A 72,089-nucleotide genomic window follows, 5' to 3' on the forward strand; every position below is an offset into this window, starting at 1 on the left:
CCTCAGATGTTATGCCCCATAGTACTTAGAGCGGTTTGAACCATTTTTTTTTTTAAATGGCGGGAGCCGATGCATTGCGGGATTGTATGCGCTAAAACTGGAATACTTCTATGGGCGTATTGATGATATGAAAACAACAGCTGCAAATATGCTTCTTGAAAGACTATTTTTGAAAAGAAGTGGCCCGGTCCCAATTTGTCCCTAACTTCGTCGAGCCGAGGCAGGGGAAGTAGTCCACCACTATCTGAGGATTAACTGTAGATTTCGTATCTGCCCAGAGCTCTAATCCACCTGACAGGTTCTTTAGAAAAGCCAGGAAGGATGCCTACGGACACTGGGAAACAGGTTGAATTACCCCAGTGTCTTTCCACCTTTGTAGTTCCTGTGTGACGTGATCGCTGATGTCATGAGGGACAGGGCAAGCACGATAAAATCTTGGTTGCGCATTATCCTGGATGTCCAGACATTCCCCAATTCCTTCTCGAAATAAATGACTGTACTACACAATTGGTTGACACTTTCTTAAGGCACTGCAGCATTCACTTGCAAGACGTTGTCTTCAATAGCAAGATCAAAAAATTTACAAAAATTACTACCAACAATGGTTGTCCTAGAAACACAGTACATGAAACAATAGAGTTTTAGTTACATTGCAGGACGTTGTCGGCAGGCTGCAAACACCTAATACTGAAATATTATGTCAATTATACGCCGACATTATGGCATGAGGCTGCTGCAGCCGTGGGCTCCCTAACAACTCGTAAGTATTCTTTTCAATGATGTGACGGAAGATCCTGTATCTAACTGCATGTGCAGTCTATACTGGGCCAGTCGTAATTGCACATATTGTTTGTTCGGCTGGTAACAGGTAACTACGACATCCACCAAAGTTTTAAAGTGTGCTTGTAATCGCTTAATTAATGACTCATTGTCTGTGTCCTCCGCTTGAGAGACCAGGAATATTTTAAGACGCAATCGGAATACTTCGGCACCCATATTAGCAATAAAATATATCTACGCTGCGTACCTTATATGTATAAGCAGAGAAGTGCACCTCGTGTTGCACCCGATATTCGGCCTAGTCCTTTGGCTGGCCGACAAATGCTCGAAACTTCAGTGCAGAAGTAGCTTGTTGTGGTGCAGTTACCGTAGTTATTTCCTGCGTACCTGTGCCTTAGTACCTGCGTCAGTTGAGCGACGCTCTACAGCAATAGTTGAATCTGCTGCATCTGTAAATGAACAGCTTGTGATAGAGAAAGTTTTTTAGATGGAAGAGACATGATTATCCAAAAAGGGCACAAGAAACGGTGACAGTTCTATAAAATCTATTTATTAATGAAGACAAAGACTTAGCTTGTATAGGAGAGGCAGACTGCATGTCAGACGGAAGAGCAATGATAGTAAACCCACTATTAACACAGACTCAGTGCCCAGTTCACTGGCGGTACAGTACAGTAATTATGCAGAGACACTCTACGTGGACTGCACAGACAGTACTTTGTCCACTGACCCCTGTTGACACACTCGAGTGGCTTCGTGGTTCAACTCGCGGCTGAATGCAGACTGAGCATCGAGCTCTGAGGCCCGGAGTTGACATTGGCCGGCTGTAGCGCCGCTGCAAAGCTTTCTCGTACGCGCCGGCTGGCTGCTACGCTTCTAGTAGTGCTGTTGTGGTAATAACCTTGAGCCTCACTACGAGACACTTGACACCACATTGTTTTCCACTTTGTATGAGAACTGAATAAGAACGAATAACACAGGTACAAGGTTTCCTCTGCCATTTTATGCTTATCTTACGTGTTTCATGAAGACTATAGTATACATGAAATCTTCAGCGCTTAGTTCCAAAAACATCTTATACTTCCTGAGAGATAATTTTGCAAATGCTTTACCTACATTATCACTGCGACACGAGTACAATTACTATCTCTGTTGATGTATTTCAAAGATGAAACCCTTGTATTACGTAAAAACAAAACATAAAATATCTGGCGAAAATTATATCAGTAATACTAAGTGCTACTCATATTTTTCCAAGACGCATAAATTGGTAAAAAATTTAGTTTCCACTCTACACATTCACTTGGTTTCCATCCAACTGGTTATAGATTTGAATCCTGGCAACATCATTATTTGTAATTTCCGCTAACTTACCAATTCTTCGCAATTTTCGTGGCGGTTGGTGGTGATTGGGAGGAGATGGAAGTGAGTGAAATACGTGGCGACAAGGAAGATGGAGAGTGATTGTAACGGGAAGAGCTCATTATAGCAACAACTTGTGTCACACACACACACACACACACACACACACACACACACTCAGTGTTTGTGTTACAGTACGTGAACTACTTACAAGAGACATGGTGCAGTGGTAAGGTACTGGTACCGTATTTGGAAGGGTTTTGGTTGACTCCCCACCAAGCAGTACAAATTTATATTTTCCGTGATTTCCCTATCTGACGGGTCGCTGAAGCTTATTTATTATACCAATCTTCCGTCCTCCTGCTCTGCCTTAATCACTGTGGACGATGCACACTTTGCGTTGATACAATAACATATAGCTTCAAACACATAACCAAAAGCGAAATACTTATTGCTATTTGGGATTTAGTTTAATGATCTTATTTCCTTACACAGACAATTTCACTTAATAGTACATTTATGCTAAAAGTATAAGATGGCGAGAGAAACATTTTCAAACTCTGTTATGATAAAATAACAGAAAAGAAAGGAAAATTTACAGGTAATAAGGTAACTAAATGAAGTTTGCGGACGTAGTGAATTTGTCTTTCACATAGATTTTTTCTTCTACGTACTGTAGCGGTTTACTTCTGTATACCCCACACTAGGCTAATAACTACCTGGTCCTACCAGGCTTTTCAGTGATTACAGAGTGCCAGATCACAGAAGATGTAAAAGCAACCATCAGATCTATGCAGTTGACAAAAGGTTACATTAAGAAAAGTAGCTCATGTATGGTAGCAAAACAAAAGTGCATTACTTTTTTATTCAGAGTAAAACAAGAAAATGAAACTATTGGCTGATAAATCTCAGAGTAGCTTCCGTGGATGGGAAATTTAGTAAACATTTATTATTAATAAGGGTTATTCAATGCAACAGCATTAACGCATTACATATGTCTTGTAAGCATCTGACCTAAGAGTAGCTACCATTGTCCATATGATGGGGTCAGTCATCATAAAACTGGGAAACAGTTCACTACCACCATCTCGGTGTCTTGGCGAATTGCATGCCTGTGGAGCATGGCAGCTTTTCAGCCTTTCTTCTGTCCCTCATGGAACACCAGTTCTCGACTGTTTTGTGTCATTCATCATAACTGAAGGATTATTCCCCCTGTGATGAAGGCCGTTACTACTTGTTCAAGCTTCTCACTTTACCCTAATTTATGAGGATTCTCTTCTGATTCCATGGTTAGTTCGATATCTCCCGCCATCTAAAAACCACACTAGGAAGTTCCCATCGCTGTACAGGCGTCATATAATTACAAAGAACATGTACTGTGGCTAGCGGATACCGCTAGACTTAAACAGCAGCTCAGAGTATCTGATAGCCTGATATTCATTTTTAAAAGAAGAAGTAATGTATCAGATACTCTAGACAACCATTGGGATGGGCAGGTATCGAAGAAATGACATTGGTGATTGATGATTTTTATGGCTAACTTATCGAAGATAGCAATTCTAAAAGTATAAAGAATGTAGCAAAATGTTTTCGACTGTACCTCGGTGCGAAATTTGGTGGAGTTCGACAAATATCAATAAAGCCACGTCGGAAAACAATGATTTTATCTCGTCTTTCTCTAAGGATTTAAGGAATGGGATATTTGGTGCCTTGGCACATGCAACAGGGCTGGAATCCCAGTATTTCGTTTAGAAAACTTCACGAAAACTGTCGGAGTTTTCGTAACAAAGCTCTGGAATTTAGTGCCCTTTAGGAAGTTCTCACGCGCTAATTATAATTGGGACCGAGAACTGGCAGAATCCCGAGGTGGAAAGCTCTGAGACATTTGGCGAGTAATAGAATGTATTTCTGAAAAACAGATTAGAGGCCATAGGAGGGGGAGCGTTTATTGTACCTGACAAATATATTGTCTCTATTGAGGTCGAAGTTCAGTGTGACAGTGAAGTTATGTGGACGGGTATAGCGCGTGTAAGTTAAATCAAGTTAATTGTTAGATGTTTTTACCTGCCACCAGATTTCGCTGTCACAGTTCTAGAGTCACTCAAAGAAAGTCTACGGTCAGTAGCGCGTAAATACCCAGATCATACTATACTAGTTAGAGGTGACTTTAACGTTCCGAGTATAGACTGGGATGTCTATGCATTGTCAGCAGGGTGTGCAGACACAGTCATGCGAAATCGTTTTGAACACGTTTTCTGAAAATTGTCTTGAGCTGCTACCTTGGAAGAACACATGGACTGAATATGTCTTAGACCTCGTTGCTAGAAATAGGCCGGCCCTTATCGACAATGCCAGTATAGAAACGGGGATTAGCAATCATGATGACATTGCAGCAACTATGATTACGAAATTTATAAGTCAGTCAAAAAGGCTAGGAGAGTGCTTCTGCTAGATAGAGAAGATAAGAAGTTATCAACATCTCACTTAGACAGTGAATTGGCACTACTTAGTTCCAGTAAGATGGCTGTAGAAGAATTAAGGGCAAAGGATTAAGCAGACTTTAAATCGTGGTCTGGAGAGCGAAGTGTCTAGTAAGGGCGTAAAGGATGGAAAAGAACCTCCAGGGTTAAAAAAAAAAAAATTCGGAAGGTGTTGAGGAAGCAGAGGATGTTGCACTCTCGGTTCAAAAGACAACACACAAATATCCACAAGAAAAGTTTAGCATAGATTCGTGTCTGTGAGAAGATCCATGTCCGAAACATAGTAGGTCTGTCACCTCCACACCTTAGCAAAAGATATGGCAGAGAACCCGAGAAAATTCTGGTCGTATGTAAATTCGCTAAGCAGGTCTAAGACTTCCATTCAGTCCGAGTCTGGTGTGACAGCTGAAGACAGCAAAACGAAAGACAAAGTTTTAAATTTCACTTCGAAGAAATCGTTCACACAGAAGAGTCGTGCAAACATACAGTCTTTTGACCATCGGACAGACTTCTGTATGGACGATATAGTAATAAGTACACATGGCGTAGAGAAACAACTGAAAGATCTGAAAGCAAGTGAATTACCAGGTCCAGATAGAACCGCAATTCGCTTTCACAAAGAGAACTCTACTGCACTTACCCCTTACCTAGCCTGCGTTTATCGTGAATCTCTCACCCAGCATAAAGTCCCAAGTATTGGGATAAAAGCGCAGGTGAATCCTGTGTATAAGAATGGTAAAATAACGGACACTCAAAATTACGGACCAACACCACTAACTTCGGTTTGCTGCAGAGTCCTTGACCATGTTCTCAGTTCGAATATAATAAACTTCTTTCAGACTGAGAAGCTTATGTCCACGAATCAGCATTGTTTTTGAAAGCATCGCTCGTCCGAAATTCACCTTGCCGGTTTCCCACATGATATACTGCGAACTATGGATGATCATTTAGTGTGTTATTAATGCAGCCTGCGCATTTCAAATTTCCGATGGTTCTTGTTGCTTTCAAATTTATTCAGCCGTTCGGCTAAGCGTTTCTGCCGATTGATTTGTAACTGTCTGTTCGTTTACAAATATTAATCTCCCATCATGTAGATTAGGATAACAATTCGTACACTTGAGTACAAAATGGTTCAAATGGCTCTGAGCACTATGGGACTTAACATGCGAGGTCATCAGTCCCCTAGAACTTAGAACTACTTAAACCTAACTAACCTAAGGACACCACACACATCCGTGCCCGAGGGAGGATTCGAACGTGCGACCGTAGCGGTAGCGCGGTTCCAGGCTGAAGCGCCTAGAGCCGCCCGGTCACAACGGCCGGCTACTTCAGTACAGTTTGTGGAGCACATCAATTGTTTTTTGTCTTATATCCCGATAAATATGTGTGTGTTTTGGAAGTTAGATATCACGTATGAATCGCGTTCATTTCCCTTTTTATTTGTGAAACATGGCTTTGCTATCGCCGTTCGAATCAGCATGTGGTTCATTGAGTGTTTGTGTGTGTGTGTGTGTGTGTGTCTGAAAGAGAGAGAGAGAAAGAAAGAGAGATTTATTGATACTTTTCTAGATTTTACTCTTCTCATAACCATTAATCTTGGAAACAATCAAACCAACACCCAAACAAATTTTACATATTTCTACTAAGGAATGTCTTACTGAATAATTGTTTTGGTAAACCATTACATCGAAAGAAAGTATTGGTTCCTCAAAAGCGACCAATAAGATTAATTTTTAATGCTCAGCTGCAGTCATCTTGTAGATACATCTTCAAGGAACGAGGTATTTTGACTCCACAATCACAATACATGTATTTGTGAAAGAAACTCGTTATACATAATCCATTACAATTTTTTAAACAATTTTGAGAAGAATAGTGATATTCAAGGATCCAACAGAAGGAAACTGATCTCTATTATTCGTTAATAAAGCTATTAGTGGCTCAGAAATGAGTTCAACATTCATTACTAAAACTGTTGATCACTTACCAAATAATATAAAGGATCTGAAAAGTAGAAAAGTCTTAAATGTCTTTTTTTAAACAACTATTTCTATTCCTCAAACGAATTTTTACTTAAAACTGGTGTCCAATAAAAGAAACCTAGTTTCTGTGCCGGCTGGTGTGGCCAAGCGGCTCTAGGCACTTCAGTCTGGAACCACGCGACCGCTACAGTCGCAGGTTTGAATCCTGCCTTGGGCATGGATGTGTGTGATGACCTTCGGTTAGTTACGTTTAAGTGGTTCTACGTTCTAGAGGACTGATGGCCTCAGATGTAAAGTCCCGTAGTGCTCAGAGCCATTTGAACAATTTGAACCTAGTTTCTGTACTTGGATGAGGAAGTCTGTTAAAACCATTCTCGTATGCATATGCTGAAAAGGACTCGTGTGACATAATTTCTTGAAAAAAGTAGTTATAAGCCTTTTCTGTATGATCAATAGTGTCAAATAAGAAACAACGTTTTCAACTATGGTGTCACAATGTATAGTGTATTTTCGTCTTTCTTAATGCGTTTTACTTTATTAAATTGTGCCACACGGCTATTTAGGTGACGTACGTGCTATTTTGCAGTGCCATCACAACGCTAAATTTTGCCCGTTCAGGACAATTCCTTCACAGAAACAAAAATTATCAGTGAAATAATGTTATTTCTTCTTAAAGATTGCACTGGTTGCTGAAAACAAAAATAAAATAAAAGAGTATGTGACTTGTTTGTTTTTAACAGAGAATAGTTAAGCGTTTCACAGAAACAGCAAAATTTATTCATAGAAAAAAAGCTTTGTTTTCTCTTGAAACAGAAGGTGCAAATAAGTTTTCTTTATTTACTTTGCAGTTCGCACAGAACCATTCGAAATATGGATGTATTAAAAACGCGAGTTAATTACAAGGCAGGAGACGACATTAATCCATTGTCCTTTACTCCGTGAAAATATTCGATCACAGAAAATGCGGATGCAGCGTTTGTTTATGCGTCGGCCCCTCGTTGCATGTTTAAAGCCCCTTCACTCTCGCCAGCCCCTTGACAGTTCTCAGAGCCTATAAAATTTTCGACGACTTATGTCGCATTCTTTTAAATTGAGAGTGGCAGCATTTTCTCTTTTATGTCCAGAATAAAATGTCTCGCGTTACAGGAAAAATAAAGTGACTTCCTGGCAGCTGATTTACGGCGGCCGCAGCAACACGCTAGAGACAAAATGTGATGGATTTAATCCCAGAATTCCCCGCTGAGGGTGAAAACTAAATAATGGCTTGTGTTGACGCTGAAACAGACGGCGCGTTAGATGCAGGCTTCTGTTATTTACTGTGAGGCCACGGCGCATGTGCAAGATGCGAAGCCGCACTTCGGCGTAAATCATCTGCGAAAGAGCGCCTTGATAACGTAGAGCACGCAGCTGCTAATTGCTCTGCAGGACTACTTTTTGTGCTGCGTCCTCGATGCTCAGGGGTGCTTTAACGTATCAGAGGGAGCGTCTGCGCCCCCTCGATGGAAGCAGTTCCCACGTTTTGCTGCAATGAAGCTTAACATGACTACTTTGCGATTTTTTGTACATAAATGCATAGATAATACATTAATAACCAAGTCCATTTTTCTCACTAGCGATTTCTTATAGTAATTACTTAAATCCTGCGACATTACAGCACTTAGTTAACATCCACGGTATTTTTGTGGTGATATATCTATCGAACGTTTGTGGACGCATGCAGAATTATGATGTTACAAAAAACTCAATACCATGAAGAACTTCAGTATGGTCCTACGAGTAACATAAATTATAACATAAATGAGGATGTTCCACACATTGTTTTATATGCAAAATTGTGCGAATATTGACACCTGAAGAAGAATTTTTAGCAAGCTGTTTTTTTTTTTTTATTTTCTCTGCTGGTCACCATATCGTTCCGGACATCCAGTCAGCATAAGAAGCTGTGGGTAAGTTCTCAGCCTCTCATACGGTATTCGTTCTAAGAAAAAGTGCATTTATCTCTCAATTCTCTGCACTGTGTGCAACATTTCCCATGACACCGTGCTGTCCTTGGAGTGCTGTTGTGGAAGGCAACCGAAATTTGCTTGTGCTGTGGGCGTATGCACTTCATTGTTGTTGTGGTCTTCAGTCCTGAGACTGGTTTGATGCAGCTCTCCATGCTACCATATCTTGTGCAAGCTTCTTCATCTCCCAGTACCTACTGCAACCTACATCCTTCTGAATCTGCTTAGTGTATTCATCTCTTGGTCTCCCTCTACGATTTTTACCCTCCACACTGCCCTCCAATACTAAATTGGTGATCCCTTGATGCCTCAGAACATGTCCTACCATCCGATCCCTTCTTCTGGTCAAGTTGTGCCACAAACTTCTCTTCTCCCCAATCCTATTCAATACTTCCTCATTAGTTATGTGATCTACCCATCTAATCTTCAGCATTCTTCTGTAGTATTACATTTCGAAAGCTTCTATTCTCTTCTTGTCCAAACTATTTATCGGCCATGTTTCACTTCCATACATGGCTACACTCCATACAAATACTTTCAGAAATGACTTCCTGACACTTAAATCTGTACTCGATGTTAACAAATTTATCTTCTTCAGAAACGCTTTCTTCCCATTGCCAGTCTACATTTTATATCCTCTCTACTTCGACCATCATCAGTTATTTTGCTCCCCAAATAGCAAAACTCCTTTACTACTTTAAGTGTCTCATTTCCTAATCTAATTCCCTCAGCATCACCCGACTTAATTCGACTACATTCCATTATCCTCGTTTTGCTTTTGTTGATGTTCATCTTATATCCTTCTTTCAAGACACTATCCATTCCATTCAACTGCTCTTGCAAGTCCTTTGCTGTCTCTGACAGAATTACAATGTCATCGGCGAACCTCAAAGTTTTTATTTCTTCTCCATGGATTTTAATACCTACCCCGAATTTTTCTTTTGTTTCCTTTACTGCTTGCTCAATATACGGATTGAATAACATCGGGGAGAGGCTACAACCCTGTCTTACTCCCTTCCCAACAACTGCTTCCTTTTCATGTCCCTCGACTCTTATAACTGCCATCTGGTTTCTGTACAAATTGTAAATAGCCTTTCGCTCCCTGTATTTTACCCCTGCCACGTTTAGAATTTGAAAGAGAGTATTCCAGTCAACATTGTCAAAAGCTTTCTCTAAGTCTACGAATCCTAGAAACTTAGGTTTGCCTTTCCTTAATCTTTCTTCTAAGATAAGTCGTAAGGTCAGTATTGCCTCACGTGTTCCAGTGTTTCTGCGGAATCCAAACTGATCTTCCCCGAGGTCGGCTTGTACTAGTTTTTCCAACAAAAACTCCCGTTACAGGACATGCATACAGGCACTGCAGAGTTAGAATTCCGAAACACTTGACCAGTGGCCTACTCGAAGTTGGCCAACTAACACCATAGATCACTGCGACCGCCCGTTTCTGCACCAAGATTATTCCCGGTGAGTGAACAGAGTTTCATCAAAATTTAAAACCATACGATATAACAGAGAGAAAGTAAGCAAAGGGAAGAAGCCTTCAGTGTCAGGAATAGTGGAGATCATTCTTACAGTGAAAATAGCAGCGTTCAGTTTCTGCAAAAGATTTTGAATGATATACAGGTACTTCCTAGATAAACTACCACGTACCCTCGTCCAAAGAATTTAAAATGGTCAATTTCACTCTGAGTTTGACCAGAAATGAAGTGAACCATTGTATGTATTTTCCCCTAAACCCGAAATATTCAGTTTTATGCTAGACTATTGTATGATCCACGCAATCAAAAGCTTTTGTTGAACTGTGGAAAATACCTACTGTCTCCTGCCTATGGTTTAGCTCCGCTAGTGCCTCACACGCAAAATAATTAATAGAACTTTCTGTGGATTTTCCTCAGGCCACACAGAGTCTTAAAGAAAATTATGTGTACTGAGATTTCGGCTGTTCTTTATACATTGCTTACTTAAAAACTCTTAAAAACAATGGTAGCAAAGGAATTTACCGGTAATTGTCTACGTTGCCACTTTGTATAAAGTAGTTTCTCTAGTGGAAATTTTATCTGTCAGAAAATTGACCACTCCTGGAAGACACTTCACACGGGTGACTGATTACAGTGCTAATGTAAGGTGTACCGGTTTCCATAATCCTACTTGAAGAAATTTCATCACAAACATGGTAATCTTTACTCTTATAATGATGTAATAACTGATTCTCTTTCATCTTTATTTGTTTCCTGTAGCTGTATGTGATGTATTCCTTACGGACACCAGATTTCAAGAGTTCTACATATTTAACTGCACCAAAAGATTGTTTACTAAACTTTCCTACTATAGGCAAGATGCCATTATTTTATATTTCGCACTACCCTGGTGGATCATTAATAGTTTCATTCTCACACAAAAGGTATCTAATACTTTGAGCACCCACATTCTGCCTGATATATGTTTCACAACTCACTATATAGCTTTGATTTTGTTCTGAAAGCTTTCAGTTCTCTTGGTGTAATGTATTGTTTTAATCTCTCCAATATTCTTTAGCAGGTTGCAGTATTGTCAGTAGAAATATTCTGCTACCGGGCTCTGACGTCCATATTAAGACGCAGCTTCTTTTCCTCCTACATTACATTCTAATGCCATTAGTTATCCAAATCGGTTGCTTATTATTACTACTTAGAGTCTGGACTTTTTCAATGTGGAAGAACTGCTAAATTAAACTACAAAATATTTTTTTGATTCCTATCAGAATTATTACTTGTTTATCATGGTCTGGTATGGCGCTGCTAATTTTTCTCACATTGAACACATCAGCTACACTCGTGTCTATGAAGATATCGTTTATGATCATTCATCTCTAGGTGGAAAGTGTATCGTCTTTTCTAGGTTGTAAGTGTTTAGTAAATCCATTAACTTTCTTTTCTCCGAAGAATCTGTCAGAAACATGTTTTCATAGTAACGGTACCCAACTCAGCTTCACGTCTGCAGGGGTAAAACCATGTAGTACGAACTGGTTGATTCGCAGAGGCCTGTATTGAAGAATTTTTTTATGAAAATTCTAAATGTGCTACACATCTTTCAAATGTTTGATCTTTAACATGTCAGCTGACCAATCGTACCTCCTGCAACCAACGTCTTCCATATAAATCAGATAAAGTGAACCCACCAAACGAAGCCTTAGTATTTCTTCGTAACGTAAAAGATATCCAGAGGTACAAATAATGTCAGTCAAGATCTATTGCAGGCTGGAGTGGCCGAGCGGTTCTAGGCGCTACAGTCTGGAGCCGCGCGACCGCTACGCTCGCAGGTTCGAATCCGGCCTCGGGCATAGATGTGTGTGATGTCCTTAGGTTAGTTAGGTTTAAGTAGTTCTAAGTTCTAGGGGAACGATGACCTCTGAAGTTAAGTTCCATAGTGCTCAGAGGCATTTTGAACCAAGGTCTATTAGCGGTTTGCCAACTTTGTATTTAATGCCCCTAATATTCTGGTGACATAAACTTATAGAAGAGTACAGAATTTGGATTGATAGTAAACCGAAAAAGGACAAAAGTACTCAGGAGTAGAAGAAATGAAAATAGCGAGAAACTTAACAAGAGAATTGGCGATCATGAAATAGACGAAGTTAAGGAATTCTGATACCTCAGACGCAAAATTAACTGTGAAAGCCGAGGCAAGGAGGCCATACAAAGAAGACTAGCAAAGGCAAAAAGTTTATTTCCGGTGAAGAGAAGTCTATTAGTATCAAATGTAAACCTTAATTTCATGTAGAAAGTTCTGAAAATTTACGTTTGGGGCATAAGTCTGTAAGCTAGTGGCTCTTGGACAGTGGGAAAACCGGAACAGAAGGGAATCGAAGCGCTTAAAATGTGATGCTAGTCAAGAATGTTGTAACTGGACTGTTGAGATACGACATCAGGAAGTTCTCCACAGTATCGGTGAAAAAAGGAACATTTGAAAACACTGACAAGAAGAAGGGACAGAATGATAGAGCATGTGTTAAGGAATCAAGGAATAATCTTCATGGTACTAGAGGAAACTGTGGAAGGTAAAAACTATAGGGGGAGAGAAATTGGAAATCATTTAACAAATAATTGAGGACTTAGGATGCAAGTGCTATTTTGAGATGAAGATGTTAGCACAGGAGAAGAACTCATGGCGGAACGCATCAAACCAGTCATATGACTGATGACTCAAAGATAAAGCTTACTGCACCTTCTGATCTGCATTCTCCATTGACTGTTTAACCAGGGTCACAGGTACCTTCCCGCCTTCCTTTATCCTTACCAGGGTCCTAGCCTTTTACTCATTATTGCCAGATTTTGGCTTTGAGTGAGCCCGGATCCACCTTATATACCGCCAGTTGTAAGTTTCACTTTCCTATCCTGTTTAATCATAGGCTGTTTTTAGTATAACTAGAACTATGGACACTGTCAACCGGCCCAACTGCAATGTGTGCCTTGTCAGCAGTCATCAACTCCCTCACAGCACTGTCATATGGGGTTGATCGTAACACCAGAACAGCTATACAAAGCGAATATTAGTGGTCCGAGTTCGAGTAGCTATCTCTGCTGATATCAGTGCCCCAACCTTACTAAGACTATTTCCAGGATCTCCAACTATCGCTGCCTGATACTCTTTAGTAATATGCGTACAAGAAGACCCTAAGTCTTCTGTTGCATTATGAAGCCCAACATGTGGTTTAAAAACCTTGTGATTTGACACTCCTTCCGTAATGACTCATGAAGCCACCGGCCTACACCGCCCCTGCTACCTTGCAGCAGAATTTTATTCTTATCATTTTCCTTTATAACTCCTGATTCCTAACAACGTTCAATGTCTGCTGCATCTACAGGAGGCTCCTGTCCATATGGCTAATGGCTGACTAAACCTACTATTTACATTCAAAATGGAACTACCACAGTGCGTTCTGTTTCTTAATGGTCTTACTCCCCAGTGTCAGTTGATATTTCTCCACCGTTTCCCTTCGTGGCCACGCCATTTCCTCTGTAGCAGCCTGTAACTGTGCTTGACAGGAGTATATTCTCACTTCCTGTTCCACTATAGATCTATTTTTACTGCATGTTTTGCCGCTCCAGGAAAAGACCTCTCTAGATTCTCCACCATCATTCCTGCTACAGTCACCTCGATGGGACCATTTGCTAGACGATTCGCAACGTTTTCCACAACTCACAAACAAACGACAAATCGAGTACTTCTCACTCATAGTCAAACTTTACAATATCTTTAACAAATACAGTGAAGCAACAGGAAACTTTACACACAGAAACTAGCGCTATAAACTATAAGTAAACTATCTACGGGGTACGAACAAAAATAATGAAACACAAAATATTACAATGCCTTTTACGGTGCAGGATAACCTATAGCATTCACCTTCCAGTCGTCTCGGAAAGCATAAATGAAGGTCACGTATGGTTTTCAGAGAAATATTATAAAGTTCTCCCTGCAAAACGTGGTAAGTTCAGCTATCGATTATGGAAGTGGCTAGCGGTCACTCACCCTTCTGTCTGAATTGATGAGTTTTTAGCAAACAGCATGTTGTTATCAATGGAGAGACGTCTACAGGATAACCTCTGGCGTGCCACAGGGGAGTATTATGGGACCATTGCTTTTCACAATATATATAAATAACCTAGTAGATAGTGTCGGAAGTTCCATGCGGATTTTCGCGGATGATGCTGTAGTATACAGAGAAGTTGCAGCATTAGAAAATGCAGGAAGATCTGCAGCGGATAGGCACTTGGTGCAGGGAGTGGCAACTGGCCCTTAACATAGATAAATGTAATGTATTGCGAATACATAGAAAGAAGGATCCTTTATTGTATGGTAGCAGATACTTCTGTAAAGTACCTGGGAGTATGCGTGCGGAACGATTTGAAGTGGAATAATCACATAAAATTAATTGTTGGTAAGGCGGGTACCAGGTTGAGATTCATTGGGAGACTCCTTAGAAAATATTGTCCATCAACAAAGAAGGTGGCTTACAAAACACTCGTTCGACCTATACTAGTATTGTTCATCAGTGTGGGATCCGTACCAGATCGGGTTGACGGAGGAGATAGAGAAGATCCAAAGAAGAGCGGCGCGTTTCGTCACAGGGTTATTTGGTAACCGTAATAACGTTTCGGATATGTTTAGGAAACTCAAGTGGCAGACTCTGCAAGAGAGGCGCTCTGCATCGCGGTGTAGCTTGCTCGCCAGGTTTGGAGAGGGTGCGTTTGTGGATGAGGTATCGAATATATTGCCTCCCCCTACTTATACCTCCCGAGAAGATCACGAATGTAAAATTAGAGAGATTAGAGTGCGCATGGAGGCTTTCAGACAGTCGTTCATCCAGCGAACCATACTCGACTGGAACAGAAAAGAGAGGTAATGACAGTGGCATGTAAAGTGCCCTCCGCCACCCACCGTTGGGTGGCTTGCGGAGTATAAATGTAGATGTAGATGTAGGTAAAATAGGCAAAATAACATTCAGAACTCGTGGCTGCGATGGCCAGGTCAGATGCGACAGTCCATTTTCGTGCTCACGAAACCCGTCCTGGACGATGCGAGCTTTGTGAACGGCGACCCTGATGCGTTGAAACACGGTATCACCGTTGAGGAACAAACACTGTACCATGGGAAGGACCTGATAAGCCAAAATAGTCCCATAAACCTTGTTAGTAACGCCACCTTTCAGAGAAACCACGAGAGACTTGGAATACCACGATATTGCAGCCCATGCCATCACCGAATTCCCGCTACATTTTACTCTTGGGACGCAGACTCTACCAGAAGTTGGTAACAATGTGAAACAAGACTCATCACATCAAATGACATTCTCCTGTTGCTCCATAGTCCATGTATTATGGTTTCGGCATCACGTTTTCTCGTTATGAGCGTTATCGTCACTAATGACTAGCTTTGGAATTCAAGCTCGCCCTGAAATTCTCTGCTTGTGACGATTCCTTGGTATTGTTTTGATGCTGACTGTTAGTGAGTGCGACATTCAGTTCTATAGTGACTTTTGCAGCTGTTTTCAATTTATTTGTCGTCACAGTTCTCTTCAATGACCGTCTCTCACGATCAGCCTTCAAACACTTTAGACTGCGATGTGACATAGCGGATGATATTTCTCCGCTTTACCTGCACGAAGTTTAAATCTTCGATACTATATGCCTTCTAAATCACGAAAGTGCTCGTGTACCTTGGTTACGGAAAACCTAACACATGGGCACCAACAATGTGCTCACATTCGAGTTCACTTAGCTCCAAGATAATGCACTGTTCTGATCAACAGTGAATCTTACAGTGTACTGAGGACACTTCCAAAGTGCCTTTCACACGAAATCTGTATAAGAGTATGAAGCTTAACTTTCGTCAGTTATGGTACGACAAATGAACTCTACCTGAGCAGTAGCTATTGCATCTATCTACAAAAAATACACTAACTCACAAATATAGAGTTAAGAAAGATTTCTGAATGTTAGTGCACCAGCAGTAAAATTCAAACCAAGAGCTTTCTGGGATAGAGCTTTATCTAAAATAAATTACTAAGCGATTGAAACAGTACATCTATCGGCGAACTTTTCGCCCACTGACGAATTGCACTGTTTTGCAGGTGGAAGCTAACACATACACATCGATATTCAGTTCAAGTAGTTTCTACATCACAGACGACGCAAATTGTGCTAAAACCGGTTTCGCAATACCGGAATAACAATATTGAATACAAATAGTGTGAACAGGTAACGCAAAATACTACAGTTACTAAAAAATAACTGGAACGTAGCATCATATCAAAACTAAAGTTAAATTACCATCCACTTCATTCCTGTTACAGGCTGCAACCTTTCCTCTTGGCCCTCGCATGGTAACTTAGTTAAAACTTTAGTAGAGTGTAAATGATCGTCGGCCGCTGTGGCCGAGCGGTTCTAGGAGCTTCAGTCCTGAAACTCGCGACTGCTACGATCGCAGGTTCGAATCCTGCCTCGGGCATGGATGTGTGTGATGTCCTTAGGTTAGTTAGGTTTAAGTAGTTCTAAGTTCTAGGGGACTGATGACCTCAGATGTTAAGTCCCATAGTGCTCAGAGCCGTTTTGTAAAAGATCCTAAGAATCTGACGAATGGGCTGTTGCGTCAGGGAAGATGTCGTACCTTACTAAATAAAAATGATCCCAAGTAAACTTAAGAATTTGTTAATGATTATGTAATTTAAAATGTTTCTGGCCTATAACATGTCGCTTTCCCTGTTGCTGAGTTCATGTGTCACCTGTTTAGTTACTGCAGCCCAGGATTGTTCACGGCAGTTCAACACACGGAAGTGCCCTCTGACATAAGTCGGCTTGCAGCGCGCAGTCAAGGCGTGTATTACGCTCACCAAGTCATGGCTGACACTGCCATCGGGTCAGTATTCAGATATCAGCCCTCACACTTCGCACTATAAACATATTCTTCGAAGTTGCTTCTTCCTTCGTTAGTTTTCAGTGAAGAATGCTAAAATGTCGACGGTAGTTTCTAGTCTCTTCCGTCTCATCTAATGGCCCTCAGCAACAGTGCTGTATTCCACTCTTCTCTCAAGTCTCAACAATTTCCTCAACACGCTGAAATGTGAAGTCGGATGGTGAAACGGTGGGGGTGAGGAGGCAAGCAGTGTCCGCAGACACGTGCTGGCAATCCATCAAGGGCAGCCCGCCTGCTGCTGCTGCCTGCGGCTCTGGCCATTGCCGAGAGTGCATTCCACTTGAACAGATAACACGCTTGTGCTCTTATTGCCCTGTGTCCCACAGAAAGTGGTCCTTCACGAGGGCTCTGTCCTTAAATCTCTCACTGCTATAACAGATGGACCATCTGTTTTGAAACAAGATATTTGAAGATTCACTCTATATACACTAAAATAAACCTGAATGCCGAAGACAGCCAGTTTAAATCAAAAGTATTTTAATAATTACGTTAAATCACTTCGCATATTTACCCTTTTCTTTTATAGATTATTTTAGTGTTTCGGTAATTTGGCCTAATTGCTCACATGATTGTTTTGTGAACACTCGAAACGATGCTTTAGGCTATGATGAAAAATTAGGTGGGGGCAAAATATCAGCATCCCGCCTTTCCATCGAGCTCGGCACTCGACTAGCCTGATACTGAAATTCTCTCGTAACGAGAGAAGAGACAAACTTTGTTGAACAGTATCCTCTCAGAAGTGTAGGATGCATACACACGATATTTGTTGCCATTGGCAGTAGTAACGCAAGAGATTAATGAATGAATTGCCATATTTGTTTCCTTCTGTCACATCGTTACACAGCAAAAATGTATTGGGAGCAAATACAAAATTTGTTTCAAGTCCTCTCCAACTTGCACCAAGCTAACGCAAGCCAGTCCAAAGTCCCATGTCGCAATCAAAACAACAAACAGGCAGAGAGCAGACAGTGCGAAAATGAGAACAAACCCAGAACGTATTGCTTCACCTCAAACGAGCGATAGCTCAGAATTGTAACTCAGCAACATGACTTCAGCGAGGAAAAAACATTACATAATTCTAACAGTATAGCTTTATTTCTCAAGAGAGAGAGTTAATGTGCCATAAGAGCACCTATCTTGTGACAAAAGGGAAAGCATTATTGTAATTGCGACACTAATGTGTGGGAGAAAAATATTTAATACGTCTAATCATCCTTTTGTTGCAGTAAATATATGTAATAACTTGAAACTGGAGGGACCACATCCACGAAGAATACTGTATACACTTATTTTTATTTATTTACTTCATTATTGTTCCGTGGGACCACATTAAGGAGAAGTCTCCATGGTCATGGAACGAGTCAATACATGAAATTATAACACGATTGTAGAAACAGATAAAATGAAATATAAGAATAATATACAGTTGTAGATTGTAGAAACAGGAGCTCCTCCACAGAATAAAAGGAATTTGCTTAATTTTTTAGCTCTTCCAGGAGCTCCTCGACAGAATAGAAGGAGTGAGCCGTGAGGAAACTCTTCAGTTCAGACTTAAAAGAGTTTGGGCTACGGCTAAGATTGTTGAGTTCTTGTGGTAGCTTAATGAAAATGGATGCAGCAGAATACTGCACTCCTTTCTGCACAAGAGTCAAGGAAGTGCATTTCACTTGCAGATTTTTATTTCTGTCTAGTATTAACTGAGTGAAAGCTGATAACTCTTGGGAATAAGCTAACATTTGCTAACAACAAACGACATTAAAGAAAATATATACAGTGAGGGCAATGTCAGAATTCCCAGACTATTGAATAGGGGTCGACAAGAGGTTCTGGAACTTACACAACACGTAGCTCGAACAGCCCGTTTTTGATCCAAAAATTCCTTTTTCGAATCAGAAGAATTACCCTAAAAAATAATACCATATGACATAAGCGTATGAATATACGCGAAGTAGAATACTTTTCGTGTTGAAATGCCATTTATTTCAGATATTGCTCTAATGGTAAATAAAGCGGCATTTAGTTTTTGAACAAGATCCTGAACATGGGCTTTGCACAACAGCTTACTATCTATCCGAACGCCTAGGAGCTTGAACTGTTCCGTCTCTCTTAGAGTATGCCCATTCTGTCTGATTAAAATATGAGTTCTTGTTGAATTGTGAGTTAGAAACTGTAAAAACTTAGTCTTACTGTGATTTAACATTAAATTATTTTCCACAAGTCACGAACTTATTTCGTGAACTACATTATTTGATAATGTTTCAATATTACACACAAGATCCTTCCTACCAAGCTGGTGTCATCAGCAAACAGAAACATTTTTGAATCACCTGTAATACTAGAAGGCATATCATTTATATAAATAAGAAAGAGCAGTGGCCCCAGCGCCGAACCTTGGGGAATGTCTCATTTAACAGTGCCCCATTGGGACTGAACATCACTACCACCCTCAGTATTGCGGAGAATTACCTTCTGTATTCTGTTCTTAAAGTAAGAGGCGAACGAATTGTAAGCTACTCCCCTTACTCCATAATAGTCCAACTTCTGCAGTAATATTCTGTGGTCAACACAGTCAAAAGCCTTCGTTAAATCAAAGAAAACACCTAACGTTCGCAACCTTTTATTTAATCCGTCCAAAACCTCACAGTGAAAAGTGACTATAGCATTTTCAGTTGTTAAACCATTTCTAAAGCCAAACAGTACATTTGACCGCAAATTATGTGAATTTAAGTGCTCCAGTAACCTTGTATATACAACCCTCACGATAACTTTAGCAAACACCGATGGCATAGAAATAGGTCTACAACTGTCAACATTATCCCTGTCTCCCTTTTTATAAAGTGGCTTCACTACCGAGTACTTTAATCGTCAGGAAACCGACCACTCCTAAAGGAAAGTTACAGATATGGCTAAGTACTGGGCTAACATACATGGAACAATACTTCGGTATTCTGCTAGATACCCCGTCATATCTATGAGAGTTCTTGGTCTTTACTGATTTAATTATTAACTCAATTTCCCTCTTGTCAGTATCATGGAGGAGCATTTCAGGTAACAGTCTCGGAACTCTTTTTTCTGCGAGCGCTATGTGATTCCCTGTTGGGACTAGCTTTCTATTCAGTTCACCTGCTATATTCAGAAAGTGATTATTAAATACTGTACATATATGCGACTTATCAGTAACACGGACATTCCCACTACGCACTGATTCTATATCCTCGACCTCTCTCTGCAGACCAGGCACTTCCTTTACGACTGCCCATATGGTTTTAATTTTATCCTGAGACTTAGCTATTCTATCTGCATACCACATACTTTTTGCCTTCCTAATAACTTTTTAAGCACCTTACAATACTGTTTGTAATGGGCTGCTGCATTTAGATTGTGACTGATTCTAACGTTTTGATGTAATTGCCACTTTGTTCTACAACATATTCTTATCCCTTTAGTCAGCCACCCAGGCTGCCTGTTTGTGCTAGTACCCTGTTTCGAACGTTCTAATGGAAAGCAACTTTCAGAGAGCACGAGAAAAGTCTTGAGGAAAGCATTATATTTATCGTCTCTTGTATCAGCACTATATACATCTTGCCACTCTTGTTCCTTGATAAGGTTTACAAAAGTCTCTACAGCAACTGGATCAACTTTCCTAAAAAGTTGGTAACTATATTTAACTTGTGTTGCAGCACAAAAATCTTTTAGACTTAAAATTTGTGATCATGGTCTGAAAGGTCATTCACCTTTTTGCTAACAGAATGCGTTTCTAGTAATGAGGAATGAACAAAAATTTTGTCTATGGTTGTTCTACTGTTCCCTTGCACTCTCGTTGGAAAGAATACGGTTTGCATAAGATTATATGAATTAAGGAGGTCTATCAGCATCCTTTTCCTTGCACAATCACTTATACAATTAATATTGAAGTCACCACAAATAACTAACTTTTTGTATTTCCTATAAAGTGAACCAAGAACCTCCTCTAGCTTTAGCAAAAATGTTGTGAAATTGGAGTCTTGGGATCTATAAATAACAACAGTAAGATGTTTAGCTCCACTAAATTTAACCACACCTGCACAACATTCATACACCTTCTCAGTGCAGTACTTTGAAACATCAATTGACTGAAATGGGATGCCGTTTTTCACATGCATGGCTACTCCCCCACACCGGAAATATCTCCTAGAAAAGCTGCCAGCCAACCTGTATCCTGGTACAGGAAGCCTCTGAATTATCTCCTTATTTAAGACGTGTTCAGATATACCGATAATTTCAGAGTCAACATCTATAAGCAGTTCACTAACTTCATCTCTAATACCTTGTATATTTTGATGAAATATACTAATTCCCTCATTAATCGGATACCTAAGCTTTGTCGAAAGTGGTTTCTTTGTTAGAGGGACTTCCCTTAAGCAGGAATACCTATCAGCCGACTTCAGTCTAAAAAAGGTACAGCTCTAACACCCATAACTACCTGAACTTTCCCATGAGTGATCCCACTACCTCCACCTATGTTGTCACCTTAAAGCTTTGCAAACCTCCCCTTTCAATACCTGTTGAGGTGCAGGCCATGTCTAGTGAAACCCGTCCTGCTGATAGACTCCACCGACACCACTGAAATGTGACTCATGCTTTCTGTCATCAGCGCCCCCCCCCCCCCCCCCCAAGTCTCATGTTATTACGCCTGACAGCTGTATTAAGACGAGGCCGATCGTGACGCTGAAACAGTTCCACGAAATGCACATTCGTGTTGCCAGTCTGAGTGACTATCTTTTCCTGGTCACCATCTATGTTATACTCCCCATCCCTATCAACACCATTACCAGCCCCACCCACAATCACTACCTGATCCTCTTCAGTCATATCCCTACATACCCCCCCCCCCCCCCCCATATTAACAGTCACCTGAGCCAATCTTGCATTAGGCTTCACAATGCTGGTGACCTGGTACTTACTCCCCAAAACTTCCTGCAACTGCTGGCCTGCACCTCTACCATGAGAACTACCTAACAGCAGAACCTTCTTCTTCCTCTTAGACTTTGCAACCGTCCTAGCCACCGTAACTGCTGAGGTCTGCTGAATACTTCCTACATCTACAGCTGCTAGAGATTCCTCTCCACTAGACTCTGACAGTTGGTCATATCTATTACAAACACCAATACTAAAACTATCTGAAAATCTCCTTGTCCTAGCAGATCTCTTGCCAACAGCCAGCTCCCATTCCCCAACCCCCTTCTCCCTCCCCATCCTATCTAGCTCCTCCTGTGCGTTTTAAACTGCACCTGAAGGGCACAGACCTTACGCTCCTGCTCCTCTATCAACTTACTCTTGCTACATTACCTGCAATTCCAGGAGAGGATCTCACCAGGATGCCCACTGGATTCCCCACTGCATCCCCCCCCCCCCCCCCCCCCGTGAAAATACTTCGAACAAGTCTCACACCGCAGTCCACTACTCACGAACCTACGGCAAAGCCCACACTTCTCACTCATGGTAAAATTTTACAGTTACTAAAACAAGAAAACAGGTTTATCTAAGTTCCGCTACTACAATAAGAAGTTGTTAAAAACTGACTAAAATAATCACAAACAGGCTCTACAATGGAAGTAACTACTATTATTGACAGTATTAATCAACAACAAATGAGAATATAACAAAATACTAACACAGAAAGAAAATCAAACGTCTAATGACACAGTAACGAAACTGAAAGCAGTTCGCAAAAATTTCTTCTGGAGTTATTTCACAGGAAAACACCAAGAACACCAGTTGAAGACTACTAAAGTTCTTAAATAACTACTATACACAAACAGTTAATTAGTACTTAGCTTTCGATGCGCCGCTCCATCTGCAACTGGTTAGCGCGGAATGTAAACAGGGGTAAGATACGAAACACAAACATCAGGTCACAACACAAGAAAGGCAGAGGTGAATGAAGAAACCACTAATAAGTCACTTATATAGTAAATATTATCACAAAAAACCGTTAAAATATATATCTGAAACCTAAATATAGATGAAAACTTAGACAGCGATCTCACACGCTGTCACACACCTTTGACGTCACAACATTTTTCATTATCTCACACAAGAAAATTTAAAAATATTAAGTCAATAGGCATCCAACATGCGATTTATATACAGTCCAAAAGACAATTTTATGACTATCAGGTCTATTTAATATACAACGGAAGTTCCTGACATTATATTTTAATTTTGTGGACTGATTGATTTGTGAACCATACGGTTTGCCAAGCGCTGTTGGCAAGCGGGGTGCACTCAGACCTTGTGGGGCAACTTGAGGAGATATTTTATGGAGAATTAGCCGCGCCGGTCTCGTAAACTGCCATGCGGTCGAGAGAGCGGTGTGATGACCACATGCCCCTTCACATTCGCATCCAGTGACGCCTGTGGGCTGAGGATGGCACGGCAGCCTGTCGGTACCTTTGGGTCTTCATGGCCTGTTCTGGCGGAGTTTAGTTTTTATTCATTTATGAACACACTTCAATTACCATATTTAATGTCAGATGACAATGCTATTATAAATCAAAAACGAAACATCATGACTCACCTCTTTTCAATATTCTTGACGGAAGAGTGTCAGGGGTTCTTTTTCTGATTCTGCTGGCTGCTTCATTGAATTAGTATGTGGGAAGCGTTTTTTTTAAAGGGGTGCTTCTTTTTGTAACGATGATTTGACTTTTCTGACTCATATAACTACTCAATATTGCTTATTTCTGTCACCTTTTGATGGTTAATTCAATATAAATTGTACTGGACACATTTGCCAGGAGAAAAGTTTTGTATTTTTCTCACTGGGAAGTTGTTCTTCGTCAGTAGCAGATGGCTTTGTCAGTAGCAGATGGCCAGCGAAGCTCATTTGGAAGGGCGAGTTTTAAATCGAAATATAGTTTAAGGCACACCTCATGACTTAACCAACGTAGTTTTCAGTAATGTATAAAGTCCCCATACTCTTCGTTCAGTGCCATCGCAAGCTGCTGCAATTACTGGAATAATGCGTGCGGGCTCAGGAATTTTAATATTCATACCACAAATTTCTTCATGTGCTGCATACTTGCAAATTAAGCACAAAATGCTTCTTGAAGTACAATGAATACTGTCTCACGTTCGTAATAATTTTTAGCATTTTCATTGTAAAATAGATCTTTATATGCTTTGTACAGGGTTTTGTAATTTTTTTTCATAGCAAATTTGCGGTGCCGATCAGTTTTAGGACTGCATGATATGCAGGGTGAACATTAAGAAAACTGACAGATTGTAGGGGCGGATTCCTGACTCGAAATGGAGGAAAAAAGTCCTATGAACATGTGGCCGGAAATGCATCGTGGCCACGGTAGATGGCATTGACGAATGCCGATCCCACTGACCACATGCAGTGTGTTGCTTGTGCACAGCAGACTGTGTGACTGACTAGGCATACTGTAAGCAGCAGAACGGTCCGGTATTCATGTCGGTAACAAGTCAAGATGGTGTTTGTGTTTGGCCGAGCAGAAGGAAACGGTCGAGGGGCAGCCCGGCTATACCAAAACAAGTACCTTCAGAAACACCAGCCACGTCACACAACATTTCAAGCCCTTTTGTGCGTTTGTATGGTCGTAGGTCCTTTCAGACAGACGAACGTGCAGCGAAGCGGCGCACTGCCTACACCAGCTTTCGGGGACGTGTTCTACAGGAGCCGAACCGTAGAGCAAGCTTCAGGCAAGAGGCCCGGCAACATAACGGGTATGCTGCATGACAGCCGTTTCTATCCCTATCAGCTGCAATCCAATGGAGGCCACTTTTAACATCTGTTGTGACTTGCATGCGATGCAGCTTTGTACTGTGTTACAGGGAAAATATTTGAGAAGGCTGTGTTCAAGCGTCTTCTTAAGCATGTGACTGCAAATAATATATTGTCCAAGTCGAAGTTTTGATTTCTGAAGGCTTCTGATATAGGAAAAGCTATTTATATGAAGAAAGTAACTGTTTTTGAAAGAACAGATACTGTTGATGACCGTGCAGCTTTTCCCTGGAATAAATGATGACTAACTGAAACCCTCAGCTGCCGTCAGGTGTTGTCGATATACCTAGATATGGACAGCTGAAAATGTGTGTCCCAACCGGGACTCGAAACCGGGATCTCCTGCTTACATGGCAGACACTCTATCCATCTTTTATTTCATTATTTAATTTTTTGTTTCTTTTTATGTTTTTCTTTTTTTTATATATATACATTTTTTTGCAATGTCAGGCTTACCACCTTTGCTGACATACATTTTGTTGTACTACCGCATAAATTCTGTCTACAATGTCCATATGTTGACAAATAGTGGCTAATTAGAAAATTAATTAATTATGGAAACGAAGAAAACTGAAAATGCCCAAATGAAAGGCAGGAAGACATTGCGGATAGTACAGATACAAAAGAAATGAAATGAAATGAAATTCGTGTCGGGGGCGACATCTTCTCACGACCCGACGTTCGACAGAGCAAGAGAGCCATCTATCGACTCGTTCTCCAGACGTTGGTGTAAGACTGGGTCGTCTTCTCCAAATTAACTAAGGGTCCGTAAATGTGATCGATGTCTATCTCGGCTTCTTCGTCTATCTCCATCTCCCACCCGTCACACCCCATCTGGCCGGCGGGTTGGTAAATGTAAGTCGCAAGTAATTAGCGAAGTCTTGCCCATATCTCTTATGATGTTGCAACTTCGTGTGTCCATCCAGGTGAAAATGCCAAAAATCAATTTGTCCTTTTCCGATTCGTTATACACGTAGCTTACCACCATTCCCCGTACCCATGTCACTGCATTGGTTTTCTGCACCGGAAAATAAAATTCCTGTGGGAAAAAAAGTGTGTCTGACGAAATTGTGTGAGGGGGGGAGCGTAACAGGAACGCCAATATCTGTTGTGCCAAGTGTCACATTGGGGCCGTTCCACTACATGCTAAATGATGTTCATCAGTGTTCACTGTTGCGCAGCTTAAACATAGTGGAGTGTCTGCCAAATGTATAGCGTGCCGCCGTTGATTCGTTGCGAACTTCCTATTTACCACCACATACCATGTTGAGTGTACCGACGTTGGTAGGTAAACGTTCCGTATAACGCGCCATATCTGTCGCCACCTCTTGTCTGCCATTGTGCGCAGGACAAGCGCTACGTGAGTGAGTCTCGGTGCTAGGTATACGTTAACATAGGTCACCCTCTGAATCATATCCAACGCTCTTAATTTCTGTAACAGCACCAGTGTCCGTATGAGCTTCAATATGCGTCGGTAGTTATCCGCTGCTGTCCACTGCACATCCGTGTGGAATGTAACACCTAGACATTGTATGGTCTTAACTAACATGAGCGGGCCTTCCTCCTCCGGTTGTAATCCTCGACCGACATTCATGCAGCGTGATTTCTGTAGATTAAGCACGCTTCCTGCCGCCATCCCGTATCGCTGTATCCATGCCAACGCCGTACGTATTTCGTCGCCTGTCCTTGCCACCATCATCACATCGTCAGCATAAGCGCGGCAATGAAAGGTCAGTTGTGGCAACGGCCCTCCATCCAACCGTCTTCGTAGACCATATAGACAGGGTTCCAAAGCCATTGCATATAAAAATATCGAAAGGGGGCACCCTTGACGAACTGACCTTGAAATAACAATGTACTCAGTGCCCCGTCCATTCACCGAGACCTTTGATCGCACGCCGTGTAACAGTCTCATGATCACTAGAAAGAAGGCCTGTGGGATTCCCAATCTGCCCATCACCGCATGCAAAAAGGTGTGATCCACTCTGTCGAACGCATGATCGTAGTCAATAGCGACGACTGCTCCACGCATTCGGCATGCCGCTACTAATGCGATGATATCTCGGTAGTCACCGAGCGCCGTATGTACGTTACTCTTACTGCCGAGGCAAGTTTGATCCATGAGGAGTCTATCAGAAATTGAAGACCGCAGGCGAGCCCCAAGGATGCGCGCGAAAATCTTATAGTCGCAGTTCAAGAGAGTGAGTGGTCTATAATCTCCTGGCCTCCTTCCACCACATGGTTTGGGTATTGGGATGATGATACCCTCCGTGAATTCGGCAGGTATCCCAGTCTGTGGGAACAGGAGTTTGTTGTACATCTGAATCCAGGTCCGTCCCATGAGGTATGCAAAGGCGCGGTAAAATTCAATTGGGAAGCCGTCCTGTCCTGGGGACTTGTTCGGAGCCCCCTTGGCAATTGCATCTGTCAGCTCGTCCTCTGTTATCGCTGTGATCAAAGTCTCTGCATCCAGTGGTGGTCCTCTATCTGGCATTTCCGAGATGACATCATGTAGTGTCTCGTGGTTCACTTGTACAGGTCCATATAACTGGCGTAAATAGTCAGTAAACACATGAGCAATATCACGCTCGTTCACAACTTGCTGGCCAGTTTCAGAGATAAGTTCCCTGATCAATGTCATGCGTCGTCGTTGGCGTTCACGTACTACGTGGTGCATAGAGGGGGTTTCGGCAGTAACTGTGTCCGCCAATCTCGTCCGGACCAATATACCTTCCATTCTTTGTGTCGTCAGCTGTAATAACTTGGCTTTTATCCTACGCATGGCCGTGTGCCTTTCTGGCGATGGTTGTTGGGTCATTAGGGCTGTAAAATAATAATCAACCGTCGTGCGGTTCCACTGCGATTTGTCCTGCCCGTATCATATCAACGTTCTCCGTAAAGTTGGTTTTGCGCATTTGATTCACCACTGGAGAACCGAGGTGTATGCTCGTTGGCGGCGAACGCAGGTCTCCCAGGCCGCCTCTATCGACCGGCTACATGCAGTGTCACGTAAAAGTGCACAATTCATTTTCCAGGGACCCTTACTCCGCCATATCTTCTGACGCGTTAGTGAAATCGTACAGACGTACGCCATATGATCCGTAAAAGCCGCCGGCCTGATTTCGGCATCCAGTATCGCCGTCCGTAGAGCTCGTGTCACATACACTTTATGAAGTCTACTCGCCGAGTGTCCCGTTACAAACGTGTAACCCGGTCTGTCGCCATGCTGCAGTTCCCAGGTATCCAGAAGCGCCATTTCGGTAATCAACGCACGCAGTTCCATGCATGGTACGTAATGACGTACCTGGTCCTTTTTGTCGACGACACAATTAAAGTCGCCGCCCACTATATAGTTATCATAGTGTCGAGCGAACAACGGTGCTATCTCTTCGGTGAAAAAGGTCGCCCTTTCTCTTCGTTTTGTGGAGCCGGATGGCGCGTATAAATTGATGAAACGAACGCCGTCGACAGTAATCGCTATGCCACGTGCAGAAGGGAGAGACATGACGTCCTCCAGTCCTATTCCTTCCCTGGTGAGAATCGCCACACCGCATCCACTTTCATCGTGCAGTGAATAATGTGCCTCGTAGGCGTAGCACTCTGGCGGCGATGTGAAACGCACTTCTTGTAGGAGTACAATATCCACGTCCGCAGCGCGCAACATATCTTTCAGCATTTGAATTTTAAGTGATGTCCGAATGCCATTAATGTTTGTCGTGGCAATGCGGTACGCATGGCGTGTGTTCATTAGTTATAGGGCGGTGTCATTTATCTGCACCCCCGGCGCTCCTCACCACACTAAGTTGTTCAACATTTCCCGACCCCTCCCGGTCTCTGGCCAATCGTCGCGTTGGCATTTTCATTCTGTTCCTGTTGATCCATTTCTTTCGCCCAGTGCCCCAGCATATTTCCGGAACTGGTCGAAGGATGGGAGGCAACGATGGCACCGCTCTGATGTTGGGCAATTGTCATCTCCACTTCTGCCTTCCGGCCCCCAGAAGGAGAATTCAAGTTATCGTCGCTGTGTAATTCCTGCACCGTCATCTCGGTATCTGTTGAATCCACTGGTCTCAGGTCGATACTGTCGTTGTCGTCCACTGTCCCCTCGGGACTATGGCTATCGTCAGCAGAAGCCAGTCGACGCTTCTTTCTTCTCTTCAGCGAACACTTTTTCCGTTGCCTTGCTTCCGCATCGCCTGTTTGGGTTGCGTATCCTCCGTCTTTGTCCTGGCCTATCACGCTCTCGGTAAGAGCACTGGCAGCCACCACGGATGAGCCTGGAGTGGCCGTCAGCTGCATCTCTTGTGTGGTGTCCTGTGTCTGTAATGAAACCGGTGGTCAGAATTCCAGTCCGTTGGTGTCCATGTTCTCTATAGGGGGCAGCTGTTGGTGTCTGTCGGAAATATCCTTCACGTCGCCACTCAGGGCTTCCACAAAGGTCAACGGTAAGACAGTCATCTGTTGTGGAGCCTGAGCGTCATCCCGAGGGGTTTGTACTAAACGTCGCTGGAGGCATTCCGAGCGGACGTGACCTTCTTTCCCGCACCCCGAGCAAGTGCGAGGTTGCCCATCATAGATTATAATCGCTCGACAACCTCCTATGTACAAATAAGAGGGGACGTGCTTTCGCAGTTCTATCCGTATTTGTCTCACCCCATTTAAAACGGGGTACGTGGTAAAACTCGTCCATTTTTCGGCCACATGGGATAGAACTGTACCGTATGGTCGAAAGTACTCGGTAACAAGTTCAGACGGGACCTCAAACGGAAGTTCGAAGACTCGTATAGTGCGGATCCCCATTCCCGCGTGATCGACCGTAACCGCACCAACATTCCCGTCGGCATGACAGAAACGATACCCTTTCGGTGATCGTTGTAGAAGCCTTTCGCAAGCAGCCTCGTCAACAAGCTTGACATAGACGACGCTTGAAAAGATCGATAAATTGATTCCCACGATTTCCTGTGGATCGATTTGTACCTCTTCTCTTAAGAAACGTTCGATCTCGTGTGCTTTTGGTCGTGTATAGTCGTTCACAATACTGAACTTCAAGGTCGTTTTTCTGTACGAGTGTGCCATCTCGTTCTAGACTCACAACACCGCACACGCGAAGCTGCTCCGGCGTAAACAAACAGGCGCGCGCTCCACAGCGCGGCCGGCAGGCAACACGGTCCGCACTGTGTCACTGCCGAAGGCAGACTGTCCATCTGAGCCACAGAGGACGCAGATGAATAGCGCGACTGCAGGAACTTACCCTTGCACGCTTCCCGTGAGACTTTCATTCCCAACTGTCCCCAATTCTACATATGTAAAGCACCTTATAGACATTTGCCCATCCACTCATTACTCCCGCACGCTTTGGCGATTCCAGTAAGAGTTTGGGCAATCTGTGCGCATTCGCACAGACGAAGGTCAATGGCTGGGTAGCCTTTAACTATATATATATATATATATATATATATATATGAAGAAAGTAAATGTTTTTGAAAGAACTGATACTGTTGATGACCGTGCAGCTTTTCCCTGGAATAAATTACGACTAACTGAAACCCTCAGCTGCCGATAGGTGTTGTTGATATACCTCGATGTGGACAGCTCTTACGGGAATCGCCAAAGCATGCGCGAGTAATGAGTGGATGGGCAAATGTCTATAAGGTACTTTACATATGTAGCATTGTGGACAGTTGGGAATGTGAGTCTCACGGAAAGCGTGCAAGGGAGAAGTCCCTGCAGTCGCGCTATTCATCTATGTCCTCGGTGGACACGCCGGCACGGTAGCTCAGCGTGTTCGGTCAGAGAGTTAGCTGCCCTCTGTAATAAAAAACTGAGTTAATCGAGCAACAACGAACGTAAACGGATGTCTCGCGACGTCCGCACCGAGCAAATATAACGAACGAAAACAATCAAAATGAGATTTTTTTAAAAAAAGAAAAAAAAGATGTGTCAGCCATGTAAGCAGGGAATCCCGGGTTCGCGTCCCGGTCTGGGCACACATTTTCAGCTGTCCACATCGAGGTATATCAACAACACCTGTCGGCAGCTGATCGTTTGAGTTAGTCATGATTTACTCCAGGAAAACCTATTTACACTTACAGCGAGAATCTACTTAATTCAGTAGATAATAAATTACAGGCTATTGGCGTTTTCTGTGACCCGTCAAAATCCTTTGACTGCGTCAACCGTCATATTCTCCTAAGTAAATGAGAGTATTATGGTGTCACCAGCAATGATGCGAAATGCTTTGAGTCTTATCTATCTAACAGGAAACAAAGGGTGTCGTTGCGAAATAGCTGTGTAGTAAGCAGTCGGTCTTCATCTGACTGGGAATTAATTACATGTTGTGTTCCTCAAGGTTACATTTTCAGCATAACGTATTGATCGAAAAGACTGATAGTGTTAAGTTTCTGGGATTACAGCTCAATAATAAATTCAATTGAGAAGGGCATACCACAGAATTTCTTAAGCGCCTAAACAAGTTTGTATTTGCCGTGAGAATGATGTCAGATGTAGGAGATATAAGTATAAAAAACTTGCATGCTTTGCTTACATTCATTCTACAATGTCGTATGGTATCATATTGTGGGGCAACTCATGAAACCGAGCAGAAGTTTTTAGGGTGCAAAAGCGTGTCATAAGAACCATTTGTGGTGTAGATTCGAGAATATCTTGTAGAAACCTGTTCAAGGAACATTATATTCTAACAACTGCTTCTCAGTATATTTATTTCTTAATGAAATTTGTTGTAAGTAATACATCTCTATTTCCAACCAAGAGCTCAGTACACATTATCAGTACTAAGAATAAGAAGAATCTACATTAAGGCCTAAAATCACTTACATTGGTCCAAAAAAAGGGTCCAATACTCAGGAACACACATTTTTAATAAATTGCCAGCAACCATTAAAAATTTGGTTTCAAATAAAGGATGGTTTAAACAGTGTGAAAGACTTCTTGATAGGCAACTCCTTCTACTCCATAGATGAATATCTTAACAGAAACTGTTAAGTCAGCTTACGTAAAAATATCTGTTGGATTTCAGTTTTGACAACGCTTGGTAACAACAGTCAAGATTAGGTTTTTGGCGTATGATAAATTTATTAATAGTGCATAACAGTGTTTCATTCTGACAGTGTGTTAATTCTGCAAATATTAGCTGTCCCAGATTACTGCATTGTATTAATTTATTTTCGACTATCTCCTGACAAATGATCAGGGTAGTAAGTATTATATTCAAATGTTTTATGTTTTTATTTAATACTTTCTGACATGTTCCACACCCACGAGGATCATCTCATTTGTTGGGTCTATGGAACGAAAACTGAATCTAATGTACTCTGTAGTTGCACGGGCACGGCCCATATCCTCACACATGTTCATAGGACCTTTTTTCCTCCATTTCCAGTCAGGAATCCGTCCCTGCAGTATGTCGGTTTTATTAATGTTCACCCTGTATACTGGGAACTGTCATCCCTCTCTTCTGCCATTCCCGTTCATTTTTACAGGCTTGTCACGACAGATCCTTAGGTTGCCTCTTTTTATGCAAATAGCCACTGGACATGTGAACGACCTTCACACTATGAACAAATACCAATTGGTAAACAGCGCTGACACACTACGATTCTGGCGAACTATTGAGTTTCATATCTTGTCATATCGCACTAATCTGTCTGTAAAAATCGGAGTATGGATCAATTTGTTGGTGTTTTCAAAACTTGTTTTCCTAGTACTAGCGTCATTGAGAAGTTCAAAATTTGTTTCATCAGCGTGACGAGTATGGCGATGGCAATATGACACATTTTTGCTTCCGCTACAAACTATAACTGAAATATTTTCTTGTATAGATTTCTGTTGTATTTGAAATTCGTATTTTGTAATTCTTGTTACCACATGTGCGGTTGATCACTTTATAAAACACTAAAAAAAGAGCGCAAAAAGAAAGTGTGTAAAATAAAGTTGCTTCTAGACAGCGCAGTCTTGATAAGCGTCTGCTATCTTAGTCTTCCTAATACCTTCCACACTGCATTGTCACAGGTACGTAAATGAAAGTCAGCCCTGGACTAATTTAGAACATGTGTATAACTGTAAATAATGGTCTTGTGACTGTCGTAATTGATGTTATTGGATAGCTTAGTGGTATGTGCAAATTGTCATCAGTTATCCCGGCACTGTGGCGCTGTCTTGTAGTGTATGAAGTTTGTGTTTTAGAATTGTTTGATAATGAGATTAGGCTCGAAACAAGTCATCAAGTACTAAAGAAGGTTATTATTGCAATTTCGATGGTTTTCTGTCGTTTACTGATTAATTTGGTGAACTGGAGGACGTTTTTCCGGTCGAAAAATGCCACACACAATAGTAAATGAAATGTCACGCTGCACCGAGTACTTCTGGGAAGGAACGAGCAAAGTCGACACAGGTTGTGACTGGGCCAGCCTGCGTGAAGTCTGGCACGGCACGGCCGGCCATGCTTAATACTTCCATTGTTTTTCGATACTTAAGGTATTCTACGATACTTTTCGATTTTTTAATGCGTGTCATACTCTTTCCTAAATTTTTCGATATATTTCCAGTAGTTATCGATTTTATTCGGTAATTTGGATGCTTACTAAAATGGTTTATAGCGATAACAAGGGGCTCTATTGAAAAATTAACTGTCTCTATAGCAAAATCCACTGCCTTTATAGAAATGTCAGTCTTACTCAATATTCAAATGATACTGTTTTAATTAAAATCTTTTACCGATATTGATTTTCGATAGAAAGTCTACTGTGGTCATGTGAGGCGTTCAGGTTTCATTAAATTTTTAAGCTAAATGTTATATCTACAGTTTACATTTTATCTTGCTAAGGTACTTTTCAGGTGCAATATTGGTCTTTAATGTGCTTCAGGACATAGTTTTTATCTATCATGTTGTGCAGCTGCCTATTACAGGGTGACAATTATTGAGCTATATGAAAGAAAACGTAAATTTGTTACGAACTACGCCGTGCACACACTTTATGCAACATGTAAACGTCACTACAGATATTCGGATTTAGGTTACGACACTTTCGATATGCCTGCCGTCATTGGCGATGAAGTGGCGCAGACGAATAGCGAAATTCTGCGTGATCCGCCGAAGTGTCGAAACATCGATGCCGTCGATGACCTCCTGAACAGATTTTTTCAGCTCAGCAATGGTTTTAAGATTATTGCTGTACACCTTGTCATTAATATATCCCCACAAAAAGGAGTCACACGTGTTAAGATCCGGAGACTATGGCGGCCAATCGAGGCTCATGCCAGTTGCCTCTGAGTACCCAGAGCCAGAAATCGGTACCCAAAGTGTTCCTCCAGGACATCAAACACTCTCCTGCTTCGATGAGGTCGAACTCCGTCTTCCATGAACTACATGTTGTCGACATCAGCCTCACTTTGGATAATGGGAAAGAAAACGTCTTCCAAAACCATCATGTTGCTTTCGGTAGTCACTGTGCCACCAAGGAATATCGCACTGATTACTCCGTGACTGGACATTGCACACCACATAGTCACCCGCTGAGTGTAAAGAGACCTCTCGATCACGAAATGCGGTTTCTCAGTCCCCCAAATGCGCCAATTTTGCTTATTGACGAACCCATCCAAATGAAAGTAAGTTTCGTCGCTAAACCAAACCATACTAATTCCCCTCATGCCACGCGGCCAACTGTGCAGTTCGAACGCTCCAACGCAAAGCGTTCAGTATGACGATTTTATTTCATATAGTTCAATAATTAGCATTATTAGTAATTTTTTTAGTCATGCAGCCTCATTTAGGGCAGCTTTCAGTGGTCACTTACGTAGAGAAAACTACATACTGTAACCTATCATTCTACTTGCTGCCTTGCTGAAAGCCGCCGTTTACTTAGTAATCGGTGCATCGCTCCAACACCAAATGCGCTGGTGTCGTCTGTTGTAGTGTGACAGCTGCGGCACTCTACCTTGTCGCTTCGATGCTATGCCTGCTCATGTCCGTCCTGCCCCTCACCGCACCGTCTGTCAGATTCACGCCTCTCAGCTGCGTCTGTCAGCTCACAATATTTAATTAACGATATAAACGTAAGCTGAGAAGTTAGTCACATTTTAGTAAAAGAGCTGAGAATACTAAATTGAGTAATAGTAAAATTGCTTTACTATCGCCGGCCGGAGTGTCCGAGCGGTTCTAGGCGCTACAGCCTGGAGCTGCGCGACCGCTAAGGTCGCAGGTTCGAATTCTGCCTCGGGCATGGATGTGTGTGACGTCCTTAGGTTAGTTAGGTTTAAGTAGTTCTAAGCTCTAGGGGACTGATGACCTCAGATGTTAAGTCCCATAGCGCTCAGAGCCATTTGAATCATTTTTTGTTATCTAACTTTATTAGAATTACTTTGTTAATTAAGGCAGTTCAGTTAATCACTGCTGTACACTTGTCAGTGGGAGCAAATTTCATTTAATGTATGTTGTGCGAATTTGAGTCGTCCTGCTATCTAGCGAAAGATAAAGCAACTCCGCTGTCAGGCCCAGAGGACCACTCGATGCTGAATGGCCGCCCTCTGATACTTGGCCAAACGAAGTATTTCGATGTTGCATGGAGCGGAATGGGGCCAGCACTCTGCTGCTAGCTTTACAGACATTGGAATACATAAATATTCTACAAGTAACTCCCCAACCGGCTGTACGAGTTTGAGTGAACACACTTCCAGTTCTCCCACGAAAAAGAAACCTGTCATTAACGGTATACCGGTATTCGAACCCAGGATCCTCCACTTAGCTGTCTGACATGCGGACCCCTCATCTGCTGTAAACTGACAAAGATAATTAAATGCCAAAAATGGAACAAGAATATGAAAAATTTAGTTTTTTTCTGACATAAGCATAAAAATAAATGAATGGTTGATTGCTTTGATAGTAAGAACACTGTTCGCTTAAAAGCAAGAATTCACAGCGGTCTCCAGTTAGACGCTTTATGTTTGAAAAGTTTTGTAAGTATTCGAGGGCTTCGGTTAAGGATATCTACATCTACATCTACATGATTATTCTGCAATTCACATTTAAGTGCTTGGCGAGGGTTCATTGAACCACAATCATACTATCTCTGTACCATTCCTCTCCCGAACAGCGTGCGGGGAAAACGAACACCTAAACCTTTCTGTTCGAGCTCTGATTTCTCTTATTTTGTTTTGATGATCATTCCTACCTCTGTAGGTTGAGCTCAACAAAATATTTTCGCATTCGGAAGAGAAAGTTGGTGACTGAAATTTCGTAAATAGATCTCGCCGCGACGAAAAACGTCTTTACTTTAATGACTTCCATCCCAAGTCGCGTATCATATCTGCCACACTCTTTCCCCTATTACGTGATAATACAAAACGAGCTGCCCTTTTTTGCACCCTTTCGATGACCTCCGTCAATCCCACCTGGTAAGGATCCCACACCGCGCAGCAATTTTCTAACAGAGGACGAACGATTGCAGTGTAAGCTGTCTCTTTAGTGGACTTATTGCATCTTCTGAGTGTCCTGCCAATGAAACGCAACCTTTGGCTCGCCTTCCCCACTGTATTATCTATGTGGTGTTTCCAACTGAAGTTGTTCGTAATTTTAACACCCAGGTACTTACTTGAATTGACAGCCTTGAGAACTGTACTATTTATCGAGTAATCGAAATGGATTTATTTTGGAACTCATGTGGATCACCTCACACTTTTCGTTATTTAGCGTCAACTGCCACCTGCCACACCATACAGCAATCTTTTCTAAATCGCTTTGCAACTGATACTGGTCTTCGGATGACCTTACTAGACAGTAAATTACCTGCGAACAACCCAAGAGAACTGCTCATATTGTCCGCCAGGTCATTAATATAGATCATGAACAGCAGAGGTCCTAGGACCTCTGGATAATTAATTAAAATTTAATTTTAAATTTATTTATTTATTTTACCTATCTGATGAGGATCATCAGACTACGGATTTCACAAATATAGTACCTTTCCTATCTCATAGTTACCTAAAAATAATAGTTTTAATATGATAAATAGTATTGAAATGATTAAGATTGCCCTTTATTTGGGGTTATACAGTGATCAGCCAGAACATTTTTGCCACCGACCTACTATCGACATAAACCCGTCCAGGTGAAAGCAACGTCACCTGACGAGGAATGACTGCTAGTCAGTCACATGCACAGTACATGTGCCATCAGTGAGCACGCTGTCCGTGTGTAGCATTGGGAAGGCACGCGATCTCCCTTGGTTTGACCGAAGATACATTGTGATGACCCGGAGGCTCGGCATGATCATTTTCGAAACTTCACCACTTGCCAGGTGTTCGAGGAGTGCTGTTGTGAGTCTCGTCAACACTTGGCGAAACCAAGGTGAAACCACGTCCAGACGCCGTGGGGTTGAGCACCCTCCCCTCACTACAGATGTCGGACGTCGTGGCCTGGGAACACTGGTAAAACTGGACAGGCGGTGAAATGTGGTGGAGGTATCATCAGCCATTAATGCTGTCAGTGCACTGAAGAATCCTAATGATGGACCTCCGCAGCCGACGACCAATGCGTGTGCCAATGCTAACACCACGATGTTGGTAACTACGACTGAAATGGGCACGTGACCGTCGGAGCTGAACGTCGACACAATGGCAGAGGGTTGTATGGTCTGATGAATCTCGTATCTTCTTCATCATGTCGATGGGAGGGCGTGAATCCGTCATTTTCCAGGCTAACTGCTCCTTCACACCAGTACTGCAGGACGGAGACAAGCTGTCGGCGGTTCCGTTATGCTATCTTGAACATTCACTTTGGCATCCACGGGTCCAGTGGAACATGTGCAAGGCACCATAAGGGCCAAGGAGTATCGTACATTGGTTGCATACCACGTAGACTCCTTCATGACGATCATGTTTCCTGACGGCAGTGACATTTTTGAGCAAGATATTGTGCCAAGTCACAAGACCATGAGTATGATGGAGTAGTTCAAAGAACACAGTGGCATGTTCCAATTGATAATCTGGCCCCCAAACTCGCCAGATCTGAACCTGACCGAACACATCTGCGATGTGATTGAACGTGGCGTCTGAGCTCGTCGCCCCATCTTAGAAAGTTTCAGTTGTTATTATCTTTGGTTTCAAGGCTGGATCGATGCAGCTTTCCACGACAGTCTACCATGCGCATGTCTTTTCAGCTCTGCATAACTATTGTATCCTGCAAGCATTGGGATCTGCTTTGTTATCTCTCTACTGTTATCCCTATACTTCTGTTATCCAGTTAACTATTCATTCTTGCCTCCGAAAGTGTCCTACTTGTTTAGTTGTCAAATTTTACCATAGGACTGTTTTCTTTTACTCCATATGATACAGAAACTGTTCATGAATTATCCGAGCCGCAGTCTAATCTTCAACATTCTTCTGCATCACTGTATGTAAGAGACCACTTTTCTCTTCTTGTTTGAATTTTTTATTTCCACACTTCACTTCAATAGAAGGCAACACTACAGACAACTGTTTCCTGAACGCACTTCTAAACTTTTATTCAACGTAAACACATGTCTCTTTGTAAGACCTGACATTTGCAGGTGATAGAGCCATTACAAATTTTCAAATTTGTTGTTTATTTCAGTATTTATTTTTAAGCTCCAACATACCGTTTTGCTGATTCAGTTTCTGCTCTAATATATCTACAGCTTTCATCAGTATAACTGGGCACCTCGTGTGATATCATAGGATTTCGTCTCTGTTGCCTTCGTTATTTCAACCCCCAATGTTTTCTTTCGTCTTTTACAGGCAGTCGTCGTCTAATGCTTCCTTTGAAACTCACAAAACGTCTGTGTCTTTACATTTTTCCAGGTCTTTTCTCCTTGGTTTCTTCCACTTCTGCAGTTTCATCAGCTCTAATCTGAATCAATAGGGGAAGTTCATACCAGCAACTGCAAATGTTTTGCAGATGAGGAACGGGCTTCTAGATCACTATTCCATCAATAAATCAATTGTTTAAAACCTTATCGTGTCTCCCATCTCTTCCATGTATAAATACTCCTTTGAATATTTTAGAGCTATTTTTGATAATGGCTGAATCGTGCTCCACGCAAAATTCTACAAAGATATTTCTCATGTCATTTCATATCATCCACCTTGTCGAACTATCTGATTCCAGTCCCTCCTAATAATTAAGGTTTCGTTCCCCTTTACGTAGTGAATAATTTACTTTTTGTCATCATGCGTTCTTTCAGTTTCTTCATCAACGTTAGAGCTAGTTAACACATATACTTGTACTGCTGTGGATAATAGTGATTTTTTGTCTATCTCCGCTACGACACTTCGTTCCCTATGCTTTTCATAGTAATTGACCCATATTCATAGTGGTGTCACCGCCAGACACCACACTTGCTAGGTGGTAGCCTTTAAATCGGCCGCGGTCCGGTAGTATACGTCGGACCTGCGTGTCGCCACTATCAGTGATTGCAGACCGAGCGCCGCCACACGGCAGGCTAGAGAGACTTCCTAGCACTCGCCCAGTTGAACAGCCGACTTTGCTAGGGATGGTTCACTGACTTCTACGCTCTCATTTGTCGAGACGATAGTTAGCCTAGCCTTCAGCTACGTTATTTGCTACGACCTAGCAAGGCGCCATATCCGTACTATTGATATTGTGAATCATGTACCATAAAGAGCGACGTTCTCCATTAATGGATTAAAGTTAAGTATTCCACCAGCTACGTCCGTTTTTCTCTATTCTAATTCCCTTGCCATGTTCCAGACCTCACGCCAGCCTGCGTGAGCTAAAACGCGTGCATTTCGGCCTCCTTTGATAACACGGTTGGCTCTCCTGCCAACCACAACATTCATATTTGGTATTCGATATTAGACATACGAGTACTCCTGCAGAAGTTCTGATCTCCATGCCACCGTCCTTTATTATTTTCCATTATACCTATTTTAAACTTATCCATTTCTCTCACCAAGTTCTCTACTCTACCTACATAGTTCAGAGATCTGCCATACCCCTCCCCAACCTGTGGAACGCCAGACTTGTAGCTTCCGATAGAAACATTCTTTTTAGTGGCTCTTGCCCGGAGATACGCATGGGGGGACTATTTTACCTCCAGAATGTGTTATCCATAAGAAAGCCGTCACTATTAAATCGTATAGTAGTGCTGCAGATCACCTGGATGTATTACAGCTGTAGTTCCAAGTACGGGTGTAGTACCTTGGCTTACTAATTAAAGAGGGAAGGTCAAGGTTTAGCGTCGCGTCCACGCCAGGATAGGATTAGAGAAGGAAATCGTGGCCTTTTCAAATTAACCCTCTTGTTAATTTCCTGAAAAATTTAGCGAAAATCCCAGAAAATAAGTTTCGGTATCACACTCCATTTCCTATTTAGTAGGCGCACATCTGCACGTTTATTAATATCATTGTCGTTTTAAGGACACAAATATTTATTGAAAGTGAACTCTAAACTGTAATGATGGCGCTGCCACGACTTTTCAAAATACTTTAAACTGTTGGAAATCATTTGCCTTTCTTTCAAATTAACTAATGTAATGGCACAACAGCCTCCCAGCGATAACTGCTCTCGAAAGAAGGATCTATGTTTGTACGAAATAGCAATCCGAAATTGTCCGTACTGTCAAAACGTCAAATAGTGTTTGACTTACAATGGCACACGTTTAGCGACCATCGAATGGACCATTTGTAATAACTGTAACTGAGGACGGTGAAACTGCTCCCTGTGTAGCGTGGGTAGCTGACGCGATTGGGAACCGGCTGTGGCTGGCACGAGGGCCTGGAAGCTGCTCCTCTGTGGTAGCTCCGTAGCTCGAGTGCAGCTTGCCTTCGGACTAAGTTTGTGTGAAGATGCGCTGCAAACCACAAGTCTCCTCCTTGATCACGGTCAAGTTCACAGTTCTATGGAGAAGCTGTTGCTTTGACTTCATTCTGCTAATCCACTCTCAATTAAGGCCTCAGTTACTAATCCAGTAACTCATAGTAAGTACACAGGTAAATTATACTCGACAGAAGGTTAAAGTTTAGAGTCCAGTCATGTCGAAGTTATTGCAAACAGAGCAGAAATTCTTTTTGACACGGACGCTGCGAGGTATCGGTAACAGCTTTTTATAAATGTAATTACCTTTAAGTCATGTATAGAAACTGCAGAAAGCATGACTAGCTCAATCAAATGAAGTCTTAAGAAGTGACCCTACTTAATATCAGCCCAATGATTTACTAATTTATCTCATGAACTTTGTCACATCACAACAATTGGAAAGCTATAACATCACGCCTGTTGCATCAAACGTTTGTAAATCTGTCTTTTTTGTTAAATTATTCATTCTGTAATTGCCAATATATTGTACTTACACGGTGTTGAAAACAAGAATAAAAGAAATACAGTTTTTCCTAGTAACTAATACTACAGTAGCAGACAACTTCACACCCCCTGTAGCTGACATCCACTGCACATACGCACTGTCAACTTCTGGTGGGAAACAGTCTTGATTTAATAAATCTCACCTTGCTGATTAATCGCATTAACTTGCTGAAATAGGTCTCAGCTTGACAGAATCAAGTTTTTATTGCTTAGCTCATTTCATGTACGGACTTACTGACGTCTGCACATGTCCACTGACGCAATCCCCAAGCATGTCATATTTCGATGAGTGAATTGGGTAGAAAACAATATGTAATCATACTTACATATTGCGTTAAGCTACTTGTGTGTGTGTGTGTGTGTGTGTGTGTGTGTGTTTGTGCGTGTGTTTCGCTAACAAAAAAAAAATGGCTCTGAGCACTATGGGACTCAACTGCTGAGGTCATAAGTCCCCTAGAACTTAGAACTACTTAAACCTAACTAACCTAAGGACATCACACACATCCATGCCCGAGGCAGGATTCGAACCTGTTACCGTAGCAGTCGCGCGGCTCCTGACTGAGCGCCTAAAACCGTTTCGCTAACATATTTTAGATGTGGATATCCTGCAAGGTACATAATTTTTAGATAAATGCTTCCGAACGTGATCGAAATAATTCAGATTGTTTGGATACTTTTGGACAGAGTCAAGATTCCTCCTCTGGGGCTACGCTGTGGTTGGCTGTTTTCTTTTAATGGAAGAAAAGTAGTGCGCCGTGATTGGAGGACAGGTGAATGGAGGGCTCTACAGGGGAAGGCGAAGTTGGGACGGGAGGGGCTATAGGCCACAATCGTTCTAGTTCCGGTATGTTGGATATTTTGAATTTTTAAAAGTTTTTTCGCCTATTTTAATTTCCCACCATCTGTCATCGTCAGCGTACATTTTTGAATTTCCCACCATTCGCCTCGGATTTTCAACTTTCTCGTCATCACCACAGACTACGAAACCGTCACATCACCCTCTAGCATCATAAATTTGAACTTCTCTTGGTATTTCACCAAAGTTGTAAACAGATTCTGCATTCAGAGCATTACAGCTCCTCGTACTGAAACTCCTTTCCGGATGAGTAAACGCTTTGATAATAGCGGACTTATTTCCAATATGCTACTCGTGTCCGGAAACGTTTTATTACAGAGTATACGTGTCAACGATTCATCGAAGAAGGCCAAATCTCTAGTGATATTCATAGAAGTGCAGAGCCAAAAGTTGGTTAAGTCGGCTTGGAAAAGTCGCAGGTCGGCCTCTGTGACCGAGCGGTTCTAGGCACTTCAGTCTGGAACCTCTCGACCTCTACGGTCACAGGTTCGAATCCTGCCTCGGGCAGGGATGGGTGTGATGTCCTTAGGTTTGATAGCCTTAAGTAGTTCTATGTTCTAGGAGACTGATGACGTCAGATGTTAAGTTTCACAGTTTCACAGTGCTCAGAGCCATGTGATCCTTTTTTTTTTTTTTTTGAAAAGTGGTATATTTTCGGAAGGAATATAATGAGACAGCTCATATGTAACCAGTATGTACCGAAGATAGTGATACTTGCACCAGGTTGATGGAAGAATATCTCGTGTGCGAAATTCAAATTGTGAGCATTTGACACTGACGTTTTCTAGTCATTGCACTGGCAAAAATTATGCTCTAATTCTCAGAACGGCACTTCTGAAATCTGAGGACTGGAGTAAAAATTATAACTTCATGATAAGGATATGACCGCTAATCGTTGAGGACTTATACTCCAAGAATTCTTCTCTAAGTCACCACTAATTTTCGTTCTAAGAGACTGCGTTAAAATCAAATGACGGGTCCTGCAAGTAAGAAGACTATTTGAATAATATTTGTATGTTGGCTGATTATCATGCGCAAAATCAAGCTCCAAATACTAAGAACACGAAGAAAGTTTCGCAGGTTGAGGGAACATGAGTACAAATTAAAACTTGATTTTTTTTTTCGTTTAATAGTACATGCACCGTATCAAAGAAATTAAAACTTCACTACTGCTTTTCCGTACCTCTTATCAGTTAACATCAAAAGACGTTCCAGTGAAAGGAAAAAAAATCGACGAAATGCTGTACGATTCAGTTTTTCTCTACAATTTGAGTGAATGGCTGAAGACATTTTAAGAAAACATGCAGTATCTTATTTTTTCTATAGTTTCGAAGGGATGGCCTCAAATTCTAAAGTATTCTCTGCAGTAGCCGCAGTGCATCATTCCACCAAAATGAGCGAAACTGGTCCCAGTCTATGTCTCCAATTAGCACTATTGTATAAAATAACGTCAAAATGAAGAAGTTTTGTGTTTCGTGGGCACCACGTTCCTTTTTTACACAGTAGCATGCGAACGGTCATGTCTGTAGATGCAAGGAAATACTCAAAGAAACTGAGAGGTGACGTACACCTTGAACGACTAGAGATACGATGTCATACCCACAGGACATGTACATTAGCGTGTTCTACGGAAAGGCCGACCTTTGTGGCCGAGCGGTTCTAGGCGCTACAGTCTGGAGCAGCGCGACCGCTACTGTCGCAGGTTCGAATCCTGCCTCGTGCATGGATGTGCGTGATGTCTTTAGATTAGTTAGGTTCACGTAGTTCTAAGTTTTAGGGGACTGATGACCTCAGCAGTTAAGTCCCATAGTGCTCAGAGCCATTTCTACGGAAATGCTTACCATTTGAACCATGTCGGCCCTCCGGGTTCAAGGTCAACATCGATATCGCAGCGCAACACAACCCACCAATAAAATGCGTCTGCGGCTCTCGTTGTCGCTGTAAACCGAAGGCAATGGATCAGTGTGACTTGAACAGACGGGTTGGATGCCTCGCAAACGTTTGCGCGAACCTTATCGTCAAATCAATGAGTTTGAACGTAAGCGCATTATTGGCATGAGATAATATGATTCATCCACCCGGGAAATTGCTGCTCGTGTGGAGCAAGAGTTTCGGCAGTGCAACAGGTTTGTGCAGAATGGTTCACGAAAGGCCGTCGAACACGACGAGATGGGTCACGTCGCACCACCGAGACCAACCCCCGAGAAGATAAGACACCTCATTCGAATGGCATTTGCAGGACAGGTCTGCATCCTCTTTGGTTCTGGCGCAACAGTGTAACACATCGTACACTATCAAGGGCAACCCCGTCATCGTTTATTACGTCACTGGTTACGTTTGCGTCGTCCAATTCTCCGCCTACCACTGACGAATGTGTAGAAACATTCTACATTACTGGCCATTAAAATTGCTACATCAAGAAGAAATGCAGATGATAAACTGGTATTCATTGGACAAATATATTATACTAGAACTGTCATGTGATTACATTTTCACGAAATTTGGGTGCATAGATCCTGAGAAATCAGTACCCAGAACAACCACCTCAGGCCGTAATAACGGCCTTGATACGCTTGGGCATGAGTCAAACAGAGCTTGGATGGCATGTACAGGTACAGCTGCCCATGCAGCTTCAACACGATGTCACGCTTCATCAAGAGTAGTGACTGGCGTATTGTGACGAGCCAGTTGCTCGGCCACCATTGACCAGACGTTTTCAATTTGTGAGAGATCTGGAGAATGTGCTGGCCAGGGCAGCAGTCAAACATTTTCTGTATCCAGAAAGGCCCATACAGGATTTGCAACATGTTGTCGTGCATTATGTAGTCGTGCGTTATCCTGCTGAAATGTAGGGTTTCGCAGGGATCGAATGAAGGGTAGAGCCACGGGTCGAACACATCGGCAATGTGACGACCACTGTTCAAAGGGCCGTCAATGCGAACAAGAGGTGACCGAGACGTGTAACCAATGACATCCCATACCATCACGCCGGATGATACGCCAGTATGGCGATGACGAAAACACGCTTCCAATGTGCTTTCACCGGGATGTCGCCAAACACAGATGCGACCATCATAATTCTGTAAACAGAGCCTAGTTTCATCCGAGAAAATGACGTTTTGGCATTTGTGCACCCAGGTTCGTCGTTGAGTACACCATCGCTGGCGTTCCTGTCTGTGAAGCAACGTCAAGGGTAACTGCAGCCATGGTCTCCGAGCTGATAGTCCCTGCTGTTGCAAACGTCGTTGAACTGTTCGTGCAGATGGTTGTTGTATGGAAAACGTCCCCATCTGTTGACTCAGACATCGAGACGTGGCTGCACGATCCGTGACAGCCATGCGGATAAGATGCCTGTCATCTCGACTGCTAGTGATACGAGGCCGTTGGGAACCAGCACGGCGTTCCGTATTACCCTCCTGAACCCACCGATTTCATATTCTGCTAACAGTCATTAGATCTCGACCAACGCGAGCTGCAATGTCACGATACGATAAACCGCAATCTCGATAGGATACAATCCGTCCTTTATCAAAGTTGGAAACGTGATACTATGCATTTCTCCTCCTTACACGAGATATCACAACAACGTTTCACCAGGCAACGCCGGTCAACTGCTGTTTGCGTATGAGAAATCGGTTGGAAACCTTCCCCATGTCAGCACGCCAGCCTTGTGTGAATGCTCTGAAAAGCTAATCATTTGTATATCACAGCATCTTCTTCCTGTCGGATAAATTCGCTTCTGAAGCACGTCATCTTCGTGGTGCAGCAATTTTAATGGCCAGTAGTGTAGACAAAAGTGGAGTGTGGAACCACATCACTGAGGACAGGAATGACATCAGATAGTGTTTTCGGACGAATCCGTATTCCGTTTGTTTGTAAATGATGACTGCATTTTGGTTCACTGCAGACAGGGGAAGCAGAATCGGAAAATCACAGTTAGAGCGTTTCCATGGCACAGCGACCGGTGCGACCTACGTGAATGACATCCTGTGACCCTTAGCCGTACCCTTGCAGCAGAGCACCCAAAGACGCCATATTTCAACACGATCATGCACGATCACATGTTTCTGTACGAAGACGTGCCTTCTTGGTGTCGCAGCATGTCAATCTTATTCCCTGGCCCGCCAGATTACCAGATTCGTTGCCAGTCGAAAATGTGTAGGGTATGGTGAAACGATGGGTGCATCGCTGAGATCGAATGCCCACCACCACGGATGAACTTTGGAACCATCTGAATGCAGAATGGATTGCTATACGACAGTGCGTCATTCACGCCTTATACGCCTTGATGCCATCACGCAATGAACAAGTTATCAGGGTCCATTGCAGACCCTGTGCTTACTAGGCCACAGGACACATGGTGAATCGAGGGTGACTGAAATTCTAATTATTTCTGCTGAACATATTACTGTCCATCTCCTACGAATATGAAAATCCCATCTGTGGTCATTCAAAGCGTTCTTGTTTTTTTTCTGAATATGAGTATATTTTAGTATGTAGTCAGCTTGCTAACAATCGAAGGTATTCGCCTTTATTTCTAAAATATTCTCATCACGTGGGAAAACTGTGACAATGACAACTGAGAGAGCACACACCGGAGATAGGCACAATTCACTGAGGACGTAATTGTGCTTTGTCACTTTCCAAAGGGCTCTAGCGTGTGTGGTCTTATACTGTGACGGGTAATACGTTACTGATGAAAATTAGGTGGAATAATATCTGCCTTCTCCAATATAAGCATATAAAATTTTCCATCAAAGACCGAGACACGACAGACAGGACACCCCACAGTCACATTCTGTTTGTTACAGATAGGAGAGCTAAACACTTGGCTAATATAAGTATAATTACACATAGTATAATTACAAACCACAGCATAAGGAAAAATAATCAGTCATATCCTAAACAAGAAATCGGTCCTGTCTGAAGCGTGTTCGAGTACCAAGCGGCATTAAAAGTTAAATATTACTAAGGTAAGTAGTAAACATACGGAAGGTTCATAGAATACTGAATAATGCAACGTCCTAATTCCACTAAGTGGAAGCAGCAAATTGGGTTAGTTGACAACGTTCAAGAACGATTAACTTCAGGATATCAAAGACCTATTCTGGCTGTAGAAATTACAAACTGTCACTGCTACAACAACAGATTATCAAATAACAAGCTTCTTGCGTAAACAAAACAGTGGACACGTAGCCCACGTATGTGTCGAAAGGCTACAAAGAAAAATAAGTATCATTGAAAACGATAAGTACTGTGAAAAATGGAATCCTGTACACGTAAATTAACAGTTTCTTTTTTTGTTAATTCACATACATTACGTGTTCAAAAGTATCCGGACATCAGTCTGAAAATGAAGTACAAGTCGTGGTTCCCTCCATCGGTAATGCTGGAATTTAATATGGTGTTGGCCCACCCTTAGTCTTGATGATAGCTTCCACTCTCACAGGCATACGTTCAATCAGGTGTTGGAAGGTTTCTTGGGGAATGGCAGCCCACTCTTCACGGAGTGCTGCACTGAGGACAAGTATCGATGTCGGTCGGTTAGGCCTGGCACGAAGTCGGCATTCAAAAACATTCCAAAGGTGTTCTATAGAATTGAGGTCAGGACTCTGTGCAGTCCAGTCCATTGCAGGGACGTTATCGTCGTGTAACCACTTCACCACAGGTCGTTCACCATGAATAGATGTTCGATCGTGTTGAAAGATGAAACCTCCATCCCCAAATTGCTCTTCAACAGTGGGGAGCAAGAATGTGCTTAAAACATCAATGTAGGTCTGTGCTGTGATAGTACCAAGCAAAACAACAAGGCATGCAAGGGACCATACCATAACACTACCGCCTCCGAATTTTACTGTTGGCACTACACATGCTGCCAGGTGACGTTAACCGGGCATCCTCCTTACCCACACCCTGCCGTCGGATCGCCACATTGTGTACCGTGATTCGTCACTCCACACATCGTTTTTCCACTGTTCAGTCGTTCAGTGTTTACGATCCTTACTCCAGACGAGGAGTCATTTGGCATTTAACGGCGTGATGTGTGGCTTATGAGCACCCGCTCGGCCATAAAATACAAGTTGTTTCACCTCCCGCCTAACTGTCATAGCACCTGCAGTGGATGCTGATGCAGTTTGGAATTCCTGTGTGATGGTCTGGCTAGATGTCTGCGTATTACACATTACGACCCTCCTCAACTGTCGGCGGTCTTTGTCAGTCAACAGAAGAGGTCGACCTGTACGCTTTTGTGCTGTACGTGTCCCTACACGTCCCCACTTCACTATCACATCGGAAACTGTGGACCTAGAAATGTTTAAGAGTGTGGAAATCTCGCATACAGGCGTATGACACAAGTGACACCCAATCACCTGATCACGTTAGGAGTCTGTGAGTTCTGCGGGTCCCCCATTCTGCTCTCTCACTTTGTCTAATGACTACTAATGCCGCTGATATGGAGTACCTGGCAGTTGGTGGCAGCACAATGCTCCTGATATGAAAAGCTATGTTTTTGGGGGTGTCCGAATACTATTGAAAACATAGTGTACTTAGAACGTTGTAGAACTTTAAAATGATCACGAAAGTTGGCTAAAAGCACAGTGACGTTTTACAGTGAGGTAAAAAATACCATTGGATACCTCCCAGTATTATGTTACCTGACGTAGTGCAGTAAATCGATGTGGCATTGTCTCAACAAGTTCTTGGACGTATTCAGCCAAAATATTGAGCCATGCTGCGTCTTTAGTCATCCATAAATGCAAAATTGTTGTAGTGCAGAATGTTGTGCACCAAATGACCTCTCGATTACGTCAGAAAAATGTTCATTGGGATTAATGTCGGGCTGTCTGGTCGTCCAAATCTTTCGCTCGAATTGTCCACAATGTTCTTTAAATCTGCAACGAACAATTGTGGTCCATTGACATGACATCGTTGTTTGGGGACATGGAGTCTATGAATGGCAGCAAATGGTCTCTAAATAGCCGAACATCCAGAGAACCCAGTCCATTCCATGTAAACACAACCATCATCATTATGGGGCTTGCAAGGTGCCGTGTTGACAACGTGGTTCCCTGGCTTCGTGGGGTTTGCGCCACTCTCGAACCCTACCATCAGCTCTTACCAAATGAAATCGAGACTAATATGACCAGGCCACGACTTTCCAGTCGTCTTCAGTCCAACCCATATGGTCACGAGCCCAGGACAGGCGCTGCAGGCAATGTCGTACTGTTGGCAAAGGCACTCGAATCGGTCGTCTGCTTTCGTAGCCTATTGACGCCAAATTTCACCGCACTGTTCTAACGTATACATTAGTCGTACGTCCCACTTTGATTTATGATTGACGCAGCGTGTGTGCCTATTAACACTGACAACTCTACGCAAACTCCCTGCTCTCGTTTGTTAAGTAAATTTTCGAAATGTTCAAAGTCTGTTAGTTGCCGTCGTGTGGCCATAATCACGTCGTAAACCTTTTTATATGAATCACTTGAGTACAAATAAGAGCTCCGCAAGAGCTCTGCCATTTCATACCTAGTCTAAGCGATACTGCCGCCATCTGTATATTTTTCATATCGCTATCCCATGAGATGTCACTTCAGCATGTGACTTCTGTCACCTTCAAACGTGAAAGTGTTAAAATAAAAAGTTAAAGGCAATTGCCAGATGTTGCGAACTGTAAACGAGGACCACAGGTATAAGGGAGGAAACAAAATTTAATAAGATTTTTGTTTGTTCAATTATAAAACTGTATGTTGAACATCTGACTCATCTTTATCTCAAATTACAAATTTAATTTCCCGTGAATACTAAAGCGTTAAAGTGAAATCTTTAGATAACACAGGACATAGTTTACCAGAAACTGTGAGATGGTTACACTGAAAAAATGATACGAAAGCATTTGCAAGAGGCTACATGAAAGTAGACTAAAAATTGCAGTAGCAGCCGAAACTTTATTTAAATGCTGAGTCATCAGACTTGGAATTCAGTAAATTATATTAATCTCGGAAGTAATTCATAATATAGTTAGAAATAAATAAAATCACAGTAACTCATTAATAATCTCGATTTACGTTGGCGTGCTGAAAAGAAATGCTTCTGAATTTTTTATGTGACACTCTTCAAGGATTTTAAATAAAACAAACGTTATTAACATTCTGCTTCGTTATTCCTAATGTCTACATATTTGCAGCTTAATAGAAGGTAATCTTCAGGGATATACAGTTAGGCTGGAAAAGAGAAATGAAAATATTACACATATTAAAATAGTGTAACGATAGAGACAAATGAAGAACGATGTAAATGTAAAATTTGAAAACTGGGTAACACATTGTAACTCACTGTCACCACATTTATTTAATCCTTTCATCAAGAAAGGTATGACGATCTTCAACGTAAAAGTGTTGTTATGCGCCAAAATTACCAAGGAGACGTGAGAGTACTTTTTTTCAATTTCCTTTTACGTTTGCAGAGCCACCTTTAATCAGTCACGCGGACGTGTCGCCAGCCTCCAGCTGGGAATCGTAAATATTTCAACATAATTACTGTGTCAGGAGGCTAGCCACTTCGACACTCTTAAGAGAGACTGTGAGTATCTCAGCAGAAAGTGGTTAGAACAATGCAGTTCTCCTTCCTCCATTGGCAGTGATTTGTTCATGTGGAAATTCCATGTTGCACCATGGTTTGGAAATCCCTTTAAAGTGTAAAAGGGCGTGCTGAAAAGTAAACCTCTGAATTTTTTATGCGAAAACTCTTAACCTTCTTAAATAATACCAACTTTACTGTTATGCTACATCTTCGTTCTTCACGTCGACATACACCATTGTTTGTAGAAAGTAAACAGTGGTCTGCAACACGTCATGATCATTGAAAGTGTAGAAAAATGGAACCATAACAAGTAATATAAATGGCAGTGGGGTGTTGTGCACGTGGGTCTAACAGCGCCCTCTTTTTTGTGACTGGAGAAGACAGTGTTACGCGATGCTCAGTCGGCGCCGAGTCGTTATACGAAGTGGAAACGTGTAACCAACTGCCACTATGCCAAGCCGACATCACAGGGTAGAATATCGGTAGGTGAGGGAGTTCCAACGTGTAACACTTATATGGATTAGTGGCAGGTTTATATTATGTAACTGTGTATCGGTAATTACTGTGGATTTGGCTGTTGTATGGTGCCGGCCGATGTGGCCGAGCTTTTCTAGGCGCTTCAGTCTGGAACTGCGCGACCGCTACGGTCGCAGGTTCGAATCCTGCCTCGGGTATGGATGTGTGTGAGGTCCTTAGGTTAGTTAGTTTTAAGTACTTCTAAGTTCTAGGGGTCCAGAGCTCGTGGTCGTGCGGTAGCGTTCTCACTTCTCGCGCCCGGGTTCCCGGGTTTGATTCCCGGCGGGGTCAAGGTTTTTCTCTCCCTCGTGATGACTGGGTCTTGTGTGATGTCCTTGGGTTAGTTAGTTTTAAGTAGTTCTAAGTTCTATGGGATTGATGGCCATAGATGTTAAGTCCCATAGTGCTCAGAGCCATTTTGTTGCATGGTATTCTCGGCAATGAGGAATGGCACTAACACATTAAAAATCGGTCGCCAAGAAGAAATTACATAGAGCATCCAAATATCAAGGGCCGTGAGTACAGTTAGCCGCCACGTCGCTTGTAACCACAACTTCGCCACTGCTCCACGAACTTCATGCATACAGATATGTATCAGAGCATGCACCAGTTAATTTGTGTGAGCGATTTTAATAATAATCCAAGTGTTATAAACCTGTGTCTAGAACCCTAACTTTTATTCTTATCATGAACCTATGCAGGATACCCTTAGAAGTGTTGAGAAAAACGAGTATCCTGTTTCAAATGAACTAGTGATTTATTTATGTATATCAAATGTGCAAGGCTTAGCAAGAGTGGAAGTTAGTTATAATTTTGCCAAAGTACTATCAATTTATTGCAAAGTATCGTTTTGCAGAAATTCGGTGCCAGACTGTGTAAATGTTACTGTATAAAATACCTGCTTCACAGGTGATGAAATAGGCACATAAGTTAAACTTATTGAAACATAATTTACCTTGATTACTATCATGAACGTTTTATTTGAAGTTAATTGAGCTCACTGTTGAGCAATTTGCCTTGAAAAATAAAAACATTAACTATTCCAAGTGAAGCTAAGAATTAAGTTTAGTTGAATTAAATTTTGCTACTGAAATAATCATAGAGCTTGAATAGTGATACTATACCAGTTTATGGGTCCCCTTCTATATTCTTCTCATATTAAAAAGATAATTGGAATATTATTGCTAGTAGGGAAATCTGATATATTTCTTTAAATGGGAATATAAACAGTGTAATTGTGACATTATTTTTTGTATTTTTGTTGCTGGTTGTTACATGTCACTTAAGTTAGACACCACTCCATGTCCAACTTTAGTTCGGTGCTTCTTGCAGTAACATCTCAGTACTGAGTCACGTAATGATTGTGACTGCGTGAGCGAAATGGGAAAGTCAACGTGGTAATATGTGTGACGTGTAATAGTTCAAATGTCTCTGAGCACTATGGGACTTAACTTATAAGGTCATCAGTCCCCTAGAACTTAGAACTACTTAAACCTAACTAACCTAAGGAGATCACACACATCCATGTCCGAGGCAGGATTCGAACCTGCGAACGTAGCCTGTAGAGCATAGGACCACTCGGTCACCCCGGCCGGCTGTGAAGTGTAATACCTCAGTCGATAATGAGAACAATATAAAGAATTTGGTGACATTACTTTTCAGTATTCGCTCGTTTATTCACCGTATAAATCCCCTACAGTTGGATCACGTGTATTAACTAAGCCCTCTCTTGTTCAATGCAGCCCTTGAATAAAAACATAGTTGCTTACTGAAAGCTGTAATAGGTCAAAATGGCTCTGAGTAGTATAGGACTTAAGATCTAAAGTCATCAGTCCCCTAGACTTAGAACTAATTGAACCCAACAAACCTAAGGACATCACACACATCCATGCCCGAGGCAGGATTTGATCCTGCGACCGTAGCAGCTGCGCGGTTCCAGTCTGAAGCGCCTAAAACCACTCGGCCACAACGGCCGATGCTACTATAGGCCAAACTATAATTTTTTTATTGAGTTGATGTAAATTTGTAAGAAATTCTAACAACAAATAAAGCTCCCTGTGGCCATTATGGTACTGCAAGTATAATAATTAAAGAAAGTAATCGACTCAAGCCATCAGTTAAACAACGATATTCTCAACAAACTATTTCTTTCTTTTAATTTGGCAGTGTTGGTTTGTCCTGGAGGCCAGTTTAATTGGATCGCAACGTGTAAAGAGAATTGACGTGTGAGATGCGATTTCGAACATGTAAGGGGCTATGGGGTTCATGGTTGCTTTCTTCCTAATGTCTTCGTGTAAATCGAAAGCTTACCATTCCTTCGCCAGAACTAACGGACGATGTGTCGAATGTCTAGCTACATCATGGATTGGATGGCGTGGAAAAATGTGAAGGATTTTTTTTTTTTTGTAGTTACGGAACGAAAACAGTATTCTTTCAAACGTGGTGTCGGAGTATGTTCAGTTCTTAAAAGATTTAAAGAAGCCATCACGCTCTTGCGTTCATACGATAACGAAATCTATCAGCCTTGTCCGCCCGATTATGGCCATGAAAGCTCTTCTACCAAACGACTGCATGTGAATCATGGTCACACAATTTCTATACACACTTTCGTATAAGTACTCAAAGTATTATAGAGAAGAGAGATTGTGGTGTGTTTAAGGAACTTGTCATCTGTTCGGGCAAAACGGTCATTGAGATTCGAATTCTCTAAATCATTTGAATGAATACATGGAGTGTCACTTTCCCTATCCTTGTACCACTGATCTGCTTCTACATTCGTAATAATCTTGACACGAGCAATATCCAAACAATAACCTGCTCCTTCTGTGATATGAAAAATTTTGTATTCACAAGAGAGCTATTCAACCTATATTGAGGAGGGAAGCCTGCATACAGACGGGGATGGAAACGTGAATCGAGAGCCTCGATTTTGTAGCTCTTTCCTGTGGATGTATCTCCGGTCTGGCAACTAGAAGCGAGAGCTTGCCTGCGGCTCTGGCTGTGCGGAAATCATTTCTGATGGAGAAATTAGCTGCACCGCTCGGGCAGATATCTGCCGTTGCCCTCTAATTAACAATTTGCTGCCTCATTTCCTGCCAATACCGCCTGCAGCTTGTGCCTCATATTGGTGAAAGTACTGCAAACGCCGATCCGACAGGCTGCTTAGCGGACCGATTACCTATATGGAGCAGAGAAAAATATTTTTTTACGTCCCTTCAGTGAAGTGCTAGTCAATAAAGATGAGGAGGGTACGAATCAAATGTAGTGCTGTGCGGTGAAACAGTCCATGTGAAATAATTTTGTGACTCAGCAGGAAATATATCAGAATATCAAAATATAATTCGGGTCTTGGTTCTCTATTTCATTAATCGAACTTTCAAAACGAATGAGACACATATGTAACCGTAGACTTTTCCATCAAGAAAAATGCAAACGTTCGAGGGCTTATGCGAGGATGATAATTTGAATGAGTGGTACATGCCGTAATTCTGTCTATATTACTCATCATAGTGTAACAATTTTATTTATTCACTCGCGAATTTTCGCTGGCCAGGTTAAGCCTCATAAGCCGCCTAACATCCTGCACCAGACACATTACATTTTAGCTAATGGGCATTCATACCTGCACGCAACGGCTGGTGGCAATATATAAGAAAAAAAAATTACTTTAGATGTTAGTAACGTACAAGGAAAATGCAGCAGCTCTAGAAGAAAGTCTGTGGAGGTGACTTACAACCGCAGCTAAACAGTTGTTTTAAGAATAAATCTTTCATTCTACAGCACAACATATTCTGCTATTCCACAATTTTGCTCGTGGAAGATAGTGATAGGCTTTCAGCGGCAACATAACCAAAAGTTTTTTTTTTATAAACTGTGAAGTTCCGTAACGATGGAAACTCGGCAGCAGAGTGAAATATTAGTACTGGGTACATCGTAAGGTATGTGTATAACCTTTTGCTTGCTAAGTCGTTTCTGCTATGAGAGAAACTGCCTAGAATACTTATTACTGCTTGTTTCATATCATCCTTGACCCACGAAGCACTTGGGTTTTTCCTTTTATATGTAAGAACCATCTGAAAAGAAACCAAGAAAACGTGTTGTCTTGAATTCCGCAGTAAAACATCAACTAAACTAATAGTTTCAGTGAGCGGAAATAGCCTCATGTGTATGGGACGAGACAGCCCCATGTGCGTACATATCAAAAGATGCAGCAGATGAGACCTTTGTGGGAAATGCCAGCAACATTTATTGATAAACACACTGCATTGGCTGTGTCCTTATGCAAGTAACAATAAAAGTTTCAAATTTCACATTATTGTGGGTGGCACACCATAATTTCTTAGCATTTACTCTTCAACTATGGTAATAATCCATCACAATTCGCCTACCTAGGGAGTTTCTTCTACTGTCTTTTTAATAATGTAAGAGAAAAAGCCATTATTGCAACCACATGCGGTACTGTAAGACACTAAAGCAAAACGACCGTTTCTCTTTGAGAAACTAGCACGCTGTTGCAACATTTCTTACTCCAGGTGGATTACTCCCATGAGCAGAATAGCCCTGCTGTACCATACTGAACTGCCTGTGTTAATTACGATGCAGTATTGCTTCAGACGTGCATGCATGTGGGCATGTTTGAATTTTTTTAAAAAGCTAATAAGTGCCTGGTTTCGTGTGCACGGGATCCCTGTGTCGTGCCCCCTTAACTTTTTTTCTTTATTGTATTTCAGTACCCCATCTGGGGCGGGTTGGTGGGAGCATAGGCGCTGCTCTTCAGCTGAAAGACATTAGGCATATAAAAGAAGATAGTTAAAAAACATAAAGGAGAGGATATGGTGGAACATAGATATAAAAAATTGGGAACATAATGGAAGAGAGCATACAGAAAGAGCTGACTGTAAAAATGGTGATAAAAATCTAAAAAGTATTTTACACAAGGAACCACACACTCTGAAGATTCCAAATCACGCACTATAATTTACAAAGTCGAATAACGACTTTCTCATATCTAGACAACCGCCAAACGTACCTTCCACCTGCTAGATGCACACTTCACAATCGACCTACTCTCAACTAAATAAAGAAGTCAAACGCGTAGAAGCACTCGACCGAACAGTTTACAAGATAGCAGATAATGACCCAGCGCCAACACACATCCGTATTCAATCTTGTCAAATTCCCACTTGATCACGAAACCCGTCCAACACATAATACTTAGGAATAGTTCGCTATTCGGACGTGTAGATGACTACACAGTTAAGTCAAATACATTCGCGCATTGCAACAGCCCTGTCTGTTCGGATGGCCACCCACTGTCAGCGCGAAACTTGAATCATCCGCACCACAGACCCCACCCAGACAGAATCATCCAACCAAATCTAACACGTATGTATTTTATCTGTATACGTACAACTGAATGATATTCGACCCGGCTGTAGTGGCCGTGCGGTTTTAGGCGCTACAGTCTGGAGCTGAGCGATCGCTACGGTCCCATGTTAGAATCCTGTCCCGGGCATGGGTGTGTGTGATGTCCTTAGGTTAGTTTGGTTTAATGAGTTCTAAGTTCTAGGCGACTGATAACCTCAGAAGTTAAGTTGCATAGTGCTCAGAGCCATTTGAACCCATTTGATATTCGAGAATGAGTTAAGTATCCGAAATACACCCTGCCTCCTGCTCTGGAAATAGAAATATTTGTAGCGTTTTTATCACTTGACATACTCTCCCCTTTGCTATCACAGTATTCCACGTAAAATCCAAGCTTTCCTTACCACTGGACATAGTCATATCCTTTACATACATCTCAGAACACAACACATACTTTATAATCCAGATGCTCCCAATTTAGAAAATTATTCTACTAAAGAACGTGTTATGAAACCGGTATTTTCAACCCCCTCAAGCCACGGCGGCTAGATATTTATCCAGTATTTGTAAAGCCTTCTCTCTCCGTATGCCATGTGAGAGGTTCCGTGATATATCCCTGGGCTATAGGTGATACTTGATTGAGAAGGACCGCAAACAGTGGATGATTTCGTAAGAAATCTACGCTAGCTCCTCAGATCTCTAATGCTACGCTATCCGGTAGAAATGCAGTATCCGATTTTGAATCAAGTCCTCGCATTCAAGCACTTACCTGCGTAGGATCCTATGGAGAAGTCCTTTATTGCAACCACTAATGAATCATATTTCTAGCTGTCTCATATCTCGAACCGACTCACCTTTCTAGAGCCGATCTGATACAGTAAACGTTCAACCTCGTTTTAGTTAGCCTCTATGCAACTGCAGCCGTTTCTCCAGCTTTACGAATCTGATCGTTCCAATTTAAATCGCAACTGAGTAGGAGTCGGGGGAAAATACATCTACCACCTTCTGCAACACATGTAGGGCTAAGCTGCCCTACTGTGAAAGGACAGTGTTTTAACCATTCGATGTGTAAGTAGGCTGTTTAGGTTTTCTTGTTGGTAACGCCACATAGCGCTCGGTATGAAAAAAATCACTGGCTGTGCCGTGTGCAGTCTGTGTTTAGTTTGCATTGTTGTCTGCCATTGTAGTGTCGGGCAGTGGCAGCTGGATGTTAACAGCGCGTAGCGTTGTGCAGTTGGAGGTGAGCCGCCAGCAGTGGTGGACGTGGGGAGAGAGATGGCGGAGTTTTGAAATTTGTAAGACTGGATGTCATGAACTAGCTACATTCACTATAATGAGGAATACTGTTATCCTCAAATATAATTTGCATTAATAACATGCTATTTACTTTGTGTTTACACATTATTTATTCTGTTTTGTTCTAATGCTCATGTGTGAAGTTGATGTTTCAAAAGTTATTCTGATCTTTTATGTATGTACTTATGTCATAATTTTTGTAACACTGATGTATTTGCTATTTCGATTCTTTTGTAAAGCCTGTACTACTCCAAATGTTATCTGTATTGTTATGTTCTTTAAAGATGTATTTTGTACCTTTGTTATTGCATTCTTATGTTATAAAATTGTAATTGACACCAGTTCATCAAATTAAGTAACTTGTAAATTACATTTCACTGCACACGTTTCTGTTGGTCATAGTATATGGACAATATGTGAGAAGTAGGGACTAATAGTGTTTGCACATGTGTTAACAATTCAGTAAGGGACTGGATAACAGCATTGCTGGTTCTAAGGACATTTCAAAAACAATTTTTGTGAGTGGACAAGTGGTGGTTTATGGACTTGCTGTATTCTCTGCAAGCCTCTTCAATGGTGATTGTGCACCTGCACAGTTGTAACAGATGGCTGCTGGCCGTCTCTACAAGGACTACAGTGGGTCTGCACCTTTGATGACCCACCGATACCATTATTTCCACAAGGACTGCAGTGGTTCTGCACCTCTGGTGGCCCACCAATACCGTAATCTCTACCAGGACTACAGTGGGTTTGCTCTGTTGTGGCCCATTAACTGTATGCATGTCAAGAGGCTTCACTGTCTGTCCGTTGGAAGGACAACGCTATTTCTTCAAGACTGCTTAGAAATCCACAACTTCCAAGTGCAATTTCTTTTATTGCTCAGACTTTGAAAAAAACACTGCAATTTTACTGTGATGAACGATCAGGACTGTCTTTATGGACTGTGAGAAAATTTTAGCTTCTGACCAACATTGTATCAATAAGTGTGTGTATTTGATATCTTTGTTATAGTAATTATGAAAAATTTTATCAAATCATTATTGGCCACTGCCCAAAACAATTTTTAAAAATTTTTTGTGGGGAGCATGGGGGCTATGTAAGTAGGCTGTTTAGGTTTTCTTGTTGGTAACGCCACATAGCGCTCGGTATGAAAAAATCACTGGCTGTGCCATGTGCAGTCTGTGTTTAGTTTGCATTGTTGTCTGCCATTGTAGTGTCGGGCAGCGGCAGCTGGATGCTAACAGCGCGTAGCGTTGTGCAGTTGGAGGTGAGCCGCCAGCAGTGGTGGACGTGGGGAGAGAGATGGCGGAGTTTTGTAATTTGTAAGACTGGATGTCATGAACTACCATATATATTTTGACTATTAAGGTAAATACACTGTTTGTTCTCTATTAAAATCTTTCATTTGCTAACTATACCTATCAGTAGTTAGTGCCTTCCGTAGTTTGAATCTTTTATTTAGCTGGCAGTAGTGGTGCTCGCTGTATTGCAGTAGGTTGAGTAACGAAGATTTTTGTGAGGTAAGTGATATGTGAAACGTATAGGTTAATGTTAGTCAGTGCCATTCTTTCGTAGGGATTTTTGGAAGTCAGATTGCGTTGCGTTAAAGATATTGTGTGTCAGTTTAAGCACAGTCTAGTAAAAATTTTTCTAAGGGGACGTTTCAGATGGAAACCAGAACTGCTTGAAGGACAATTATTTTTTCTACCGCACTGCAGTGAACCCTCCCAAGCTACATACAAGTACTACAGATCCGTGTCCGTTCACATCTATCTGCGGTACTCTGTACCATCCAAGAGAGAAAATCACCAAGTATAAAAGCTCCGCTAACTTCATCCGACAGACAACCCGACAAGATTTTCACCCCATCGCTCTCCAACCAGATATCGAAAACAAAATACTGCATGTGTGCAGTCATCGACAAATGCAATGATCCTATTAAATATACACGTTTTGGTCAACTGCTCACCTCAGTTTCAAGTTTCACCACTTGTACCGTGGGGCAAGGATCGTATCCCGATGACTATACTGTAAGTCGCAAGAGACGCACCATGTACCCTGTCTCGTTGTTCGAAGCATTAATTTTTCTGCTCTGGCACGCTTTCTACAGAGTGAAACATTTTATTTATTTTCCCCACCATGACTTCGAGGTCTGTGTAAAGCTCTAAACGGACATGTACACAGCCTCTCGCAGAAAACTAGATCTCGCGCAGTGGCGAGATTGACGTCAGCTGATGACGTGAGTACCGCTACCCAAGAGCATGGGAGAGTGCGGCGCCTCAGTGCCAAGCCTCCGTTTGTGGCATGTTTGAATTTTGGAGGTGAGATAGGTCAACTGGGACACCTCTAGATTTCGCACGGTATAAATAAATTTTTTACTGCTGCTACTATAGCACACATTCGATGATTTTAAATAAAATTCACTTACAAGACAACGAAATGGAATAGTTTTACCACGTTCGCGTGGGTTTCCAAACTACAGTCCGAATTTGATTGTTATGCGTTCCGTTTCGACTGATTCCTCATATTACAGTTATGTTCGCGATCACTGTTTCGGTGCTAGAATCTCCCAGAAGGTGTAGCCCCTCAACTCGAGCAAGCGTTGTCAGTCGATCATTATGTTGTAACCAACAATGTGCAAGTGAACAGAAAAGACACCACCGACCTACTGAAATAATAAGTATTACAATTTATTATATGAACAATTTTACCAATTCGAAATTAATTTCAACTCCAACCAGTAATGTGAGAGTATGTTTCCCAGTTTCAGTATCATAGCTAAACCACCCCTCCTCCACTTTGCGACTCTGGATAGATGACTGTGCAGTACGTCCATTCATTGTTAATTCTCAAACACATACGTCATCAAAGTATAATAGACAGGGCTCTACATTTTTGTAACACCTACAGCATATTGCTTAATTTACGATGTATGTCTATGCCGATGGGAGTCACAGAGCATTCGCACAGTCTTATCCTAAAATTAGAGACTGAAAGACCTCCCTCACAGTGTCATCGACCAACGCTCCCTGCTGCACTGGTACCTATTTAATCTGCAACCGACCAGAAGTAGTCAGCTATATTTCACGTCTCGTGAATGGATGGAGCTCGCTGAGTCCCAGCCCCTCCAAGTGTACAAGATTTCTCGAGATGCGTCCATGTCGAGGAGGTTACCACTCCTTATCGATGTACAGCAACAGATTTGAAAGTGTTCCGTCTAATAGCAGACCGTTAAGAAGAAGAAGAACTAGAAAAGGGCGATTTTTTATGCGCGATAGAGCTTCGGACGAATGGAGTTCGAGGAATTTATACGTGAATCAACCAAGCCATCAATTTTAAACTATTATTCCAGAGTCTAGGACCATTTGCTGGAAGGTATTGTTAAGTGAGAGAAAATAAACACACGCACTCCTAAGGCTAGAATGTTCCTGGCTTAAAACGGTCTATAATGTCAGATCGCTAAAATTTCCAACCAATCTCTCATATGGAATGTAGCCCTGTTAATATTCCAATGATAGAAATATATTTCAAGTGCGTGACATACATACTTCTTCCCAATTTGTCTAGGATAAGGTATGTTATCGAACCCTAAAACACAAAAAACTATTTTCTTAAAACATTTGCTCTGTATGATACGAATACAACATACCTTTCCAGTTATGTATAGCGACCTCTGTTCACATCCGATCACGGTTCAGAAATTATACAATGCGTCCATAAACCCTATACAGGATGGTTCATTGATAGTGACCAGGCCAAATATCTCACGAAATAAGCATCAAACGAAAAAACTACAAAAAACGAAACTCGTCTAGCTTGAAGGGGGCAACCAGATGGCGCTATGACTGGCCCGCTAGATGGCACTACCATAGGCCAAACGGATATCAACTAGTTTTTTTTTAAAATAGGAAAACCCTTTTTTATGACATATTCGCGTAGTACGTAAAGAAATATGAATGTTTTAGTTGGACCACTTTTTTCGCTTTGTGATAGATGGCGCTGTAATAGTCGCAAATGTATAATTACGTGGTATCACGTAACAATCCGCCAGTGCAGACTGTATTTGCTTCGTGATACATTACCCGTGTTAAAATGGACCGTTTACCAATTGCGGAGAAGGTCGATATCGTGTTGGTGTGTGGCTATTGTGATCAAAATGCCCAACGGGCGTGTGCTATGTATGCTGTACGGTATCATGGACGACATCATCCAAGTGTCCGGACCGTTCGCCGGATAATTACGTTATTTAAGGAAACAGGAAGTGTTCAGCCACATGTGAAACGTCAACCACGATCTGCAACAAATGAGGATGCCCAAATGCCGTGAAGGATTAGCCTAGCGGTCTAAGACTCTGCAGCCATTGACTGTGCGGCTGGTCCCGACGCAGGTTCGACTCCTCCCTCGGGCATGGGTGTGTGTGTTTGTCCTTAGTACAATTAAGGTTAAATAGTGTGTAAGCTTAGGGACCGATGATCTTAGCAGTTAAGTCCCATGAGATTTCAAACACATTTGAACATTTTGATGAGCAAGTTGATGTTTTAGCTGCTGTTGAGGCTAATCCGCACATAAGTAGCAGACAAATTGCGGGAGAATCGGGAATCACCAAAACGTCAGTGTTGAGAATATTACATCAACATCGATTGCACCCCTACCATATATCTATGCACCAGGAATTGCATGGCGACGACTTTGAACGTCGTGTACAGTTCTGCCACTGGGCACAAGAGAAATTACGGGACGATGACAGATTTTTTGCAGGCGTTGTATTTAGCGACGAGGCGTCATTCAACAATAGCGGTATAATATGCACTATGGGGCAACGGAAAATCCACGATGTCTGCGACAAGAGGAAAATCAGCGACGTTGGCGGGTTAATGTATGGTGCGGCGTTATGGGAGGAAGGATAATTGGCCCACATTTTATCGATGGCAGTCTAAATGGTGCAATATATGCTGATTTTCTATGTAATGTTCTACCGATGTTACTACAACATGTTTCACTGCATGACGGAATGGCGATGTACTTCCAACATGATGGATGTCCGGCACATAGCTCGCGTGAGGTTGAAGCGGTATTGAACAGCATATTTCATAACAGGTGGATTGGTCGTCGAACCTCCATACCATGGTCCTCACGTTCACCGGATCTGACATCCACGGATTTCTTTCTGTGGGGAAAGTTGAAGGATATTTGCTATCGTGATCCACCGACAACGCCTGACAACATGCGTCAACGCATTATAAAAAAAATGGCTCTGAGCACTATGGGACTTAACATCTATGGTCATCAGTCCCCTAGAACTTAGAACTACTTAAAACTAACTAACCAAAGGACATCACACAACACCCAGCCATCACGAGGCAGAGAAAATCCCTGACCCCGTCGGGAATCCGCGCATTATCAATGCATGTGCGAACATTACGGAAGGCGAACTACTAGCTGTTGAGAGGAATGTCGTTACACGTATTGCCAAATGCATTGAGGTTGATGACAACATTTTGAGCATTTATTGCATTAATGTGGTATTTACAGGTAATCACGCTGTAACATCATGCGTTCTCAGAAATGTTCAGTTCACAAAGGTACATGTATCACATTGGAACAACGGAACTAAATTGTTCAAACGTACCCACGTTCTGCATTTTAATTTCAAAAACCTACCTCTTACCAACTGTTCGTCTAAAATTGTGAGCCATACGTTTCTGACTATTACAGCGCCATCTATCACAAATCGAAAAAAGTGGTCCAACTAAAACATTCATATTTCTGTAAGTACTACACGAATAAGTAATACAAATGGAGTTCCTATTTAAAAAAAAATAGTTGATATCCGTTTGACCTATGGCAGCGCCATCTAGGGGTCCAACCATAACGCCATTTGGTTCCCCCCGCCGGCCAGAGTGGCCGAGCGGTTCTAGTCGCTACAGTCTGGAACCGCGCTACCGCTACGGTCGCAGGTTCAAATCCTGCTTAGGTCATGGATATGTGTGATGTCCTTAGGTTAGTTAGGTTTAAGTAGTTCTAAGGTCTAGAGGACTGATGACCGCAGAATTTAAATCCCATAGTGCTCAGAGCCATTTGAACCATTTGGTTTCCCCCTTCAAGCTAGACAAGTTTCGTTCTTTGTAGTTTTTTCGTTTGACGCTTGTTTCTTGAGGTATTTGGCACGGTCACGATCAATGGACCACCCTGTATATAAAATGAGAGTTAGTAACGGCGTAAGCCTCTTACATGTGTAAGTAGGCTGTTTAAGTTTTTTTATTGGTAACGCCGCCGCCACGTAGCGCTCTGTATGAAAATCACTGGCTGTACCTTGTGCAGTCGGTGGCTGGTTGGCATTGTTGTAATACTCGCCATTGTAGTGTTGGGCAGCGGCAGCTGGATGCTAACAGCGCGTAGCGTTGCGCAGTTGGAGGTGAGCCGCCAGGAGTGGTGGACGTGGGGAGAGAGATGGCGGAGTTTTGAAATTTGTAAGAATTGGTGTCATGAACTGCTATATATATTATGACTAGTGAGGTAAATACATTGTTTGTTCTCTATTAAAATCTTTCATTTGCTAACTATGCCTATCAGTAGTTAGTGCCTTCAGTAGTTTGAATCTTTTATTTAGCTGGCAGTAGTGGCGCTCGCTGTATTGCAGTAGCTTGAGTAACGAAGATTTTTGTGAGGTAAGTGATTTGTGAAACTTATAGGTTAATGCTAATCAGGGCCATTCTTTCGTAGGGATTTTTGAAAGTCAGATTCCGTTGCGCTAAAAATATTGTGTGTCAGTTTAGGCACAGTCGTGTACAATTGTTCTAAGGGGACGTTTCATATGTCGACCCTTAGCCGAGGATACCTCACTGGAATCTTCTGATTTTTTTCTTGTAGTTTGTGTAATTAATGTAGATTTTGTTTATTGCTAGCGCGTAATTGTAGAGAGAATCTCCTTTGTAGTTGTAGTCTTTCATTGTTGTACATTAGAACAGTTGTGGCATGCATGTAGAGTTGCACCAAGTATTTCGCAGCTTCGCTTGCAATTAAGTAGATATTATTTTCATTGCTACGTTAATGTGTTCTCTTATTTTTGCTCTTCAAATTGTGCTTTTCTGTGTTGTCGTGTGAAATATTGTGACAATAATGGCATGTGAAAAACGTAATACTAGGCTCCAAAGTAAACTGAGAAATGACAGTGAAGACGGAAGCAGTGTGTTAGCGCCACCGTGTAATGAATTAACTAATGTTCAAAGTAGTAATTTGGTAATTGTACATAGGGAAATGGAGCGGGCTGCAAACAATGGTTTAGACAGTGAAACAATTAGTGAACAGGGAAGCATTATCGGTCGATCGGTTGGCAACAGCTCGCCTCAGGATTCCGAAATGACTGGACACATTCTTGCAAATACTGTAGATTCAGGTTTTGCGTCCTCACCGTTTTCTCAAATAAGTCAAGACACATTTTCTGTTTTTCAAACTGCGAATATTGCCGGTTTAAATGCATTGCCGAATGGCACTGAGGAACATGTTTCAGACACCAGTGCACTGTTATTACAGTTAATGCAACAAATGGGACAAAGGCTGCAAAAGTTAGACACAACGCTTGAACAAAATCAGAGACAAACACAGCAACAGTTGGACACAATGGAACATAATCTTCAAAAGTTAGACACAATGGAACAAAATCAGAGACAAACACAGCAACAGTTGGATACAATGGAACATAATCTTCGGAAGTTAGACACCACACTTGAACAAACACGTGAAGATTTAACTACTGAGTTACATAACATGGAATCGAAATGTCAAAAAATCTGTAATGACGTAAAAACACAAATTTGTGAGCATTTTCAACCTATTTTTTTGCGGCATGAAAACGCATTACAGAATCACGAAGCAGCCATAAAAGAATTGCAAACTGTTGTCCGTGAAAATCACGACACCTTGCAAGCTAAAATGGAGTCAGTTGCATCTACCGATTCGGTTACGCAACTTGCAAGAACTCAGGAAAACTTAAAGGACACAGTAGATTCGATTTCAACACAAATGGACACTCTGAAACTTGGTTCAGAAAAACACACTGAGGAAATGTGTTCACTATCGGAGAAAGTAGCCGAACTTTCGGATCAGTTCACTAATTTATCTACGAAGGTAGATGATAATCTGAATGACACAAAACCGCTAGTCTTTAATGACACAGAAGAGTGCGAACAAATTAGGAAATTAAAACAAAGTCTGAATCAAATTAGTACGCAACACCAAAGAGAAATCCGGGAAGTACAAGATCAGTTGACACAGGTAATACAAGAATTACGTATTTCAGAGGACACTCGCACTCCAATACGGGAAGAGGGACATAAAAAATACGGAACTGCCACAAAATAACAACACAGGGCACTTTGGAGATTATGAAAGAAATTGGCAAAGTACACCGAATTTTGAGATGGAACCGCCGAAACGACGTAACAATGACCGATATGCGACCCGCCGACACGATGATTTTGACTATAAGCTGTTCATTACTACACGTAAATTCAAAACATTTAAGAATTCTGGCAACGACATTCATCCACAAGCGTGGCTCCATCAATTCTCTCATTGTTTTCCTCCCAACTGGTCACTAGAGCACAGATTAGAATTTATGTGTGGCTACTTAGAGAATGAACCAGCTGTAAGAATGCGATCGGTCATTCACGATTGCCACAGTGAAGGAGAATTTTACCATGCCTTCCTCTCAGCATATTGGCCCCAAGCCACACAAGACCGAGTAAAACATGACATCATGATGATGAAACATTTCGAACAATCTGAATTTTCCAGTCTTGTGAAATATTTTGAAGACATGTTGCACAAGAATCAGTACCTGTAAAACCCATACAGCCCGTCAGAACTCATCCGCATTTGCTTAATCTAATTGCCTGAACATTTACGGCATATTATTTTGGCAGGCCGTTGCAAAGACGACATTGAAGCTTTTCAGGGACTCTTACAAGAATTAGAAATTGACACTGACAATCGCGGAACGCGTAAACAGGAACACAACAATTACAGGTCACATCCGTCGCAATTCCGCGATGAAAGAAATAATAACTGGACACGACAAGGCTATTCTCACAATACAAATCGTGACCAAAACAGACACCACCCGTATGACAACCGTTGGCAGAGTAGTAATAATTACAGGGAAAGCTCACCTCTCCGTGGTAATGACTATCACAGAGTCAATCAGAGAAACATACAATATGGGAACCAAAATAATTACTATCAAGGGAGACAGAATAACTTTAGACGCAACGGTCCAGCGCGCAGTTACGATTCAGAGAGAAATTCTCCACCACGTGACCGACAAGAAAGAAACTATGGAACCTACCGACATGACGACAGACGATATGATCGTAACGACAGACCTGAATTGCAGCAGAACTGGAGGGAATCAAACAGAGCAGGGCCCTCTCGACAAGGTGAATTTGTAGAAGTTAGGTCTCCAAATCCCATTAACGACTCGCGCCAACAAAGACACAATAGGCAATGACTCACACCGCTGGCAGCCACAAAACGTACGCATGAAACTGACGATGCAGCTGCCGTAGCTAGTAATTACGTTAAAATGGAAGACATTAGGGACATATTACTCCAGGAACACGACGTAAAACATAACAACATTGCATATCCTGTGATTCACATTACTGTAAATGACGTAAAATTTACGGCAGCACTTGACTCAGGCAGTCCTATTTCAGTAATTAGTGAAACAGATTTTAGTAAATGCAGCAAATCGAAAGATTGCCCCACACTTCCGTTACGCAAGATTAAATTACAAGGTGCAGTCATTGGAAAAAGTGTAGATGTATGCCAACAAACCAACTTAGAATTCTTTTGTCATAGCCACAGCTTCTCCATGAATTTTCTTATTGTTCCATTATTGTCGACGGAAATTATACTGGGAGTAGACTTTTTGAATGAAAACAAAGCAATCTTAAACTTTCACGATGCTGAAATAAGTTTAGAGAAAGAAGGTAAGTCAATAGCTTTGAAATTTGAAGATTGGCTCTCAAACCATGACGAGGAAATTAATCGGCTTTACCTTCTGTTAGACAACAGTTCGAAATTTTCTACGGAACTAGACACTAACAATCACTCTGCAAGTACTGACAGGGATGATATCGACGGCATATTTGAAACTAATGAGTTAATTCAGAATAAAATTCAAAAAATTGAGAATTGTAATGACACTGATAGGCAGGACCTTCTTGAGATTTTACAAGCACATTCCACAGTTTTTACTCACAAAACAGGAACAATCAAGGGATTTCAATACCAATTTCGTGTTCGTGAGCATACTAAATTTTGTGTTACACCATACGTAATTCCAGCACATTATAGGGACCCTGTTAGAACAGAAATACAATCTATGCTTGACGATGGCATTATTGAGCCTGCAGTAAGCTCATACAACAATCCATTACATGTTGTTGAGAAGAAAAATGGGTCGATCAGGCTTGTCTTAGATTCGAGACAAATCAATACTATCATTATTCCTGAAACAGACAGGCCGCAAACGTTGGAAGAACTTCTTCAAAATTTTAATGGTGTAAAAGTGCTGTTTTCCATTGATCTCAGATCCAGCTTTTATCAGATCGAACTTCACCCAGAATGTAGAAAATACACAGCTTTCCTTTGTTTCGGCGTTTGTTATCAGTTTCGGAAACTTCCTTTTGGTTTGAACATTTCTTAGCCAGCGTTCATTAGCGGCTAAATTCCATATTACCTGAGTTCTTAAAACGTCACATCACCTTATATGTGGACGATATTCTGATAGCAGAAGCCTCATGGGAACAACATAATCGCATCCTCAACAGCGTGTTACGTATTTTTGTAGAATCTGGAATTACAGTTAACTTGGAAAAGTCTGAATTCGGTAGGACAAAGATGAAGTTTTTGGGACATATTATTTCTTCTGAAGGCATTCAGCCGGATCCTGAAAAGTTAGAAGCAATCAGAGCCATTCCAGTTCCATCCACAAAAAAACAAGTCCGCAGTTTTCTAGGTCTCGTAAATTTTTACCGTCGTTTTCTGAATATGCAAATTCTAGTTACACCAAAACTTTGTTCTCTCACTGGAAAAAATACTATTTGGAACTGGGACGAACAAGCACAGTTGGAATTCAATTCTTTGAATGAATCGTTACTTAACGCGCCAATACTAGCTCATCCAGATCTCTCACAAGATTTTTGCCTTAGCACGGATTCTTCTAAAGTCGGTCTTGGTGCCCATTTATTTCAAGAAGCCACAGAAAATGACATTACTGTTCAGAAAACCATTGCTTTTGCTAGCCGAGTGCTAACAAAATCTGAAAAAAATTATTTCGTTACTGAATTAGAAGCTTTAGCTATCGTTTGGGCATTTAACAAATTCCGTTTCTTTCTTTATGGTAAGCACGTAAAAGTATACAGTGACCATCGTGCATTACAATTTCTTATGTCTTCAAAATTAAATCATAACAGGTTAAAACGTTGGGCATTGTTTCTGCAAGAATTCCACTTCACAATAGTCTACATTCCCGGCAAGGAGAACATTGTTGCGGACGCACTGTCACGCGCACCGGCTGGGCTTGAGAAAAGTAACACAGAAAGCAACCTCAAGAGAAATTTCACTATTCTTTACATCCAGAAAGTCGCCTTTGAAAACTTCATCACCACATCTTTAAAGGACATTGCTCATGAACAAGATAAAGATCCGATTTGGAAAGACATCAAAAGTAAATGGCATGAAAAGACACACACACGGATTCGGCATTATTATCTGGTTAGAAACAACATACTGTTCAAACGATGCACTGTTGATGACAAGCTATGGGAACTTTGCATTCCAGACGATTTCGTTAATAAGCTCATTTGGTACATTCATTTCAGCTATGCACATTTTGGTCCACGAAAATGTTATCATATTCTTCGAACGACTTGTTATTTTAACAATATGGAAAAGAGAATTCGAAGAGTCTTGTCTATTTGTAAACTTTGTCAAAAGGCGAAACCATCTACTGTCTCGCATCGTGCTCCATTGTTTCCTATCATTCCTTCTAAATTAAAAGAATTTGCTGCTGTTGATCTCTTGGGACCACTTGTCAGTACATCTAACGGATTTTCGTACGTTCTAGTCGCTGTTGAACTTACTTCAAAATTTGTTTCTTTCACTCCGTTACGTAAAGCCACTGGACGGTCTGTATCCAACGCCTTTGTTAAAAATTTCTTACGTGAAGTTGGACACGTTAGTAAAGTCATTTCAGATAACGGACCGCAATTCAGATCTGCTGTTTGGTCACGCATGCTTCGTAACCATAAAATCAAATCTGTTTTTATTTCATTGTAGTCACCACATTGTAACCCGTCTGAACGGATTATGAAAGAAAGAAATAAGCTTTGCAGACTTTATTGTCACAAAAAGCATCAGCATTGGGACAGATATTTACACTTATTGCAAAACGTGCTGAATGAGATGCCCCATGACTCCACTGCTTTAACACCTGTTCTTGTACTGAAGAATAAAGAACCACCGAACAGAATCAGAGAACTTGTACCTTTTCCGAATACACGTAAACTTCGACACAAAGACATAATTGATTTGGCTATTAAAAATATAAATTCTGCTGCAGACAAAAGGAAAAAAATTACACGGTAAAGCAAATGCAAAGAAATTATATATTGGTCAGAAAGTTGTTATTAAAGCTCATCCATTGTCACATAAGAAGAAACACTTGAGTCACAAATTCTTTCTAGTTTACAATGGACCTTACAGAATCCGACGTATACCACATGATAATTGCGTTGAAATTGAAATTCTGCGTACTAGGAAGAGTAAAGGTTTACACCACATTTCACATGTAAAACCGTTTATTGAAAGATAATCTGCTTTTTAACTTTGTCTTTGCCATAAAACATTTCTCTTCACATTTCTAGTATGCTTTGTCACACTTAGAAACTGTTAACATGCAACAATGTTTTGAAGTTCACTATCCAGTCTAGAACCTACGGAACATATTTAGACAGTATTTACGAGTGCATTGTTATAGTGAACAGACGTCACACTATTATTGTGCATGTACATTCTTGCTTGTTAGTTGCACGATTTCGTAACGAATATAAGGCTTACATACTTAGAACATTTACCAGTACTGCTAATGAGATTTTAATGCAACATTTTGGTTTACTTGAAAACACATTCTTTATTTGAAGTTCATTCGGTGAGATTAAAAATGACTTAGCATTTGGTTTCTCTAATAGCTACACGATTATATCACGACGCTACTAATATGTGACACGATTTACATTGTTGCTTTTGCGGTGTATCTGTTTTATATCTGCACAGTTTTTCTGTATTATTCTGGAAAGTAAAGCATGTTTTAATAGTAACTTTTGTGGTATAGCTACAATGAGACAGCCTTTATCGTAGCACAACAATACGTTACATTATAGTACTTTCTAGATCACGGTAAGGTACGTAATAACTACCATATCTATACGGAAAGCATTTCACCTTCGTTTATGATGAGGTAAGTACATTGACTTCAGCAGAACTTTGCTTACAGAGGACGATAACTACGACAGTTCCACAGAATTGTCTTACAGCAAAACGCACATTTAGCACTACAGGGCACGCATTTGAGTGATTAATTTGGTACTTAAACCATTTATTTATCAATATTTTTGAATCAAAAAGAAAGTTTTTTGTTATACATGTCATTCCATTGCTGTAATCTGCAACACCTGAGGATACAATTGCATTAATCCTCAGGGGGGGGTACACGCTTACTTTGTGTACGATGTGTTTGGCAAGCACAAGGAGCCCTAGCTAATATGGTATTTACTTATACAACTTTACACATCGGTACCATATTTCTCTAAAACTTAAATTACACAGCTATCTGGCCATTTAACTGAGAGAGAGACAAACATTTATTTTGCTTCATCAGTGACAGATGTTTACGTAATTACACCGTTGGATAACGTCACACTTATGAAATTGTATTTGTCTGTACTTTGTGAACTGTTCATATTTTTTCAGAACCATTGTTATACTATGAGAGCTTTGAATGATGTATCTGGTATGGAATCATGATTTTTGAAGTACGTTTGAAGTAGATGACACTTTTGACATGAGCAGAGAATTTATTTTAGGTTGTGAAATCATTGGCGGAAACTACGACGATTTTGAGATTTGGCTGAGGTTTTATGATGTTATGATGACGATGTGTATTACGCTGTTGCGGTATGTTCATGATGATGCTATATGAGGAATTTGAT

The sequence above is a fragment of the Schistocerca gregaria genome, chromosome X (genome assembly GCF_023897955.1).
Source record: "Schistocerca gregaria isolate iqSchGreg1 chromosome X, iqSchGreg1.2, whole genome shotgun sequence".
NCBI lineage: Eukaryota > Metazoa > Arthropoda > Insecta > Orthoptera > Acrididae > Schistocerca > Schistocerca gregaria.